Source organism: Bos indicus x Bos taurus, chromosome 16, assembly GCF_003369695.1.
Source record: "Bos indicus x Bos taurus breed Angus x Brahman F1 hybrid chromosome 16, Bos_hybrid_MaternalHap_v2.0, whole genome shotgun sequence".
NCBI lineage: Eukaryota > Metazoa > Chordata > Mammalia > Artiodactyla > Bovidae > Bos > Bos indicus x Bos taurus.
The window spans coordinates 13,129,021-13,201,109 of NC_040091.1; the positions used below are offsets into that span (position 1 = coordinate 13,129,021).

The following is a 72,089-nucleotide window of genomic DNA, read 5'->3' on the forward strand; positions in this document are numbered from 1 at the left end:
TTTTTATCTTTTGGAGCATGTTGAAAAATAATTATAAAAGTTTGTGTCCAGTATCTTAATTTTCTGTGTCATTTGTTGGTTTATTTCTATTGATTTTTTCCTGCTATTTATTGATCCATTATTATCTTTTCAAGTTTCTAGTTATTTTTTAATTGAGTTATGGGAAGTTTATATCAAAAATTGTCAAGATAATTTGAAAGTTAAGATGCTGTTTTCTACCCCTAGGGAGGATTTATTTTTCTTCTAATTTGAGCCCAAAAGGCTGGTAATTTCAGATGGTCTTAATTCAGCTTCTGGGGTTGAGACATATAGAAGCTAGGGTTCACTTGTTTCTAGCTCACCCTTACCCCTTACTACTGGGCATATGCCTTCTGCATGCTAACTGTGAGACTGGCTTATCAAGCATCTCCTCCATTAGTGTCCTAGATTCCGTTTCTACCCTATAGATCCTTAAATGTATGAAAAATGCTACTTAGTATTTGAGAAAAGCCAGACTTGAAGTTCATACAGGAAAAAGACCCCAAAGTGTCGAACTTATCTCTCTAGGTTTTCTTTTTTTCATGAATCTTAATCGCATAATATTTACTACCTTGTTAGGCTTTTCCATGACTTCAGGCAGATGATTTTTGCACTGTATCTATCTTTTCCAAATGTTCTCAGATGTTTAGTGAATTACCTACTTCAACATTATTGCATAATGGACCTAAAATCCAGCAGATAAATAAGCAACACCCCTACAGAATTAAATGTGAGATAAAATAAGTGTAAATATGCTTATGATAGTTAAAAAAATAAGAAAACCTTAAAAGACAATTATTTTTTATTTTTTAATTTATTTTATTGAAGTATAGTTGATTTACAGTGTGTTAATTTCTACTGTACAGCGGAATGATTCAGTTATACATATATGTATATTCTTTTTCATATTCTTTTCCATTATAAATTATCACAGGATATTGAATATAGTTCCCTGTGGTTTATAGTAGGATCTTGTTATTTATCAATTCTAGGTATAACAGTCTGTATCTTTTGGCACTTAAGTTTCTGTTGTCTTATTTTTAGAAAATCACTATCACTTAATGTAATTAACCATGTTTTTTTAAATTTATTTATTTTAGTTGGAGGCTAATTACTTTACAATATTGTAGTGGTTTTTGCCATACATTGATATGAATAGCCATGGGTGTACGTGTGTTCCCCATCCTGAACCCCCCTCCCACCTTCCTCCCCATCCCATCCCTCTGGGTCATCCCAGTGCACCAGCCCTGAGCGCCCTGTCTCATGCATCAAACCTGGACTGGTGATCTGTTTCATAGTCTTACTTGAATGTCAATCATCTAATAGAAAGACCCCATTATTAAAATTTTATTTTTATTCAAAGACTCTTTTTTTTCTAAAATACGGTATTACATTTGGTTATCCATACCTATCAAGAGAGTAGAATCAATACTTTAATATCAGATGCACTGACTCAGAAATTAGTTACAACATACTGATTTAAATCTAAACATGAAAAAAATTTTCCCACTATTATTTTGTTACTAATAAAATTAATGAAGATCTGAATAAGAAAAAAATTTATTAATATGCCTTACTAGAATTTTACACTCAATATTTTAATTAAGTGGACATAGAGTTCTTATATTATTTCAGATGAATAAAATTCTGAATAGATATGTGTTAGATTTATAGGAAAACAAATGGTATTAAGATGCATATGGCTATCAAATATTGAATACTTACTTCTGCCTACTTTGTACGCATGCCTGCTAAGTGACTTTAGTCGTGTCTGACTCTTTGCAACCCTATGGACTATAGCTTGCCATGCTCCTCTGTCCATGGGATTCTCCAGGCAAGAATACTGAAGTAGGTTGCTATGCCTTCCTCCAGGGGATCTTCCTGAAGCAGGGATGGGACCCACGTCTCTCATGTCTCCTGTGTTGGCAGGCGGGTTCTTTACCACTAGCACCACATGGAAAGCCTCTACTTTGTATATGTTGATATTAATTTATGATGTGATTTACAGAGTGTTGTGTATCCAACAAAATTAATTTTAGAAATTGCATTTACAGTATGCTTTCAAACTAGAAGAAAAAGTTTGATTATATGATTTATTTGTAAAGAATAATACAAAATGATGTTGAGAAATATAAAAGAAAACTTTAATACACTTGTTCTTGTGAAAAGTGAGATTGCAGAAACATGATTTTTTCTTTTATAAGCGTGGGCTGAGTTGCTTCAGTCATGTCCGACTCTTTGTGACCCCATGGAATGTAGCCCACCAGGCTCCTCTGTTCATGGATTTTCCAGACATGAATACTGGAGTGGGTTGCTGTGCCCTTCTCCAAGGGATCTTCCCTATCCAGGGATCAAACCCAAGTCTTTTACATCTCATGCATTGGCAGGAGGGTTCTTTATCACTAGCACCATGTTTTACAAGTATTTTATAAGTTTGTGCTTGTGTGTACTTGGTCACTTGGTCATATCTGATTCTTTGTGGCCCCAAGGACTGTAGCCTACTAGACTTCTCGGTCCATGGGGATTCTCCAGGCAAGAACACTGGAGTGGGTTGCCATGCCCTCCTCCAACTTTATAAGTTTAATGTGCTTCAAGTCAGTGTGCTCTGCATAGATGCAGAGCATATGTTTCTTACTCCACCTAAATACTTGGCTGTTTAATGGGTGTCTGTACGTATGTGCAATGTTGTAACTTCCTTTTGCCCAGCCTCACAAAGCCTTAATCGTCTCAATTTTTAATTTTCATGAATTATATTAGTATCTACTTAACTAGCCATCCAAAGCACAGTCTGGCCCTGTTCTATATTTCTTACCGTGCCTTCTAAGGAATGAACAAGCTTCACTGTATCTGAGACTAAATTGTTCTCTAATCCACCCATTTCTTTCTGTCTCCACTGCCAATACCTCAGACCAGTTCACCATCATTTTCCTGGATTGCTACTATAGGATTTTAATGATCTCTTTGCCTCTTATCTTATTTTTCTCTAATCTGTTTTCTTTAATACCAGCCTAAGTTCTTAACATGTCTTGTAATTCTAGAAATATCTAACCCTTGTTTATATCATCTCTAGTGTAATCACTTAGCATTCATCTCTACATAGTCTACACTGAAGTATACTGGATTTTTCTTGAAGGACTAATGTTTCTTAAAATAATAATATTTTTTAACCTGCACCCTAGGCTTTGCAATAGCTTTAGTATTTTATTGAGGCATTACTCACATACCATACAATTCACCCATTTAAATTGTACAATTCAATGACTTTTAGTATATTCACAGAATTGTGTAGTCATCAAGACAATAAAATTAAGAACATCTTCACTGGGAATTCCCTGGCAGAGCAGTGGTTAGGACTCAGCGCTTTCACTACCAGGGCCCAGGTTCAATCCCTGGTCAGGGAACCGAGATCCTGCAAGCCATGTAGCATGCCAAAAAAATTAAAAATCCCAAACAAAAACACCCACTAGTTGGATTTGTCTACTGTGGACATGCCATACATGGACTCATACAGTTATGATTTGTGTTTTTGTCTTTTCATTTAAAAGACACTTATTCTTTGGAAGGAAAGTTATGACCAACTTAGACAGCATATTAAAAAGCGGAGATATTACTTTGTCAACAGAGGTCTGTCTAGTCAAGGCTATGGTTTTTCCAGTGGTCATGTATGGATGTGAGAGTTGGACTATAAAGAAAGCTGAGCACTGAAGAATTGATGCTTTTGAATTGTGGTGTTGGAGAAGACTCTTGAGAGTCCCTTGGACCACAAGGAGATCCAACCAGTCCATCCTAAAGGAAATCAGTCCTGGGTGTTCATTGGAAGGACTGATGTTGAAGCTGAAACTGCAATATTTTGGTCACCTAATGCGAAGAGCTGACTCATTTGAAAAGACCCTGATGCTGGGAGAGATTGGGGGCAGGAGGAGAAGGGGATGACAGAGGATGAGATGGTTGGATGGTATCACAGACTCAATGGACATGAGTTTGGGTGAACTCCAAGAGTTGGTGATGGACAGGGAGGCCTGGTGAGCTGCGGTTCATGGGGTCGCAAAGAGTTGGACACGACGGAGGAACTGAACTGACTGACTGACTTCATTTAGCCTAATAGTTTCACTATTCATCTATGTTGTAGCATAAATGAAGAGTCCATTTCTTTTTGTTGACAAAATATCCATTGCATGGATATTAATCACTTTTATTTATCTGATTATCAACTGATGAACTTCTAGATTGTTTCCACTTTTTAGTTATGAACAGTGCTGCTGTGAACATTGGTGCCTAAGATTATGTGTGGACATGTATTTTCAGTTCTCATGAATGATAATTTTCAGTGGAACTGCTGAGTCATGTGGTAACTCTATTTCACCTTTTAAGAAACTGTCAGGCATTTTTTCTAAAGACAGGGAGCCATTTTACATTTCCAGCAGCAGTGTAGAAGTGCTCCAATTTCTCCATACCTCATCAATACTGATTATTTTTGATCTTTGCAGTAGTTTCTCTTTTTTCCTGAAATACATCTCTCTTCTATGCTAACCTCCTTCTCTCTTTTCCAGAGGGCAGTGAATAATGATTAAATGTTACTTCCTTAGAAGTTTGTCCCTGCCGCCCTCAAACATCAGGTGATTTTATATTGTTGATTGGTATGACACCATCCATTTATCAGAATTTATTATAATTAATAGTCTGATACATCTGTTATCCCAGGCTCACTCTAACCTCTGTGAAATACTATGACTTTATTTTTTGCTGTTGAATTTGAGCATCTTGAAGAATACCTAATACGTAGTAAAGGCCCCAGATATCTGTTAAACTATTGATGATATGAAAGTATAATGCTAAAAATCTACTTTTCAAGAAAACACTGTTTTTTAACCAAACTTTTAAGCTTTAGTTCATTAAAGAAGCTCACAATCCATTCTTATAGTTACTAACACCCAGATTGTTTCAAATTCCCTAAAGGGAAGTCTAAAATATCATGCTGTGGAATTTCTTATGCATTAACTTCTGCAGTAATTTTTGCAAAGGAACCCCAGCATTCCTGTCTTCATGTTTGGAGCTACACCAATCATGGTTTTCAGTGTATTCTTGGGCAGGATCTGGTACCAAGCAGCAAATGCTCTGGTTCCTACTGAGGGATCACCAGATCTCCATAGATGAAATGTCAGTGATGATTCATTCATTCACCAGGTGAGTGTTGTTCTGGTATTTCCACAGCCACCAACTTAACAGATGAAGCCATTGAATCCATTAACAATCTTTCCCTAAGTCTCTTTCCAGCCACATTGTCTTCAAAGCTCCCCTCACAAATTTCCATCTTCATCTCCTGCTTCGTGTAGGAGATGATCCAAAATACCGCCATTTTCAGGCTAGGGGAAGCACTTCCGTACATCTGGACTTGGGCTATCTTTTCCTTACAGTCTGAATGCCCCTTTCCACCTCACTCATTTCCACCTCACTATCCTGCTCGTTATACAAAATGTCTCACTGCCACCTTGCTTTTGAAACAGACCTGAAAGGAAGTTTCTTATGCATCTAGTCTTCAAGCAAAGATGATACTGATGGCTGTATTGTAATACCCAGAGGCTGTTCAAGACAAATTTAAAAATATCACTTTGTACAACCATCTTGCTTAGGATTTTCAAGTTACTGTGTCAGGTATAAGTTGTGATTGCCACAGTGAAGAGAGATTCCAAGAGCAGATAACTGTGAACCTAGAATAAGGAAGGCAGGCAATTTAATGATCATCTGCATTCACCCAGTAATAACTTGAACCTCTCTTTTTTGTTGTTGTCGCAAAGCCTTATACCTGTGATGATTATCTAAAAACTGAAGGCAGTAGCCTATTTTCATCTGTTTTCCTTGACTTTCCATTGTTATGCATCCTTTAATCCTCTTGATAGTTTTGACTTACCATGGTTTTCCACTTTCACCTTGGTTTTGAAATATTGAAACTTTTATGGCAGAAATAGAATATAATTGCTCTCAGTGCACATGATAAACAGTAAGCATAGAGAATGATACAAAATACTTGGCAGATAAAAGAACACAGAAACAAAACAAACACTTCAGTTCAGTTCAGTAGCTCAGTCATGTCCAATTCTTTGTGACTCCATGAACCGCAGCAGGCCAGGCCTCCCTGTCCATCACCAGCTCCCGAAATTTACTCAAACTCAGGTCTATTGAGTCGGTGATGCCATCCAACCATCTCATCCTCTGTCGCCCCTTCTCCTCCCACCCTTAATCTTTCCCAGTATCAGGGTCTTTTCCAATCGAAACAGGTGGCCAAAGTATGGGAGTTTCAGCTTCTGCATCAGTCCTTCCAATGAATATTGAGGACTGATTTCCTTTAGGATTAACTGATTGGATTTCCTTGCAGTCCGAGGGACTCTCAAGAGTCTTCACCAACACCACAGTTCAAAAGCATCAATTCTTCAGCACTCAGCTTTCTTTATAGTCCAACTCTCATGTCCATACATGACTACTGGAAAAACCATAGTCTTGACTAGATGGACCTTTGTTGGCAAAGTAATGTTTCTGCTTTTTAATATGCTGTCTAAGTTGGTCATAAATTTTCTTCCAAGGAGTAAGCGTCTTTTAAATTCATGGCTGCAGTCACCATCTGCAGTGATTTTGGCGCCCAAGAAAAATAAAGTCTCTCACTGTTTCCACTGTTTCCCCATCTATTTCCCATGAAGTGATGGGACCAGATGCCATGATTTTAGTTTTCTGAATGTCGAGTTTTAAGCCAACTTTTTCACTCTCCTCTCTTTGACTTTCATCAAGAGTATCTTCAGTTCTTTGCTTTCTGCCATAAGGGTGGTGTCATCTGCATATCTGAGGTTATTGATATTTCTCCCAGCAATCTTGATTTCAGCTTGTGCTTCATCCAGCCCAGTGTTTCTCATGATGTACTCTGCATATAAGTTAAATAAACAGGGTGACAAGATACATCCTTGATATACTCCTTTCCCTATTTGGAACCAGTCTGTTGTTCCATGTCCAGTTCTAACTGTTGCTTCCTGATCTGCATATAGATTTATCAAGAGGCAGGTCAGGTTGTCTGGTATTCCCATCTATTTAAGAATTTTCCAGAGTTTGTTGTAATCCACATAGTCAAAGGCTTTGGCGTAGTCAATAAAGCAGAAATAGATGTTTTTCTGGAACTCTCTTGCTTTTTCAATGATCCAGCGGATGTTGACAATTTGATCTCTGGTTCCTCTGCCTTTTCTAAATCTAGCTTGAACATCTGCAAGTTCATGCTTCATGTACTGTTGAAGCCTGGCTTGGAGTATTTTGAACATTACTCTGCTACTGTATGAGATGAGTGCAATTGTGCAGTAGTTTGAGCATTCTTTTGCATTGCTTTTCTTTGTGATTGGAATCAAAGCTGACCTTTTCTAGTCCTGTGGCCACTGCTAAATTTTCCAAGCTGGTATATTGAGTGTAGCACTTTCATAGCATCATCTTTTAGGATTTGAAATAGCTCAACTGGCATTCCATCACCTCCACTAGCTTTGTTTGTAGTCATGCTTCCTAAGGCCCACTTGACTTTGCATTCCAGAATGTCTGGCTCTAGGTGATTGATCACTCTATTGTGGTTATCTGGGTCGTGAAGATCTTTTTTTGTACAGTGCTTCTGTGTATTCTTGCCACCTCTTCTGAATATCTTCTGCTTCTGTTAAGTCCATACCATTTTTGTCCTTTATTGTGCCCATCTTTGCATGAAATATTCCCTTGGTATCTCTAACTTTCTTGAAGAGATCTCTCATCTTTTCCATTCTATTGTTTTCCTCTATTTCTTTGCATTGATATCTGAGGAAGACTTTCTTATCTCTCTTTGCTATTCTTTGGAATTCTGTTTTCAAATGGGTATATCATTCCTTTTCTCTGTTGCCTTTAGCTTCTCTGCTTTTCTTAGCTATTTGCAAGGCCTCCTTAGACAGCCATTTGGCCTTTTTGCATTTCTTTTCCTTGAGGTGGTTTTGATCCCTGCCTCCTCTATAATGTCAGGAACCTCCATCCATAGTTCTTCAGGCACTCTGTCTATCAGATCTAATATAATCAGATCTAATCTAAACAAAAACTACCACCTCCTCAATCCTGAAGTCACATATGGTTCAACCTTTATAATATGTGCAACCCAATGCATTGAGCATATTTTGTGAGTCTTGTTTTGGCAATAACCTTCAAAGTGCACAAGGCCTAGGCCTATGTTTTATGCATTCTTTGTTTAGTCATTCCTATCATATTTTATGGCTCAGATCACTTCCTCTTAGATTAAAAATAAATCTTCTTTGATTGAAAGTATTAAATCTTTATTGTTCAACAGTTTGTACCTATTAGCATATTTGAAATGAAAGAAAACAGTGCGTTCCTTCCTTTGCTATTGTAAAAGGTAATTAGATTATTTGCTAAGAAATTACTTTTCAGAATTAACTCTCTTCTTGGTTATTACTTTTCCCTTCGGCAGGACTTAAGTGATTTAATATGCTTCCTGATACTTTTAGCAACCATATAAAAATTCCTTGGTGGGGTGAGTCAATGTTTGCACAAATAGAACTTTAGAAATTGCAGAGACAGAATTGATACATTTCAGAAAGTTGAAATTCTAGGAAGAAAATCTTCCTCTTAAATTACCTCATACTACAATTTTATGCTGCAACATGACAGGAAATAGATTTCCATTAGCTTTCTAAGCTGCAAGTGTGTTGCCTTTTGTATGGGGACAGTGACAGATGAGTAACAATGTGTTTGTACTGAAACTGAATCAGGGCAGCCACTTTGTGCTGAGCCATCCTGCTCTTATAATGTTATTCTTATAAAAACCTCAGACTTATCCAAACTGTGCATATATGTGTGTGTATGATTATTAAAATAAACTACCAATGTGTCTTACACATGAACCCTTCTTTAACTGACTGCCTTTTGTCTTTTTTCTCTCTGAGACACACACGTCCCTTGAAGAAGTGCTAGTATCATAAGTATGAAAGATAAGAGTCCCTCTGTGCTCCTAAAATCATGTGCTGTTCTGTCTTGGACAGCATACCCAAGCTGAACCCAGAACTTGCACAGCCCGTTCCTCCTCCAGTTTTAAGGAGCTGAGGGCGCAGAAGTGTCCCGGTGTTCACAGGCACACCTTGTTCTGTTGTGCTTTGCTTTATTGCCCTTCCCGGAATCTGTGCTTTTTTTTTTTTTTTTTTTAATACAAACTGAAGGTTTGTGATAGCCATTCCTTGAGCAAATCAATTAATGCTATTTCCCAGCAGCATCATATTTTAATTAAGCAATGTGCATTTTTTTTTAGCTATAAAGCTACTGCACACCTAATATACTACAAAATGGTGTAAACAGAAATTTTATACACCCCAAAAAAACCAGAACCCTGTGACTCCCTTTATAGTAATATTCACTTGACTACAGTGGTCTGGAACCAAACCCACAATATCTCTGAGGTAAGCTTGCATGTGAATCTAAGTATAAGCTTGGCTCCAACAGGGCGAGCATTGTGAAGCTGCCAGCACCAGGGTCTCCCCTCAGAGCTGGCATCAGTCCCCAAATTATGGTCTTTTTAATGTCTTCTGTGGATTAACAACTTGGCTTCAAGGTAGACAAGGCTATAAAAATACAGATAACTTCTTGAACACGTTTTTCTCCTGTGCCCATTTCACTCGCTAACTCTTCAGCATAATTCAAGATATATTATGCTAGCATGTGAAAGATTTTGTGGGTTTGAAGGGAGTAAGAAATAAATCTCCGTGTTATTTACCTTCACACTGTGATACTTTTTTTGATGCCAAGCAAAGGTGTGGGTGACATTTGAAGTACGGGTTGCTGATTTGGAAGAAGCCTCCTTTTACATAATTCTAGAGTCTTTTAAAAGTGTGAGTGGGTTTTGCGCGGCAGGTGGTGAATGGCAGCTGTTTGGGCAGGATACAAATGAGAACACCAAACACCCCCACATTATAAAATCTCCAAAAGCAAAGTATGTTGGGGCTGATATATGACAATGCATATGAAATTACCTGTTACTTTTCCCCCTTTTAAAAAAAAGTTCTGGTTCTATTTCTTCTATAATTTGAAGGCTAAAAATATTTTAGATAAAATTAACAATTTACATTTTACGTAAATAAGCTCTTTCATCAATGTTCTAACTATAGCTTTAAAAGTCTCAAACTTTGTACTTTTCATTTGTCATTTTGATTAGGAAAATAATGAGCAGGGGACATTGTAGTTGGAAAAACTCTGAGTTTGAGTTTGGATCTGACTTCTAATCTCATTTCAACTACCATCACCTTAAAGCAGTTAAAACAAGAGTGGATATTTAAAATGATTTTTAATGTAAATTCTTGAAAATGTCACTTTCTGCTTCTCTGCCCAGACATTCATTTGTTCGTGGAAACTTTTCAGTTTTTGCTATGTATGAGACCCTATGTTGGGTCCAAAGTAAATCAACCATAGTTAGAATCTTCAGTGTGACTTTTATATGGAGAGGATAACAGAATGTAATATAAATAATCATAAATATGTATAGAGAATAATTCCATCAGAATGTGATCTATGTGTTTTAGAATGTAGAGCATTTCCAATATTCAATACTTAAAATGTGAGAAGATGACTGTATTTATCCTGACGGATATCTAATGCTTCTTCAAAAGAAAAGAGATTGGGGGAGTCTCAAAAAACTTATGAGCAAATCTTTGGGGAATAAAAAGTACTGAATATGCGTAAAGGACTGCACAATTCTCAGTTCAGAGTCAGGGAGTATTTAGCCAAGAGTAGTGTTGAGATATCTTGCCTGGAGAATCCCAGGGATGGCGGAGCCTAGTGGGCTGCCGTCTATGGGGTCGCACAGAGTCGGACACGACTGAAGTGACTTAGCAGCAGCAGCAGCAGTGTTGAGATAAGGCTGGAAAAGAATTCCACCAGTACACAGAAAGAAACTGTGAGATGCAGAATAAGCCAGACAAAAATTTTTCTTGACAATAAAATTAAAGAGTATCTTTGTTCTAGGTAAATACTATGAACCTTTAAAATAGGATATTAAGCAAATATTCAGAGAAGCCAATGGCAACCCACTCCAGTACTCTTGCCTGGAGAATCCCATGGACAGAGGAGCCTCGAAGGACATGGACATGACTGAACGATTTCACTTTCAATTTTCACTTTCATGCATTGGAGAAGGAAATGGCAACCCACTCCAGTGTTCTTGCCTAGAGAATCTCAGGGACGGGGGAGCCTGGTGGGCTGCCGTCTCTGGGGTCTCACAGAATTGGACACAACTGAAGTGACTTAGCAGCAGTAGCAGCAAGCAAATATTAATTGGATAAATGTCTTCTCTCATTTACTTTACCAAGCAATTAAATGAATTAAGAATATTCCTCAGAAAACTAAAAATAGAACTACCATATGATCTAGAAACTCTGCTAGTGGGTGTATATTCATTTCAGTTCACTTCAGTCGCTCAGTTGTGTCCGACTCTTTGCGACCCCAAGAATCGCAGCACGCCAGGCCTCCCTGTCCATCACCAACTCCTGGAGTTCACTCAGACTCACGTCCATTGAGTCAGTGATGCCATCCAGCGATCTCATCCTCTGTCATCCCCTTCTTCTCCTGCCCCCAATCCCTCCCAGCATCAGGGTCTTTTCCAATGAGTCAACTCTTCTCATGAGGTGGCCAAAGTATCAGAGTTTCAGCTCTAGCATCAGTCCTTCCAGTGAACACCCAGGACTGATCTCCTTTAGGATGTACTGGTTGGATCTCCTTGCAGTCCAAGGGACTCTCAAGAGTCTTCTCCAACACCACAGTTCAAAAGCATCAATTCTTCAGCGCTCAGCTTTCTTCACAGTCCAGCTCTCACATTTATACATGACCACTGGAAAAACCATAGCCTTGACTAGATGTATCTTTGTTGGCAAAGTGATATCTCTGCTTTTTAATATGCTGTCTAGACTGGTCATAACTTTCCTTCCAAGAAGTAGCATCTTTTAATTTCATGGCTGCAATCACCATCTGCAGTGATTTTGGAGCCCCCCAAAATAAAGTCTGACACTGTTTCCACTGTGTCCCCATCTATTTGCCATGAAGTGATGGGACCAGACGCCACGATCTTTGTTTTCTGAATGTTGAGCTTTAAGCCGACTTTTTCACTATCCTCTTTCACTTTCATCAAGAGGCTTTTTAGTTCCTCTTCACTTTCTGCCATAAGGGTGGTGTCATCTGTATATCTGAGGTTATTGATATTTCTGCTGTGGTGTATATTAGAAGAACACAAAAACTTTAATTCAGAAAGATACATATACCCCAGTATTCATGACAGCATTTTTTAGGAATGCCAGGATATGGAAGCCACCTATGTGTCCCATCAACAGATGGAATGGATAAATAATATGTGGTATGCATGTGTGTGTATATGTGTGTATGTTATATATATAAATACACACAATGGAATATCAGCCATTTTGAATGAAATTTTGCCATTTTCAACAACGTAAATGGACGGATGGACTGGGGTGGTTTTATGTTTAGTGAAATAAGTCAAACAGAGAAAGAAACATACTCCATGTCATCACTTATATGTGGAATCTGAAAAATAACAAGAATGTATTTAACAAAGCAGAAATAGGCTGACAAATATAGAAAACAAGCTAGTGGTTATCAGTGGGGAGGGGAAAGGGGAGGATCATTGTAGGGGTAGAAGATTAAGAGGCACACCTACTATGTGTAAAATAAATTAGATACAAGGACATATTGTATAGTACAGGGAGTATAGTCAATATTTTACAGTAACTTTAAATGGAGTATAATCTATAAAATACTAAATCACTATGTTGAATATCTGGAATTAATATAATATTGTAAACCAACTACATTTTGATTTTAAAAATCTAAAAAGTAAATGATGTAGGAATAATTATTTTCATTTTACAGATGAGAAAATTTATGAGTAAACAGCAGTTAATGACTTGGGCAAGTTCACATAACAATATGTTTTGAAGCAGAGATTTTAAGTTTGCTTCATTGTCCTCTGGTTGCTATGCTCATAACCACTCCACACTCCTGTGTACTTGAGGAAGGGAATTCAAATGCCATAATAGTTATAAGCTCAAAACCATACTTGTCACTAAAGAACTAAAGTGCAAAGCAGAGAAACTAATTGAGGGAAATGATGCATCAAAGCCAATGTTAGATGTACAACAAGAATGATTTATTTTACACTTGGTAACTCACTGCTTTGAGGGTACAGTTTTACCTGATATTGATAGCTTTCCAGGCTTGAATATTGGAGTGGGCTGCCATTTCTTACTCTGAATCTGGGGTTGGGAAAGTAACCTGGACAGATAATTAGAACAGTCTTAATTGTTATCATAATATTTCAGACTATCTTCACTAAGTAAATTAATTTGCATATAACTGAGAGTTCGGGTCATTACTGTCAAGAGTTCTTCTTGTCTAGTCTCTTCAATCTAACTGGTCTATTAGAGTCCGTCTGGACTAGGTAAACATATTAAATTATTCTGACTTATGATTTCTGAAAGACAAAAAAAGGATAAGTTGAAATGGATAGAATCCACATTTTAAACTAAAAAAAAGATACTGCCATTCAAATAGTTAAATATATATAAGCACATTAACATATATTAATACCATGTATATAAAATATTATAAAAATGAGATATTCTCATAAACAAATGTGCAAGCTTCTCAATATAGACATTATGAGACACACTCCCAATCTGGATGTGGTTCATTTTAACTCAGTTACCAATCACTCAGTGAAACATATACATGGTTCTGCTGACATAGTTAAAGTATTGAAAGTGAAAGAAAGTGTTAGTTGCTCAGTCATGTCCGACTCTTTGCCATTCCATGGACTATAGCCTGCCAGGCTCCTCTGTCCATGGAATTCTCCAAGCAAGAATACTGGAGTGGGTTGATATTTCCTTCTCCGGGGGATCTTCCCGACCCAGGGATCAAACCCGGGTCTCCCACATTATTGCAAGCAGACTCTTTACCACCTGAACCACCAGGGAAGTTAAAGTATATTTTATAGTAAATAGAAATATGCATATATTACATTAAAGAAGCTACTCAATGAACTGTACAACTGAAAAAAAATCTCTTTTTAGGTCTCAACACTCAGCTTATAAATGAAATACAAACCAACATACCCTATCCTGACACCCCTACCTTTATCACGTGAAAAAAACTCAGTACTTCAGTAAATTTTTTTTTTTCTAAGTAAATGTACTCTGTGTACTCATTCATGCAGTTGATATTACTTTGTATCAGTGTGAGTCAGGCACATGACAGGTTTTTATATACATTGTATCATTTATAATTCATCTTAAAATTATAAAATTGAAATTACAGTACCCCCACACTGTGGCCAGGGAGCAGAGCCGATGTGATTAGACAGAAGTCCTTGGGGAGGGTGTCCTTCCAGAAAGGAGGAGTTAGTTCTTGGGAGGAAGCTCTTTGCATGCTTCCTGCGTCCTCTTCTTCTTTCTGTTGGGCAGGCAGACATCAGAGGCTTAGCTTGTTGCAACCTTGGGGACAAAGGCAAACGAGAAGGAAATCAAGCAAAAAGATGAAAGGAGTCTAGCCCACAGATGTGCTATTCAGCCTCCAGAGCAGCCCTCGCCTGCTTATTCGGACAGAAAAAGGAAGTTGGCTTAGCCAGTGTTAATTTTTGACAAATAATGTGATTACACAGATAGAAACTGAAAGGCTAGCATAAAACATGGGGATGAGCGACTCCAACACTAGTTATGTTTTCCTATTTTGCCAAGTGGTTCATATCCTTAAGGAACTTGAATTTCATGGAAGAAAAGACAAGTAAACAGGCAGAGTGATGGTGGCTAGTATATTACTACCAGAATTACTATACAGCGAGTCTCGTAAACACTTTTTTATAGGGTCCTGGATTTGGCAGAATTAACCTTAGGAGAATTCCTTTACTCTGCTGCCACCTTTTAACCTCCTACTCATCCTTCTTGAATGTGTGTCTCATAAGAGATGAGATAAAATTTCATCACAGGGTAAAGAAAGAAAATGTTCAAAAAGACCAGAAAAAAAGCAGGCCTTTACATCAAAGATGTTTGCTTCCTAAATTCACATTTGTTTTTTAAGTTTGTTTCCAGAGATCACAGAATTATTTCAAAAGTTAGTTATTTTAGTCTACATTAAGAAATTGTTCAAAAGATCAGATACTTAGTGTCATGAAAGCCACTTATAAAACTGTTTTTTACTATGCATTAACCTGCAAGTGACAGTTACAGTAGATGTTTCTAGAAATGTCACCTGCTTTCTGGTTTAGATTCACTCCATAGCACCAATAAGTAGCTTCTAATTGACATTTTACTTTTTTGCTTCAAGCTACAGACAGATGGGTATATATATGTATGATATGAAAAGTGTGTTTTCGGGAGGAGGGTTCGGGATGGGGAACACATGTATACCTGTGGCGGATTCATTTTGATATTTGGCAAAACTAATACAATTATGTAAAGTTTAAAAATAAAATAAAATTAGAAAAAAAAAAAAAGAAAAGTGTGTTTTCCCAATATTCTTTTTCAAGTCAAATCCTAGTCAGGTTCCATTGGACTTTTTTGAAAAGGTGTGTGTCTGTTCTTTATTTGTAGTGGTTTTTTCTGTCTCTAATTGCAACCTGACTGAGATTTTTGCATCCTGGAGTCACTAAGTATATGTTAGCTGGCAACTGGAGATTAGAATTTCAATATATGAATTGTCTCTTTTGGAGGCTTACAGAAATTGTTGGTAAAACAATAATAAAGTGATTAGACAACACTACAAATTGACATCTGTCTTGGGAATTCTAAGTGTGAAGATTAAAGCTAAGGTCAAATATAAGAATGTATTTTAATTTACTATACTAATTGAAATGACAAAACCACAATCAATTATGAGTCTGATGCTTGTTGAAATTAAGGTTAAAAAGATGCTTGTGAGAATGTCTTTTTTAAAATTAATTTAATTTTTATTGAAGGATAATTGCTTTATAGAACTTTGCTGTTTTCTGTCAAACCTCAACATGAAACAGGTATACATATATCCCCTCCCTTTTGAAACTCCTTCCCATCCCCCTTTTAATATCCATTTCTAGGATAATCATTGCCTAACAGTTTTTAAAAGATGGAGTAAGATACTCGATCTGATGAAGAAACTAAAAATTGTCTGTTCTTAAATAAATAGAACACTAGGGAAATATACTTGGATAAGAGTGATTCTATAAATAAGTGCCTTTTGTTAATAGTAATCTTGTTTAACATTTGTTAAACATGCTTCTTTTGAGAGGCTTAAGGTGCTTTTTAAAAATCTTTGTTACTCTTTCACAGTAACTTTGTGAAAAATGAAACAGATCTCCTCTCTAAAAATGTCATTGCAAAAATAATTTTCTCTATGGGAATAAATGACCTAACATTGAATAAATAGCCCCCAAAAATCTATTGCTTCCTTTGTCTGCCGCAAAGTGTACAGTCAGATCAATGTCCCATTGAACTTTGCACTGATGTGAAATCGTCTGATGTATTTAGTCAATTTGGGGCATAACATTTTAAAAATAAGTAGTCGATCATGTCTAATTTATCAGTTTATGTATCCCCAGCAGTTCTTATATGTTCATGATATATAATAGTTGTTCAATAAATATTTAATAGCTGCATTAGTATCAGATGCTGCTGCTGCTGCTGCTAAGTCACTTCAGTCGTGTCCGACTCTGTGCGACCCCATAGACGGTAGCTCACCAGGCTCCCCCATCCCTGGGATTCTCCAGGCAAGAACACTGGAGTGGGTTGCCATTTCCTTCTCCAATGCATGAAAGTGAAAAGTCAAAGTGAAGTCGTTCAGTCGTGTACGACTCTTTGCGGCCCCATGGATTGCAGCCTACCAGGCTCCTCCATCCATGGGATTTTCCAGGCAAGAGTACTGGAGTGGGGTGCCATTGCCTTCTCCGAGTATCAGATGAGGACTATATAAATGCCATGAAAGGTGTGCATGCAAAGGGTTTAGAGGCTTAAAGAAAATGTATCTCTGTTTTTGTTGTTGTATAACAAACTACCACAAACTTAGCGGTAGGTATGGACTCTGGGTAGGGCTCACCTGAGTTCTTTGCGCAGAGTCACATGGCTGAAATGATGGTATTGGCCTGGGTTGTGTGACTACAGGAGTGACTATTCCATCATAGTTTGCTGTATAATATAACCCCATCCAGCTTCCCTGGTGGCTCAGTGGTGAAGAATCTGCCTGCCAAGCAGGAGATATGGGTTCAATCCCTGGGTCGGAAAAATTCCTCGAAGAGAGAAATGGCAACTCACTCCAGTATTCTTGCGGGGGAAATCCCGTGGACAGAGGAGCCTGGCGGGCTACAGTCCATGGGGTCACAAAAGACTCAGACACAACTTAGCGGCTAAACAACAGCAACATAACCCAACCCAGGGAGTCAGTACACATTACATGTGCAAGTTATACTCAAATTCAACAGTTTTAGAAGACCTGTACACCAGGGAGCGAGAGTCATGGGGCCATCTTAGAATTCTGCCTTCCACAATAAATAGACACACACACACACATACATATGAAGGCAAAAATCAAGGAAATCATCATTTAAATATTTTTACCCTTTCGTCACTGAGATCACCTTTTAAGAATGGGAGTAAGGAAAGAAGATAGCAATTCTACCTATAATTCAGCTATTTGCAAATTGACCTGTTCCATGGAACAAGAGCTACATGTATTGAGTGCTTATTATGTGTCAGACCCTGTCTGAATTCTTTCAATAGATTAGCTCATTCCGTCCTCCAGAAACTGTAAGGGAGGGACATTACTATCTCCTCATTTATAGTTGGAAAACAGTCACGAAGAGGTTATGCTGTTTGTCAGAATCAAAACACTGTTAAATGGCAAGGATAGAACACTGCGCTTAACACATATTATACCCTCAATAAATGTATTCAGTGGGACATCCCTGGTGGCCCAAGCGGTTAGGACTCTGCTTCCAGTACAGGGGAGGTGGTTTCGATCCCTGGTTGGGGAACTAAGATCCCTTCAAGCTGTGCTAGCGTGCCCCCAAAAATGTCATTAGTAATTTGATTATCATTTAGGATTACTGGAAAAAATAGTATAGAAAACCAAAGAGGACATGAGTACATATCTTTACTAAACAAGCATTGTTACTGCTTTATGTTAGAACCTCTCTGGAAGGGTACCCATCTCGGAGAAGTATAAAATCAAATCAGGAAAGAACTTCTGTCAGTTACTTCTGTTTAGCAGTGCTCATTGTAGTGCTATCGAATTTTTCAGTATATTAACTAAGAAAACCCAGGGTAAAGAACGGACAAAATCTTAAAATAGAAGCAAACAACACTGGGTAAAATCTCTCTGTTGTGCTTGAGAAAGAAAATAGTGCATAAAAAGCATGTAACCCAGGTTTAATTTAATGACATAACCTGACTTCGACCTTTTGGTAAAGAAGTTAACTAAAAATCATACAACGAGGTGCTTTGTTTCTCTCAAAGCTTGGTTTTGGTTCTTCCAGTAGAAACCTGGGAGTGGCCTCTCCAGTTCTCAGGGGCTGGTTCTCAAGTAGCCCCAGGACTGAGTCTTTTCTCCATCTCTTATCCCCAGGCCCCCATCCCCCAAGGACTGATTATCTCCTCAAACACTCGATTCATCTGGGCAGAGGTGGCAAAGTCCAACAAAGTACCGGGAATCCAGACTCCATGTCAGGGTCGCTGTCATAGGCCTGGGTGCTCATGGGATGAGAGAGGAAGCTGCAGGAGGCATGGAGGGATTGTAGAGGTTTTACACCCAAATGCTCCAGGAAGAAACTGGGAGCGGGATAGGCCATGCAGTGTGTTTTCAATTTCACACTTTCTTTTTTCTTTTTTAAATTAATTTATTTTTTTAATTGGAGGCTAATTACTACATGCTTTCAAACTGTGGTGCTGCAAAAGACTCTTGAGAGTCCCTTGGACTGCAAAGAGATCAAACCAGTCAATCCTAAAGGAAATCAACCCTGAATATTCACTGGAAGGACTGATGCTGAAGCTCTAGTACTTTGGCCACCTGATGAAAGAAAGATGACTCATTGGAAAATACCTTGATGCTGGTAAAGATTGAGGCAGGAGGAGAAGGGGGCGACAGAGGATGAGATAGTTGGGTGGCATCACTGACCCAGTGGACATGAGTTTGAGTGAACTGTGGGAGATAGTGAAGGACAGGGAAGCGTGGCGTGCTGCAGTGCACTGGGTCACAGAGTTGGACTCAATCGAGTGACTGAACAACAACAAGAAACTCAGGTCAGTGGAGAAATAGGATCATGTTTCTGAATTAATATTTTATAAGATCTGTTATAAAATTTTAATAAACTCGCATGCTCAATAGAGTTCAAGAAAATTACACTTCTTTATCAAGAAACATAGAAGATTATTAGTTATTTTAATTTAAAGGGAATAGAGTAGTGATCAGTTAAGTGACCCTGATATGATAATTCTATGACACTTTTATAGTCATTTGATTTTGAGATAAAGAAGCAACAGATCAATAGATATCTGCCACGCTCTTGAATCAGAGTGCAATTTGAGTAAGAATTCTATTCAAATAGATAAACACAGGACATAGCTATAAAGAAGCACATGTTGGTTGCCATGGTTAAAAAAATACTAGTGTAAGTTTGGTGAGGTGCAGAGAGGTAATCAGGATAAACAAAGCCAGCTTAGAATTACTTGATTAGTAGAACTACATAGAGAATTGTGTTAAGAGTTGACCATTTATCATTTAGAAAATGATAAAACATTTTCTAAAGCCAATGAACATATGGAGGCAAATTCCAAGAATTTGTTACTCTACAGGATTGTGTCTTTATGTCTCTTAGGATGAGAGTATGTTAGTTGACATCATCAAAAAAAAAGTTTGTTGTAATTGTTGAGCTGTTTCCTCTAATAATTACGCTTTTGCCCTGAGGTTGGCTTAAAAGCTTAAATTATGAATATTTCACATTATATTATTTTCATATTCCTCATACATACCTCATGCAAATTAGCTTTCTTATAGGCTCACACTGACCTTTACCTCATTGATGGAAATTAAATTGTAAAATGAATCTGCTTAGGAAAATCATTTTCAGAAAATATTTCTTCCTCTGTGTTGTGTTTAAGAGAAGCTTTTAGCATGCCAAGTCATCAATCCTACTGTATAATGAAATAAAAATCTAGGCAATTGGTAAAAAAAAAAAAGATGTTTTGTTTTTCTCAGGATGAAAATGAAATAACTCAAAATATTGGAATACAGCAGAAAAGAAAAAAGTGCCTACAACAATTAGCTGTGAATATTCTCAGAATTTTAGGATGCTTTTCATACCATATACTAGCATACTTGATTTTTTCCTCAGGCTGCTTGAAATTGATGAAACATGTAAAGACAAAGACATTTTGATTCTGTAAATTCCTGAAAATTCTCAATTTGTACTTCTAAAATAGTATATATTCATAGTTTAAGAAACAAAAAATACCTGAAATATCTGAAATGAAAGATGTGTTTTTGTATGTAGTAGTTACAAATAATAAACTATTTTCTATTTTACCTGAGTGTGCTTTTAGAGTAATTTTTAATCTCTTATGATTTCTGAGGAAAATAAAACTGCAAGTTGTATATTTTCTGTTCACAAAGTCTCATTTGCCTCCTAAAATTCACAAAAGTACCTTATGATGTCTGGTGGCACTCAAGTCTTGTATGCTAAAAAAGGAGAAAAAGTTTGGGCTTCTCAGGCACCATTTATTTTAAATTCACATTGCATCTCAAAACTCTGAAATCATATTACATGGACTCTACTTCCTTTATATAAACATCCTGATTCAATTTTCATACTGAAGTGTTTTTGAATGTAATGTCATGCATGGAATCAAAAATAGAAGCATTGGTGTTTTATTTTTGCACCCAGTAATTTGGTTTTTAAGCCAGGTTTACAGGGAACAGACCTATAAAGAGAGTTTATAGATTTCAGAATAATCTCAGCAACTGACTACTTAGTTTAGGAAGTTAAAGTCTAACAGATAAAATAGCCAACTTATAAAAGCCCATGAAACTCAATCAATTTTTTAGAAATTTTAATTTTTAAAAAGTGGAAGAAAGAATAATTAAAGTAATTACATATAAAGTAGTAAATAGTCAAGCTGTTGACTTCAGGATTTATAAAACAAAAAGCATAAGTATATTCAATAACTGTTTAATAAAGTCTATGATTAAGTTACATATAACTTGTTAATATATGTACAAGTCTTTCCTATTTGAAAATATTTTCATAGAGATTCCCTGGTGGCTCAGATAGTAAAGCATCTGCCTACAATGCGGGAGACCCAGGTTCAATCCCTGGGTCGGGAAGATTCCCTGGAGAAGGAAATGGCAACCCACTCCAGTATTCTTGCCTGGAAAATCCCATGGATGGAAGAGCCTGGTAGGCTACAGTCCATGGGGTCACTAAGAGTCGGACACGACTGAGCGACTTTCTTTCATAGCGATTAATTATCTGGTTCTCCCAGAACCTCCAAACCTTCCTTTACTTTTATGTCAAAGCCTAATTTTCCTTCCAGGTAATTCATTGTTTTTCTATGATTTTAAACATTCTTTTACTTTACATAACATGATGAGCAACTTTAAAAGGATATATTCATCAAAAACTTTCAGATGTCTGATTGTGATTTTGCATTTGGTATCTGAGTCTTTTTTTTCTTCTTCTTCTTCTTCTTCTTAAAGTGAAGTTTGGTCTGAATCATGTTTTGAAGAGATTTAAGCAGACACCTCATTTATATTTTTGCTAAACACTCAGTCTCATGACATGGAAGAGAAAAATTAAGCTTTGTGATCAAAATTTACAATTTAAGTTTTTGCTTTTTATACTATTAACCAGTAATAGTCATTCCCACATTTATTCTATAGATGTATTTGAATCGTGGAAGCAAATCTTTGTAGCATATATAAAGTAGTAAAAAGAAACAATAGACCTTTTAAAATAAAACAAAAGAATGAGCCAACAGCTCTAATTGGGTCTTATGAAAATTAATCAATCAGATATATAAAAATTAGGGTAGTTCTATTTAAAAATAAATTTCAGAGATCAACTCATTTAGTATTGTTGTTGTTGTTCCGACTCCATTGTGTCCAACTCTGTGACCCATGGACCGCTGCATGCCAGGCTTTTCTGTCACCATCTCCCAGAGCTTACTCAAACCCATGTCCATTGAGTCAGTGATGTCATCCAACCACCTCAACCTCTTGCCCCCTTCTCTTGCTTTCAATCTTTCCCAGTATCAGAGTCTTTTCTAATGAGTCACCTCTTGTACAAATTTGCTGGCATATTAAGTGCAGCACTTTAACAGCATTATCTTCTAGGGTTTTAAATAGTTCAGCTGGAATTCCATCACCTCCACTAGCTTTGTTCATAGTGATACTTCCTAAGGCCCACTTGACTTCACATTCCAGGATGCCTGGCTTTAGTTGAGTGATCACACCATCTATGATATCTGGGTCATTAAGATCTTTTATGTAGAGTTCTTCTGTGTGTTCTTGCCACCTCTTCTTAATATCTTCTGCTTCTTTTAGGTCCATACTGTTTCTGTCCTTTATTGTGCTCATCTTTGCATGAAATATTCCCTTGGTATCTCTAATTTTCTTGACGAGATTTCTAGTCTTTCCCATTCTATTGTTTTCCTCTATTTCTTTGCACTGATCACTGAGGAAGACTTTCTTATCTCTCGTTGCTATTCTTTGGAACTCTGCATTCACATGGGTGTCTTTCCTTTCCTCCTTTGTCTTGAGCTCTTCTTTTCTCAGCTATTTGTAAGACCTCCTCAGACAACCATTTTGCCTTTTTGCATTTCTTTTTTTGAGGATGGTTTTGATCACTGCCTCCTACAATGTCATGAATCTCCATCCATTGTTCTTCAGACTGTCTATCAGATCTAATCCCTTGAATCTATTTGTCAGTTTCACTGTATAATTGAAAGGGATTTGATTAAGGTCATACCTGAATGGCCTTGTGGTTTTCCCTACTTTCTTCAATTTATGTCTGAATTTTGCAGTAAGAGGTTCATGATCTGAGCTACAGTGAGCTCCTGGTCTTGTTTTTGCTGACTGTATAAAGCTTCTCGATATTTGGCTGCAAAGAATATAATCAGCCTGATTTTAGTATTGACCATCTGGTGATGTCCATGTGAATAAATATAACTTATCATTTTAATCAAACTATATATGTATATATATTTAGATATTGTCTATCCATCTATCTACCTAGCTATCATTTTTTCTGTCTAATTACCCTGAAAACTTATTTTACAAATTCTTGGCAAGATAGCCACCTAGAAAAAAGGACAAACAAATAGAACAAAAGAAAATATATCTGAAACTGGCTAGCAAAAATAAATTAATGGACCAAGTTGCATAGTTACTGTTTCTTTCAGGATCCTATGATCTTTTAGAGAATGTGTATAGTATATTTTACAATGATATGTTTATGCATAATATAGGCTTCCCTGGTAGCTCAGCTGATAAAGATTCTGCCTGCAATGCAGGAGACCCCAATTCAATTCCTGGGTCAGAAAATTTCCCTGGAAAAGGGATAGGCTACCCATGCCAATATTCTTAGGTTTCCCTGGTGGCTCAGATGGTAAAGAATCTGCCTACAATATGGGAGACCTGGGTTTGATCCCTGGGTTGGGTGGATCCCCTGCATAGTGCGTGGCAACTCACTCCAGTATTCTGGCCTGCAGAATCTCCCTGGCGGACTACAGTCTACGAAGTCACAAAGAGTTGAGCCACTAAACACACATATGAATAACACAGGTAAATGAAGTTTTATGGATTGCACCATGATTTTTCAGTGAATTTACTTCATAATTTGAGTTAGCCTGTATCTGTTTCGGGGGTGATATTCATTTTTCTGTGTCTTTTAACACTCTGCTTTTCACTTTCTACCAAAAATTTGCTTCCAAAAACTCTGTATAAAGTAATTTTCTATGAATATAGCCTGAATACATTTCTGGGAAGTCGTACTTAAAGGGAGCTTATAATGAATCACATTATGATGTGAATGATGCCCATTTATCTATTCCAGGAGATCAGCTCAGGTTTCCAGAGACTGGTATTTTAAAGTAGGTTTCAATGGAGAGAGCATTTCAGTACCTAACCTCAGACTATAAAGTACACTCAGACATATAGTGGAGACACAGAGATGTGACTCTGGTGTTTTACTACATCATTGTGAATCTGTCTTGCTAGTTTTTAGAGATAGGTGAGGCAAGATTACATGAACATTTTGCATGTTATATTGAAATGATTGGTTTATGTGTTTGCCTACACAGGAACCCCTATGGGGTGTAATATCTTCAGTGATAAACTTTATACTATGTTACTCATCTTTGCATTCCTACCATCCAGTACAGTGACTAGAATCAAGGTGAAGCTGTAGTAAATGTTTATTAAACTGCAGGGGCTCTGTATAATTAAATAAGGATAAATTAGGCATGAGGTATTCTGCTAACTGCTACTGCTAAGTCACTTCAGTCGTGTCCGACTCTGTGCGACCCCACAGATGGCAGCTCACCAGGCTCCCCCGTCCCTGGGATTCTCCAGGCAAGAACACTGGAGTGGGTTGCCATTTGCTTCCCTAATGCATGAAAGTGAAAAGTGAAAGTGAAGCCGCTCAGTCGTGTCCGACTTGTAGCGACCCCCTGGACTGCAGCCTACCAGGCTCCTCCACCCATGGGATTCTCCAGGCGAGAGTACTGGAGTGGGGTGCCATTGCCTTCTCCAATGAGGTATTCTAAGCTATAGATTATTAAATGGGTGTCATTAGTATCATTAATATGGATTTGACCTCATTTGAGTTCATATTTAAATATTCTTATTCCTCTGCATGTATTAATGTTCAGAAAATAATTTGGGAATGTCACATATTGATGGCAATCTTTTCAAATGTTTGTATTTATTTCTTTAGTCTGTTAAATGGAGTCTGTTAATCACAATTTTGGTATTTTTGGTAGCTCCAAAATAGATAGCGTTTTAATCTTCATATTCCACACAATTATTATTTATTTTCTGCCAATAGGTAAAGATATCAGAGATGAAAGTTTAAATAGACTATGTGAAATTAATACTGTTGTCTTACTAAATCTATGATAAATTAGTTCCTTTGGTTATAAATTCTAAAAGTCGCATTTTTACTATAGAAAATTTAATTAGAAAGCAAAGTCCACATTTGGAATATAAAGAATGATTATATTTTTAAAATCACAGTTGAGGACTGGTTTTTAAGTTTATTAAATGCAATATTTTACCACTCATGCTGCTAATTTCTCCCTTTTGTTTCTCAAGTGATATGATTTTTTTAAATGTTGCTTTTAATTATGCTTCCCAGATGGTGCTAGTGGTAAAGAACTCACTGGCCAATGCAGGAGACATAAGAGATGTGAGTTTGATCCCTGGGTTGGGAAGATCCCTGGAGAAGGAAATGGCAACCCACTCCAGTATTCTTGCGTGGAGAACTCCATAGACAGAGGAGCCTGCTGGGCTACATTCATGGGGTTGTAAAGAGTGGGACACGACTGAGCAACTAACACACTTTCACTTTATGATTATGTCATTTTTTTTTAACCCTTTGAAGGAACTTTTTTACTCTTGAAAGGACCTTTCTTGATCAGTAAGGCAAAAACAAAAAAATGAAATTAACAACCAAAAAGCCTAAATTAAAATGTGTTTTTATAAGCAAGCAAAGTTTTTGCAAGTTAATGGTTCTATTTTTCTCTAAAATGAAATTAGTTACTTAACTCCTAGCTTCAAAAGAAAAGTGATACCTGTATCATCATTTACAAATGGATTTGCGATTTGAGATTAATAGGAAGGGTTGTTTGTAAACAAACATGGCTTTCAGTTGCATATTATAGAATGTAGACTTTATCAGAAAACATCCCAGGAAGAAAGTTTCTTTCTCTCTCCCTTTCACTCTTTCTGTTTGATTCACCTCTGAGTGTTCAACAGGTAACAGTATCAATCAAATACACAGTATTCAATAAATATTTGTTAATTCAGTCACCATGTTACAGAAAATGGATTTGTATATGTTATCTTAAACTTTATTTTCATTGTTGAAAAAACCTCAGGTGATATAGATGAATGAGCTTGTTAAATTAACAAGGGGTTTGGGTTTTGTTTTCATTTTTAAAGAGATGATAATTAAAGAGCAAGGCAATTAAATATAAGGTCTCTTCATATGACACAGTGAAAATAACTTTAATGTGTTTAAATTTAGCTAATGCTATAGTTAAGTCTGCAAGCATTTCAAGGGTCATGTATCTTCAATAAACTTTGTCCCCTTTTTTGCTCATAAAGAATGACTATACTGAACATAACCAAATAGTCAAGCTTTGTTTTCAGCTTTTTCTTTTAAAACAAAAATTTGTTTTTAATATTCCAATATTTTTCATTTAGCTAAAAGTCATTATTTACTTTTATTTGCAGTGAACAATTATAAAAGATTTTGTGAGAGCAATAGCTGTCCCTATATTTTATTCTGAAAATCTCATTTTTCTCAAAGGATGTTTGTTTGATTTGTAATCTAGACATTACTAGAAATTTTATATTATAATTAAAATGTGGTACTTAAATACAGGGAATTCTTTTCATAATCCTGCCCATGCACTAAAATAAATTAATCTATACTTGGCACTTTACAAATATTTTAAAATTTAATCATCTTAAGAACACTGTAAATGTTTTATTCCAATATTACAGATGAGAAATTGAAGTTAACATTTAAGTAACTTTGCCAGCGTGTTGCTCTTGAAAAGTGGCAGAGCCAGGATTTAAATAAAAATACGCCACATCGTAAAGATTTTACCTTTTGCTGAAATACTGTATTACTTCTCTCATAATGCTTCCTGTTGCTTATATTTGATTCCAAGGCCGTTTACTGATCTATTATGTACAAAATGTGACAGTCTGGTTTGACTTTTGTCTCTGTGCTTCATGACACCTCAAGACATCTAATTCAACCCGTCTCTCTTTGAAGTCAAATTGCTTCTTTGACCACCCCCCCCTCCTTTTTTTTCCTACTGGCCATAAAACAAAAATTTAAGTTATAGTTCCTGTGATTTTTTTTCTTTTCACTATACTTCTAATTTTTTTAACAAAATTGTTTCTTATTCTTAGGCCAATATCCCATGTTAACTTTTAGTCTGAAATTTTCCTTCACTGACCACAATTATGTGCCTCTTTTTTAAATTTGTGTGTAAACCAAGAGGTGCTTTGAAGAATATCAGGTCACTAAATGAATAGAATCCTTAAATGTGAGGACCATAAGGAAAATCAGAAATTCTGAATCCTTATCTTGAAAGAAATGTGTGGAATAAAGATACTTAGAAGTTAAATGAACATCTGAGGATCAGGCATCTGATTAGGGAGCTCAGATATTAAGAGTCTTGGGTTTTCGTTATATATTTCTGCAATTCCTTCAGCCAACTTTCAGTACTGTCTGCATGTTTTTTACTTGGCTTCTACAACTGCTTATTTTGTTTCCTTTATTTGGCTCTTTGTCCCCCCATATACACCCACTCCTTGAAGTCAGGGCTTGGCTTCATTAAAAAGTCCTGGTATGATTTTGAAGGATCTCATGGAGTATTTCATAATTTATATGATATCAGATGCTTCTGAAGAGCATTTCAAATGAAAAAGCTACATATTGGCTATTTGTGGTCCTTGAACAATGCTGTTAATATCAACCCATAGTTTTTTTCTTATGAGATCAGAAAGCCTGTATACAGTCTTAAATCTATGCATAAAGTAATCAAACTCTTTGAAAAGAGACTGCTGTAAACAAAGAAAATATCAATCAACCACAGAAAAAATAGAAAAATAATTTTCTTAGTTGATCTTTGAAATGCATAATGCCTTGTTTTCATATTCACAATACTGGGAGTTGATATTAGCATTAAGATCAGTGACAAAACACCTCAATTAATAATTTCTACTCCAGTATCATTCTAAAATAAGAAAATATGCCTTTGTCTAATTTGATGACAGGAAGGATAATCAATAATCAGTGAGAGCATTTAGTGACCAAATAAACATTAACTGGACAAGTGAAGAAATTAAAAAATATTTATTTCTATAGGTGATATCGGAGAAGGCAATGGCACCCCACTCCAGTACTTCTGCCTGGAGAATCCCATGGACGGAGGAGCCTGGTAGGCTGCAGTCCAGGGGGTCACTAGCGTCGGACACGACTGAGTGACTTCACTTTGACTTTTCACTTTCATGCATTGGAGAAGGAAATGGCAACCCACTCCAGTGTTCTTGCCTGGAGAATCCCAGGGATGGGGAAGCCTGGTGGGCTGCCGTCTATGGGGTCGCAGAGTCGGACATGACTGAAGCGACTTAGCAGCAGCAGCAGCATAGGTGATATACAGATTTACATTCTACAGTTCAACTAAAATAACATTTGCCAAAACCAAATATATGGCATCTTTAAATACCAACATTTACAGACCATGCAAAACACATTTATAGGAAGAGAAATATGTAACAATTAACATCATCTTATTTGAGTAATATAGTATTAAATTATTCAGTGAGATAAGATTTGGAATAAGAACATGATCAGTGGAAGAACACTTTCTGAATATAAGCCAATGTGGCAGATGCCTGAGTTCCCAGGGCCTTGGACTCCTTGCTTTTTTATTTCTTCTCATTCCAAAAATGAAGGCTCACTTAGGGGATAAACCTCTTTTGGTCATTATTGAAATGACGGACTACCCACTGTTTCAGTGGCAAGTTCCCCCCACAGATGAGAAGATGCTCCTCCCTGGAGCCATTGCATCATCTGGTCATGTTTCTGTGACCAGCAGTGGTGGCTCTGTGTGACTGGGTGAGTTTATGCTCACTTTGGAAGGAGCCCAAATGTGGATCACATTATCAGTGATCAACCTAGGTTACGTACGATCTGGAAGTTCTGTAGAGATGAATGTATCCTCCCAAAAGTTTCTGGTGCTGGTTTATAACTAGAGGTGATAGATTGCTATTCAAGAGCCAGGGTTAGTAAACCAAGAACAAATGGTCATCCTCTCTCATTATGAGAACTGGATTGCTGCTATACTTTCTATAATCAAGCCATAGAGAACTTTCATCATTATAGAAAGTGTCCAAATACATGTCTATCTGAGCATTGTACAGTCTGCATCTAGAAAAAATTTCAAACTAGATAATTGGCCAATCTGTTGACAATTTTGCAAAAGCTTAACCTTTACTTAACTTTACAATCTTGTACAACACTGTTTTTATTTCCTTACTGCCTTTTAATTAAGGAGCTTTCTGACTATGAATGAAATGAAGTCAAATGGAAGCTTTTACAGAATATCTTGGCAGATACATTAGGTATTGTTAGACAAATAACAGTTTTGATTTGCATTTTTAAAATCTTTTCAAATGACACACTTATTTTAAAAGATGTACCCATTTGTTAACATAAACATGCTGTATCTTAGAAGCAAATGAACAAGCTTACGAATAAAATGAGCAAAAATAATTTTCTTTATAACCAAATGGCAACATCTGACTTTGCATCCTGGAATTCATTGTAGGTAAATGAACGCGATCGTCTTCTCAGATTTGTTGGTCTCTGTGATCTTCCTTTTGTCAAGTCTAAATAGATGTCAGATTTCAGAAAACGCATGTAACTGTCTTGTTCCATGAGCTGATATACTCTGCTTTGGGCAACATCAAAACTCTGGAGGGTGGGTTGGGTGATGCTCTTGGAGATGATTTCTTTGGTGTGAAAATCAAGGTTAACCTGGATAATAATAACAACAAAATGGTAATTATAGTCAGTCTCCTTAAGTAAACACCTTGAGAAACAAAAGTACAGGACTGATTCCAGGTCAGAGGGGGCAAACTGCGCTTGGATACCAGGTGAGTTTCCTGTTGTGGGCCTAGGGATCCAGTGATTCATTCTGGACTGTCATTTCATCTGGCTCTTCTCTTCCTGTGAGCCTGTTCTTTCTGTCTCTGCTAGCATCATGGCCCATTGAACTGGTACATACCCGAGAGATCATTAGATTCAACTCATTTTCAAAATGGAAACTAAACTTTGTAGAAATTAAATTATTTTGTGTGAAGTTTAACAGTGTGTTTAGGACATATTTGGGATTTCAACGTGAAGCTTTTGCTATATTTCAATGCTTTTTTCATTTTATTATACACCTATAAGTATATGTGTGTTGAAAATGCCTATCTTTTTTTAAAGTTTTATTTTATTTAACTTTACAATATTGTATTGGTTTTGCCATATATCAAAATGAATCTGCAACAGGTATACATGTGCTCCCCATCCTGAACCCTCCTCCTTCCTCCCTCCCCATACCATCCGTCTGGGTCGTCCCAGTGCACCAGCCCTAAGCATCCAGTATCGTGCATCAAACCTGGACTGGCGACTCGTTTCATATATGATATTATACATATTTCAATGCCATTCTCCCAAATCATCCCACCCTCTCCCTCTCCCACGGAGTCCAAAGGACTGTTCTATACATCAGGGTCTCTTTGCTGTCTTGTATACAGGGTTATTGTTACCATCTTTCTAAATTCCATATATATGCGTTAGTATACTGTATTGGTGTTTTTCTTTCTGGCTTACTTCACTCTGTATAATAGGCTCCAGTTTCATCCACCTCATTAGAACTGATTCAAATGTATTCTTTTTCATGGCTGAGTAATACTCCATTATGTATATGTACCACAGCTTTCTTATCCATTCATTTGCTGATGGGCATCTAGGTTGCTTCCATGTCCTGGCTATTATAAACAGTGCTGCGATGAACATTGGGGTACACGTGTCTCTTTCCCTTCTGGTTTCCTCAGTGTGTATGCCCAGCAGTGGGATTGCTGGATCATAAGACAGTTCTATTTCCAGTTTTTTAAGGAATCTCCACACTGTTCTCCATAGTGGCTGTACTAGTTTGCATTCCCACCAATAGTGTAAGAGGGTTCCCTTTTCTCCACACCCTCTCCAGCATTTATTGCTTGTAGACTTGGATTGCAGCCATTCTGACTGGCGTGAAATGGTACCTCATAATGGTTTTAATTTGCATTTCTCTGATAATGAGTGATGTTGAGCATCTTTTCATGTGTTTATTAGCCATCTGTATGCCTTTGGAGAAATGTCTATTTAGTTCTTTGTCCCATTTTTTGATTGGGTCATTTATTGTTCTGGAGTTGAGCTGTAGGAGTTGCTTGTATATTTTTGAGATTAGTTGTTTGTCGGTTGCTTCATTTGCTATTATTTTCTCCCATTCTGAAGGCTGTCTTTTCACCTTGCTTATAGTTTCCTTTGTTGTGCAGAAGCTTTTAAGTTTAATGAGGTCCCATTTGTTTATTTTTGCTTTTATTTCCAATATTCTGGGAGGTGGGTCATAGAGGATCCTGCTGTGATGTATGTCAGAGAGTGTTTTGCCTATGTTCTCCTCTAGGAGTTTTATAGTTTCTGGTCTTACGTTTAGATCTTTAATCCATTTTGAGTTTATTTTTGTGTATGGTGTTAGAAAGTGTTCTAGTTTCATTCTTTTACAAGTGGTTGACCAGTTTTCCCAGCACCACTTGTTAAAGAGATTGTCTTTAATCCATTGTATATTCTTGCCTCCTTTGTCAAAGATAAGGTGTCCATAGGTGCGTGGATTTATCTCTGGGCTTTCTATTTTGTTCCATTGATCTATATTTCTGTCTTTGTGCCAGTACCATACTGTCTTGATGACTGTGGCTTTGTAGTAGAGCCTGAAGTCAGGCAGGTTGATTCCTCCCGTTCCATTCTTCTTTCTCAAGATAGCTTTGGCTATTTGAGGTTTTTTGTATTTCCATACAAATTGTGAAATTATTTGTTCTAGCTCTGTGAAGAATACTGTTGGTAGCTTGATAGGGATTGCATTGAATCTATAAATTGCTTTGGGTAGTATAACTCATTTTCACTATATTTATTCTTCCAATCCATGAACATGGTATATTTCTCCATCTATTAGTGTCCTCTTTGATTTCTTTCACCAGTGTTTTATAGTTTTCTATATATAGGTCTTTAGTTTCTTTAGGGAGATATATTCCTAAGTATTTTATTCTTTTCATTGCAATGGTGAATGGAATTGTTTCCTTAATTTCTCTTTCTAGTTTCTCATTATTAGTGTATAGGAATGCAAGGGATTTCTGTGTGTTGATTTTATATCCTGCAACTTTACTATAGTCATTGATTAGTTCTAGTAATTTTCTGGTGGAGTCTTTAGGGTTTTCTATGTAGAGGATCATGTCATCTGCAAACAGTGAGAGTTTTACTTCCTCCTTTCCAATTTGAATTCCTTTATTTATTTTTCTGCTCTGATTGCTGTGGCCAAAACTTCCAAAACTATGTTGAATAGTAATGGTGAAAGTGGGCACCCTTGTCTTGTTCCTGACTTCAGAGGAAATGCTTTCAATTTTTCGCCATTGAGGATAATGTTTGCTGTGGGTTTATCATATATAGTTTTTATTATGTTGAGGTATGTTCCTTCTATTCCTGCTTTCTGGAGAGTTTTTATCATAAATGGATGTTGAATTTTGTCAAAGGCTTTCTCTGCATCTATTAAGATAATCATATGGTTTTTATTTTTCAATTTAATGTGGTGTATTACATTGATTGATTTGCAGATATTGAAGAATCCTTGCCTATCTTTTAAAGGCATAAAATCTTTAAGGTTTTTTATCAAAGCACTGATGACATATTTGGTGGTAAATTTTTAGTTTTCAGGTAGGTTTCTTCCTTTTGCTTGATGGGTAACAGCACATAACCAGCTGCCTTTGTTTGCATGTATGCATGCTCAGTCACTCAATCCTGTCCCGTTCTTTTAAGACCCCATGGACTGTAGCCCGCCAGGGTCTTCTGCCTATGGGATTTCCCAAGCAAGAATATTGGAGCAGGTTGCCACCTCCTCCTCAAAGGGATCTTCTGAACCCAGGGATCAAACTTGAGTGTCTTGCATCTTCTGCATTGGCAGCAGATTCTTTACCACTGCGCCACCTGGGAAGCCCTGCTTTTGTTTACCTGTGTATAAGTCTGGCCTTGGGTAAAACAGGATAATACATTGAAATACAAAACAGAGTGAAATACACTGAAACTAGGAAAATAAGTGTTGTTTCATGCAAAATGATATCTACACAGGCAATGCTACTTTGTGAACAATATCAATTTATAGTCAAACAGAAATCTTAGCAGTGACAGACTACAAGTTCTCTTTCAGTGCAAAGACTCTATTTATTGAGCACATACTAGAAATATAGAACCTCTAATTCATAATCAAGGATAATCAAGTAATACTTGCTAGTTTATTAGCTATTTTAGTAATTCTTTCATACAGTTACCTCATACAGTTACCTCATTTGAGCTTGCAATCAAAAAAAGAAAAAAATCACAATTGCTTTTTCAATTGAATTCATTACCACATTAGGTTTAGCTTATCTTTCTATTATGAAATTTTCTTTTCATTTATCTTAAGGTATGGGGATGATAATTATGGGGCAACTTAAACTTTGTACAGGTAGGTGAGCTAACATTAAAATAGTATATGATACCTGCTTCTTGATTTCTCTTATCTTCACCACATGTAAAAATGTTTAGTTTCTACAAGAGGTTACTTGTGCTGTGATTAGTATTATAAACAAATGAATCTTAATGTTGCAATTAATTATATTCACTCAGTCTAGAATAAAAATATCTCAAGAAGTAATGTCTATTATACCTTTCCTTCCATGGCAATATCTTTATTTTTATTTTTTAATTGTCTTATAATGCATTCTGTTTGTATGTAGAAACCTATATACAAGCATATCTCAGAGATGTTTCAGGTTCCCTTCCAGATTACCTCAATAAAGAGAATATCTCAGTAAAGCAAGTCACACAATTTTTTGGTTTCCCAGTGCATAAAAAAGTTATGTTTACGTGATAGTCTAAATGTGCAGTAGAATTATGACTGAAAATACAATCTACATACCTTAATTAAAAATGCCTTATTTCTAAAAAAAGGCTAACCATCATCTGAGCCTTCAGTAAGTCGTAGTAGTAATATCAAGGAACACATCACAAATCGCCATAATAAGCATAATGATGCAAAAGCAAGAAATATTGCAAAAATTATCAAAATGTGACACAGAGACAGGAGATGAGCCAATACTGTTGGAAAAATGGCACTGATAGATATGCTCAAGGCAGGGCTGTCACAAACCTTTAATTTAGCACAGTATCTGCAAAATGCAGTAAAAGTGAAGGGCAATAAAATGAGGTAGGCTTATAAAGAGACACCATTTTTGTTTCAACAAAATTCTGACCTTTCTGGTAGAATGTACAGCAATACTGATTTGATGAAGTCATATTTTCTCAAAAAATTTTCAAACAAATGTACAGTTTTACAATCATCTTTACCTCTTGTGGGGCATCATTCTGTATAAATTTCTCATATATTGCTTTTGCTTTACGGATTATTTGTTGAGGGTCTTTGCTCTTCTTGAAATCTTCACAGGCTATCCAAAATTCAATGTTTTCCTCACTGAATTCAGTTTTAAGAAATCTGGTAAAAGTCTCCAGTCCATCTACCAAGAAAAGATGTGACATATTTTAACTATAAGATATTCATTTTGAGAAAACATATTACTTTATATTAAAGTTTAACCATGAATGTTAGCAGAAGAGGTGTGCTGTCTTCTCTCTGATTCAGGGCAGTAGCACACATCTTGGTCTTCCCTGGTGGCTCAAAGAATCTGTCTGCAATGCAGAAGACCTGGTTTTGATCCCTGGGTCAGGAAGATCCCCTAGAGAAGGGAATGGCTACCCATTCCAATATTCTTGTCTGGAGAATTCCATGGATAGAGAAACCTGTAGGATCTATGGGGTCACAAATAGTAGGACAAGACTGAGTGACTAACACTTTCACTTTCTTCATTACACACATCTTGTACAGTATATATGAGAGTTGTTGTTCAGTTGTTCAGTCATGACTGACTGTTTGAGACCCCATGGACTGCAGCATGCTAGGCTTCCCTGTCCTTCACTATCTCCCAGAGTTTGCTCAAACTCATGTCCATTGAGTCAATGATGCCATCCGACTATCTCATCCTCTGTATCCCCCTTTTCCTCCTGTCCTCAATCTTTCCCAGCATCAGAGTCTTTTCAAATGATAGACCATGTATCAATTAGCTGATTTCTTTACAACTATGAAAAAGAAGTACCATTTCTGTTGAAATAAGACCAGTATCATACTTAGACATGAGAAACAGGGACCTTTGGGCTTTCCTGGTGGCTCAGTGGTAAAGAATTGACCTGCCAATGTAGGAGATAGGGGTTGAATCCCTGGATAGGGAAAATTCCCTGGAGAAGGAAATGACCATCCACTCCAGTATTGTTGCCTGGGGAACCAATGGACAAAGGAGTTTGGTGGGCTACGGCCCATGGGCTTGCAAAGACTCGGACATGACTGAGCACGCACACATGCTGACTCTCTCAGCCATACCTCTCCCTGGGCTGTGTGTGGTAGGGTTAGTCTACATAGCCAAGGAGCCATTCCAGCTGGAGACCATCACAACTTCTGCACTATGCTTCTTAAATTCAGGGCCTTAGAATTATCTGTAAAAAGACTTGTGTTTCCAGGATTTACATAGATCTCTTTGCCAAGTTCACCCACAAAAGGCACCTGATCCAGTGGAATGCACACTCCAAGGCTTGGGTGTGGACAGGACTTGAATTTGCATGCTGGGGTGTTCACCCAAATGTGATAGGAGGCATCTCACAGTGTGGCACCAAACCATGGGTGGAAAGTGGAAGAAGGCAGGCCATGCTATTTGGTAGAACTGGGAAGAGTATGAGAATCTTAAAATTAAACTGCCAAATATCAAAACAGAAGCATAGGATATCTTTTTTTTAAAGGTTTATTAGCCTGATCTATAATGGTTAAGAATCTAGAAATATAGTATTGGACCTCCATTTTCACTTTTGTCCTGTGCCCCATGAATGTTAGGGGCAAGTATCAAGTCTTATGGAAGACTGCTAGGGTTCAAGTTCTTGTTCAGCTAGTGACTATATGATGTTGTCTTGTGGCTCAGCTGGTAAAGAATCCACCCGCAATGCGGGAGACCTGGGTTCGATCCCTGGGTTGGGAAGATCCCCTGGAGAAGGAAAAGGCTACCCACTCCAGTATTCTGGCCTGGAGAATCCCATGGACTACAATCCATGGGGTTGTAAAGAGTTGGACATGACTGAGCAACTATCTTATGCGTGTTGCATGAATTGGTTTTTCTTTCTGTACCTTGGTTTCTCAGTATTAAAATGAAGATAATGATAGCATCTACCTGATAGAGCTGTTTAGAGAATTAAATGTGACAAAATATACAAAGTGTGGTTAAAACAGAAACTGGTACATAGTAAATATGAGTTTTGATAGTGATTATGATGATGGTATTGATGATCTTGATGATTAAAATATTTGCAAAGCTCAATTAAGTAAAACTTCATAGCTAAAGCTGTGGCAGACTCAGAATTCAACATTAAGACAGCCTGACTTTAAAATTAGTTCTCTTTCAATTATTTATAATATTCTAGTCTTTTTGACTTACAGGTATTTTTTACATTTAACTTCTTTGAAAAAATTATACATTTACATGTAGTCATAGGAGATAAAAGAGCTCATGTACCTTTTACCCAGTTTCCACCAATATAACATTTTATAAAACTGTAGTAAAATATAACAAATAGGATAATGATACTGATATAGTTAAGATACAGAATATTTCCATGATTGAAAGGATATCTCATGTTGCTTCTTTACTGTTACAGTCACATTTTCTCCATATCCAACCCCTCCTTAAACTTTAGGAATCAATAATCTGTTCTCCATTGTAATAATTTGGTCAATTCACAAATATGAATCATGTAGTATATATTGCTTGGGGTGGCTTTTTTCATCTACCATGACTCTCTGGAGATACATCAATATATCAATAATTTCCAACTTTTCATTGCTGTGTTGTATTCCATGATGTAGATTTGTTTAATCATTACCACTGAACCATTAAAGGCTTTCCTGGTGGCTCAGATAGTAAAGAATCTGCCTGCAGTGCAGGAGACCTGGGTTATATCCCTGGATTGGAAAGATCCCCTAGAGAAAGGAATGACTGCCCTCTCCAGTATTCTTGCCTGGAGAATTCCGTGGACAGAGGAGCTTGGCAGGCTATACAGTCCATGGGGTCACAAAGAGTCGGACACAACTGAGCGACTGTTACTTTCACTTCCACCTTTCATTGAAGGTTTTAGGGAGCTATTATCAATAAGGTTGCTGTTAACATATATGTACACATCTTTTAATATAGACATGTTAAGATTTTATTTCTCTGGGATAAGAGAAGTGAAGCTGTTCATTCATATAGTATTGAAACAGAGAAAAGGGCATTCATTGCAAGAGCATTAATAAAAGGTAAAAATGTTCCTTTTAGATTTTTCAGATAAATTCTCTCAGTGAAATTCACATTTGAGTTGGATACAAATGATTCTTAGTGATCTTTCTTTAGATTTGTTCTCCACTCATTCAGTTACTGTCATGTCTGTCTCTTTACAACCCCATGGACTACCGCTCGCCAGGCTTCCCTGTCCTTCACTCCCTGAGTTTGCTCAAACTCGTGTCTGTTGAGTCGATCCAACTGTCTTATCCTCTGTCGTCCCTTCTCCTCCTATCTGCAATGTTTCCCAGCATCAGGGTCTCTTCCAATGAGTCAGCTCTTCACTTCAGGTAGCCAAAGTATTGGAGCTTCCGCATCAGTCCTTCCAGTGAATATTCAGGGTTGATTTTCTTTAGGATTGACTGATTTGATCTCCTTGCTGTCCAAGGGACTCTCAAGAGTCTTATCCAGCACCACAATTTGAAAGCATCAATTCTTCAGTGCTCAGACTAGTGATCCAACTCTCATGTGCTTGTGGCTTATTTCTCTTTCTGCTCTTACAGGTGAGTTATTACAAAAGGAAATTGCACAAGGCATGAGCTCTGTCTGGATTTCTCACTTGGCAGCATTTGATAATAACAATATCCTCCTTTTTGAAATATTCTTCTTCCTAGGATTCTAGGACAGCATACCTCCTAGTTTATACCATCCAATCACTTTAATGTAATTGTCTGCTCTGGCTTAACATTGTTTGTTCCCTGGTTAAATGTGATGTTCACAGGGATTCTTTATAGTCATCTCCTTTTGTCCCCTCTTTCCATTTCTATTTCCCTTTTCTTAGTCTATTCTCCTGTATCTTCCTCTTATAACATTTTCCCTGAAACTCCTTTCCCTCTTACCTTCTTCTGTATTTTATGCATATTGCTGGCACCTACAGGCAAGATAAGGTGTTACAAATAATCTTGGAAAACAATAAAGTTTTTTTTAGTTAAATTTAATTTTAATTAGATCAAAATAAGAATTTTAATCTCATCATATGAAATCATTAAAAGAATTTTTTCTCTTAACCTCAGCTTTTCTCCAGCTACTGATCTATATCTTTCCCCTTGCAAATACAGTCTTTTGAGTAAGCTTTGTACAGTTGATCTCTTAATCTCCTCCACTCATTTACTTCCCTAGACACTAAAGTGTGGTTTCTACTCAATGCTTGATTTAAATAATCTTTACCAAAATGACTTACTGTTATATTTACTGGAAAAGTTTCTTTCCAATCCATATATTACTTCATCTATGTCAGCAGACAAAGATATGTTTATAATTTTTCTGTGGCACTTAACACTTTTGAGTTTCTTCTTTTTCCTCTGACTATTGCTTTTCTTCAGAGTCATTTGGACAGCAAGGAGATCAAACCAGTCATGAGCTACGTTAGTCATGATCCTAAAGGAAATCAACCCTGAATATTCACCAGAAGGACTGATGCTGAAGCTGAAGCTCCAATACCTTAGCCACCTGATTCGAAGAGCTGACTCTTTGGAAAAGACCCTGAGGCTGGGAAAGACTGAGGGCAGGAGGAGAAGAGGATGACAGAGAATGAGATGGTTGGATAGCATCCTTAACTCAATAGACATGAGTTTAAGCAAACTCTGGGAGAGAGTGAAGGACAGGGAAGCCTGCTGTGCTTCAGTCCATGGGGTTGCAGAGTCAGATGTGACTTAGTGACTGAACAACAACAATTGCTTTTCTGAATACTTCTCAATTTATCCTTCTTCATTCTTCCCTTTAACTCTGTTTCCAGGACAATTATTTCAACACTTCAAGACAATGAATATGGTGATGACTTTCAGAAATCATCTCTAGCTCAGATCTCTTTCCTGAGCTCCAAGCTTATATTACCTGGTAAACACCTTCACTGAATTTCCCACCAAAATAATCACATCACAGCTGAATTCATTATCTTCACCCCAAAGCTTCCCAGAATGTTTCCATTTAATGGCACCATCAACTCAACATCATAACCCACAACCTTGATATCCTCACAGATCCCCATTTTTTCTTCTCAACCCAATTGATAATCATATCTTGTCAGCTTATTATCTCCTTCATATATCATACATCTCTCTTTTAAAATATTTAATTATTTATTTTATTTGGTTGTGCTGGGTCTTAGTTGTGACATGTGAAATCTTTAGTTGAATGTGAGAACTCTTAGTTGCTGTATGTGGGATCTAGTTCCCTGACCAGGGAATAAACCCAGGCCCCCTGCATTGGGAGCACAGGCTCTCAGCCATTGGACCACCAGGAGAGTCCACCTGTCTTTTCATTTTAATGCAATCTGGAATTACCTTTATTCAGATCAGGATCATCTTTTACATAGCTAATTTTAACTACCTCCTGTCAATAATTGATGATTCTATCTCCAGTCTTCTCTTGCTTCCTTCTCTCCCAACCCTCCACTTTCCTAGTTTATTATCCACATTCTAGTCAGTAATATCTTTCTAGAGTACAAGTTTAAATATGTTTCTTCACTGTTTAAAATTTCCCAGAAATGCCTTAATCTCTTTCCACTATCTTTTTCACACTTTAAGCTCCAAGCATAGTGAAATAACTTAGAGTTCCACTCATGTGCCATGTTCCCACATGTCTTTACCTTCTATTGGAAACATTTTCCCTTCCTACTCCAATTTTACAAATCAGATTTCATCAGGTTAGTCTGTATCAGCCACTGAAGTTTAAATCTGGAAAGATTTCACCAGTCTCTCAAGGGTAGGTTGGGTGTCCTTCATATATGACTTCCTAGTACACTGGGTAACAAATATTGTGCTGCAGTTGCTTGCTTATTTTTGTTTCTCATTCTATATTATGAGATTTGTGAGAGGAAGATCCTTGTCTTATTTGCAAAAAAAAAAAAAAAAAAAAATCCCCAGCATGAAGAAAACACTCATCCCCAGCATGAAGAAAACACTCAATTTTTACTTACTAAAAGAAATAAGCCATAGTTGAATACAAAGGAAAAGTACAAAATTTCATTAAAAATACAAAAGTTCTAGGGTATGTTTTTGTTTATTTAGTGAAATAGAATACTTTTAAAAGAAATTGTCAGAGCCAGGAAACATTAAACAGCAATAAACAAACAAACAAACAAAAAAACACAAAGAATCTTGTCCAATTATAAATATAGACACCCAAAATATGAAATTAACAATATACTATTCATTTAAGAAGTCAATCCTTATTTTAGCGTGATGCCTTTAAACATTTAATTTATGTTCTAATTTCAAGCTTGTCAAGCAAAAATCTTATTACGGTTTGGCTCCTTTCTTGAGTGTACAGAAGAGAAGTGGCTACCAGTGACAGTTTTATTTCTGAATCTATATTATCAAGTTGGACCTCAGCCTCATGAGTTTTGCCAAAGCGAGCCTCTACTGAGTATTGGGTCCTTCTTAACATGCTAATATTCAAGTCTGCAAGGTTAGATTTTTGTGGAAAATGCCAGCCTTTGTGGCTTCAGATAAGTTGACAAGACTTCATGGAGGTATACAACTCCATTTTGGATATCACTGGGTTATAAGCATATTCCCAATTTTTTTTTGTCAACTATTTTATTAAATAAATTTTTTTTCATCCCAAATTTCTCTCCAAGCAACTCATTAATTTATTGAGAAAAAATATTTATTGAATGCTAAGTATTTCCTGGACACTGATCTAGGTTTTGGAGATCCAGTAGTGCTGAAAATGTTTCATCATATTGGGACTTGAACGCATGTGCCAGGATTTGAACTGGACCAAAACCCTGCTTGGGACTCTAACTCACATAGCTGGGACTCAAACCCAGCCAAAACTCACAGTAATGAAACTTGGGTTCTTGTTGTCTTATCACAGTGATAGGTAAGAAGTGGATTTGTTCAGAAACACACTCCACAGATAGCATGGGCCATCACAGAGGGTGAGTGAGCTTGTGAAATGTGATGTGGTTAGCTTTTATGGGCTGACTAATTTCATAGGATAGTGAGTGGGATGCGGAGAACTGACTCATTAGAAAAGACCCTGATACTGGTAAAGATTGAAGGCAGGAGGAGAAGGGGACAACAGAGGATGAGATGGTTGGATGGCATCACCAACTCGCTGGATATGAATTTGAGCAAGCTCAGGGAGTTGGTGATGGTCAGGGAAGCCTGGCATGCTGCAGTCTATGGGGTCTCAAAGAATTGGACATGATTGAGTGATTGAACTGAACTGAACAGAATGAGTGGGTGGGTTATTCCAACTCTTTTAGGAAAGGGGTGGAGATTTTCAGGAGTTGGGTCACTGGCACTTTTTGGTCTTTTGATGGTGCCTTGGAACTGTCATGGTGCCTCTGGCTGTGTCATTTAGCTTGCTGATTGAGGGATTAAGGTCTAGTTGAAGTTGACTTGTCTGCCATCTTGGACGCATTTGATTCTTATTGGTTTTCATGGTGTCCTCAGGCTTTGTCGTTCTTTCAAAAGTTGTGCACTGCCCCCTTCCCTCCTGTTTCAGTACCCAGTAGACAAAATCCTTGCTTTGATTTTTAAACTAGAGTCTCACCTTAAATAGAAAGAGATATTGCATTCAAACTATAAAAATAAAGAGGGCCATAATAGAGTAAAAAGAATCAAATTTGCCTTTTGACAGCATATAACCATAAAACTTATGGATGGCATCACCAACTCAATGGACATGAGTTTGAGTAAACTCCGGGAATTGGTGATGGACAGGGAAGCCTGGCATGCTGCGGTCCATGGGGTTGCAAAGAGTCAGACACAACTGAGTGACTGGACTGAACTGAACTGAACTGAGCAATAAAACTAGACAAAATATCAAAACAGTCATTTTCACAGAGTGTAACTGGCAACAAGGCCTGGGAGCAGTATGAGAAGAGAAACATATGAAGTGACCTATAGTTTTGCTCTGCCTTTTTACCTGAGAGTACATATAAAGCTGGAGTGGATGCAGATGGAGCTCAACAAAGTTAAAAATCTTGTTGAGGAGGCAGAAATGAGTTTGGGGGTCATAATATGTTTGGAATTTATGGGTCGGTCAAGCTAGTAAGGAAAAAAAAAAAAAAAAAAAGAAATCTGCAAAGGGTTCCTGGACGTCTACATGCAGGTTCTCTGCCGATTCTTGGCTGAGGGTCACACTGTGCATGGGCAGGGTAAACTCTGTGAAGCCCAGAAGAGTGTAGCGGCTGAAAGGTGAATGGAGATCAGGAATTTGTGTAGGTATGGGAGGCTAGAATTCTGACCCAGCCATAATGGAGACACCCCACAAAGGTCATGTTTTTGTCTAAATACTTTGCCTAAAGGCAAAGTCTTTGTCCTCAAACTAATATACATTGGAAAGAGATTGGTTCTAAAGATCTATCTGATCAGAAATAATCAAGGGGACCCACCAGTGATTTAATCAGAAAAATAATCTAACAGCATAATCTAAGACAGCATAATCTAAACTCCTATACCTTCCTCCTTGCTCATATGCGATAAATATTTATTAGGAATGCAAGTAATATCTAATGTGGCCTATTATTAATAACAAAAATAGTCAAGAGAAATTGACCACAAAGTATCTCAAATTTGGATATTGGACTTAGGATGTTATAAAAGCTATTATTAATATGTTGAAGAATGTAAAGTTTAAAAAAGACACAATCAGTGGATAGATGCAAAATGCAGCAGAGAAATTAAACTTATATAGAAAACAATCAAGTGGAAATTATAGAACTAAAATGGAAAATATATGAAGGAAAAAATTCATGGGATGGGTGTGATAACAGATTAAAGACTACCTGAAAAGATCAGTAGACCCAGAAGAAAAGTAGGTAGAAATTATTTAATCTAAGGGTAGTAGGAAATTTTCACAATTAGAGATATAGATTTTAATTTTATCTACCCATAAATTTATAGAACAAGTAGAATGTCAATGAGAATATATAAAACCTGAACATTATCAACTAAATTGACCTAACTGACAACTATACAACATCTTTTCAAATAAATGAGGAAGACTATCCAAGATGGAAAACAAGCTAGGATATAAAATGAATTTAAATAAACTTCAAAAAATTGATATCTTACAAAGTATGTCCTTTGCCCATAAGGGTTTTAATCAAAATCAACTAGTAACATAACTATAAAAGTCCCCAAATATTTGGAATAAAATGATACATGTAAATAATTTATAGGTCAAAGTAGAAATCACAAGAGAAATTAGAAACTATTGAATTATTATAAAAATACAGCACATCAAAATTTGTGGAATACAGTTTAAACTGTATTTATAGGGAAATTTACTGCATAAAATGCTGTACTTTACTAACAAATATGGTCCAAGTTTCTACTTTAAGAAGCTTGAAAACCAAAAGCAGATTAAGACCTCCATAAGTAGAAGGAAAAATTCATAAAAACATAGCAGAAGTCTTTATAAAAGAAAACAAAGCACAGAGAAAATTTACAATGCTGAAAGTTCTTTCAAAACAGAACCCCAAGTGAGGCTGTTTAATAGTAGGAAGCAAATGAGTGGTATTATCATAGAATCTTAGAGATATTACAAAGACAGTAATTATTATGAATGATTTTATGTCAATAAATGTAATTTAAAATGGGAATATTATTTAAAAAATACCTATCCAAACTGACAGTGAAGTGGAAAATCTGCAGCTCTAATTAATAAATAGATCTTTATAATAAAGATCTGTCCCTTCCCCCTCAAAAACAATCTTTGGGCCCAGATTTGGTGAATTTCATCACAAATGTAAGAAAAAAAATATTATAATCTTCCAGAAAACAGTGGAGGGATGAATAATTTCCTTCTTATTTTAAGAGGAGAGAATAACTTTTAATACCAAAACTTAAAATTATAACATGAATACCACCCCAGAAATAAAAATTAAGAAAGGAAAAGAAAATTATAGACCCATGATCATAGTCATAAAGATTCTGAACAAAACATTATAGTCAAATTCAGCAATTTAAAGAGGGAGAAGCATATATTCTAGCATTAAGGCTAAAAAAATTGTGAAGTAAATGATAGCTTTCTTTGTCTACTCAATTCATTCTCAACTTATATTCATTTCTTCTATTCATTGGTCTCTAGAAGTATTCTTCATGATCCGTGGTTATTTGTAATATAATAAGTTCCATACAGAGTGAAGCAAGAAAAATGGATATGGTAGAATTATGGCGATAGCTAAAAGGGTTTGCATTTATAACATGTTCAGAGGTTTTGAGGGCTGAGTGCTGTTTATATGCATGACTACATTTAGTATTTACAACAGATGTCTGGAATATATCCTACGTTCATTTACATAGCTGAGGAAACTGATATTCATATAAATACAATTGTCCCAGATCTCACTTTTCAAACAAACGTATTGTAGAAGTGTAACTTTTTCAAGAAGGCTACATTTTCTGTCAGAGGTAGAGCGACGGTCCTCCAAAGAAATCCATGCCCTAATTCTCAGAACCTGTGAATATGTTACCTTACTGTGGAGAAAACGCTTTGCTAATTGATTAAGATTAAGGACCTTGAAAGAGGGGAATTATCATGAATTATCCAGGCAGACCCAACCTAATCATTCAATCCTTAAAAGTAGAAGAGGGGAGGGAGGAGGGTTCAGGATGGGGAACACATGTATACCTGTGGTGGATTCATTTTGATATTTGGCAAAACTAATACGATTATGTAAAGTTTAAAAATAAAATAAAATTAATTAAAAAAAAAAAAAAGTAGAAGAGGGGGGCAGAAAAGTGGACCAGGGAGGTACAGTATAAGAAGCACTGCCACTGCCCTTTAGGATGGAAGAAGATGTTCCCAAGCCAAAGAATGTGATGGCTCCCAGAAGGTGAAGAGGACCTTAATTTAGAGCAGGATTAAGGAGACATTGGTCCAAAATTTCAAAGAACTGAGTTCTGTCGGGAACCCACGTGAGTAGGAAAGGGATTCTCAGCTAGACCTTCGGAAAATAACAAAAGTGTGCTGACACCTTGATTGTTTTCTAGTGAGGTTCATGCTACACTCCTGACCTACAAAACTACAAGATAATACATTTGTGTTGTTTTAAGTCCCTAAAGTTGCCATAATTTGTTACAGCAGCCACAGGAAAGGAATGCAGTCTTCAAATCATGTGTTATATATCACCATGTATTTCTCCTATATCTGGAACTTGTCCTCTTTGGCATGAAGCACTTTTTTAATGTTGAAAGCAACTGTTTGATTATGTTAGAGATCCAGAAACTTAACGTGAGAAATCAGTAGCCAGAAGTGACACAACCTACAGACGTTCCCTCTTAGGTATGGGATCTCTCCAACCACTACCGTAATGGAGGAGCCATGTGGACCTCTTCTACTCCATGGCTCCTTCCATTGGTGTTTGCACTGGGATAAGGGGGGAGTCTGCCGTTTCTTTCCCTCAGTAAATTGATCCTGAGCACCAGATGTTAGTGGCTAAACTTTACTGAAAAAACTAGGAAGACAGGCAAAGGTCAGTCTCCATGAGAATTTGTGAAGGCATCCCAGGACTGACATACAACCCAGAGCTTGTCCAGTGATTAGATGCTAGTAAGATAATTCCTAGTCAAGCACAACTGTCTTAGGAGGCCTTAGTGCTTAAGCGCTTCCTGGATAAGTCAACAAATTCTAGTCACTGAAAAGAAGGAAGAACAATCAATGTTGGTGATATTGAACTACTCTTTTTCTTACTTTCTGGCACAGTTAGTGTTTGATTTTCAATTTATTTCTCTTGCTGAGTAGTGTGATTTGGTCAGAATGTAGCAGGGACATATAAGTGGATAATGATTCCTTAAAGCATTTTGATAGATTTTCCCCAGATACCTAAAAATGTGTATATTTCAGAGTAAAGTTAATGATTTACCTCTGTTTTAATTATTTTTAAGCCAAAAATAGCTGTTAAAGTGAACACAGGGGGTCAAATGTGCGGGTTCTATCCTGGCTTGGTGACCCATTAGCATTTATAGGGTCTGTGATTCTTTAGTGTGTTCTGATTTGATTTTCCTTTCCACAATTCCTTTCTCTGTCTGAAGCTCAGTACCTGAATGTCTAAAAAGCAGTTTGAGTCATTATTATTGTGGATGATTACATTCCTTTAATTTTTGAAAACTACCATTACAGCAGCAACCTTTCAAGACTTCGGGTAAAGCTGGAGCCCCAGGCTGATGACTTTAGAAAAGAGGCTGAATAAGCATCATTTGGCTGCTGGTTGGCAACAGCTTGAAAACTTCTTTCTGTTCTATTTACATGACTAGAAAGATAGTTTTGTTTCACAATCTCTGGTTTTACTTTCTGTCCCTTTTCCCCCTTCTTCTCTAATGATCCTAGAGAGACTAAGGCACAACAGGCCTTTCAACCCCTAAATAAAAACTGCAACAGAATATTGGCAACGTTAGGTGTGTGAAAGCAAAACCACAACATACACAACCCTCTGTAGACCAATTGGCTCGACCCAAACTTTAGACAGTTACTTAGTCATGCCCCAGCTTTTGGCCAGAACTTTAAAAAAAAATATTGAGAATTCCCCTTGATGGATTTTTAATGTAACCAAAAACCACTGCTTACCACCCATACTTCCTTCCTCTTTCAAATTTCTAAAATGCTTGCCCTTTTGTCCTCCAACTAACATCCACTTTTTACTGGATGGAATACTAAATATATGTACTCTCTTAATTTATCTCTCATAATTATCTACATTCTTTGCATTTTTAATAGATTTCTGAAATTTCTTATTTGCTTGGTGACTGCTATAAAGTAGATTTCCAAGGAGAATCCCTTGACTAGCTATCAGGAAAGACAGCAAAATGATTGTGAGAACATGTTCAGGTAACTCTAAGAAAGCAAAAGTGGTTACGTGGAAAAGTGCAATCGGATTTTGCAAAGCCTGTCACTGGGTAGTATTGCTCTGTGTTCCTGGTGTAGACACTGCTTCTTCCCCTTTTGTTCCTAACCACTCCTCTGTTACTATTTAAATGGAAATTAAAACAAAGTTAGCAAATAAAATGCCTTACAACAGAATGGTCTGTCCCAGGTCAGATCTAGATTGGAGAGAGGCAACTAAGAATATGTTTTATTGGGTTTATGAATAAAGGTACTTTGACCTCAGTGAAGGGAAAGACTTTTTTGCATTTTATTCTATCCATATGTCACATGTAAGCATGGACTAATCAGTTTTTAAATACTGGATTATTCTTAAAGCCAGTTGATAAATGACTGTGACAATTTTAGGAGGAAATGGCTATTACTTTTCTTATTAATAAATCTCAAGCATAATAAACTGTTCTTTATATTGACACCTAAAGGGGATCATCCATATGCCAGACAACTGAAAGTGTTACTCATTAAAAATAACTTCCTTCATCTATCTCTTAATTATTTGTGAAACACCTAGTATGAACCTGAAAACTGTAATATAAACTGAAAAGGCAATGATATTAATTATAGCAGCTGCAAGTTTTGAGTCTTTTATAAGTTATTGCTGCATTGCTGTGTGCCTTTGATTAGGGAAGTTCCCGTTAATTTTTTAAAATTTATTTATCTTTTTGTTGAAGGATAATTGCTTACAGAATTTTGTTGTTTCCTGTCAAACTTAAATATGAATCAGCCATTAGTTCAGTTCAGTTCAGTTGCTCAGTCACGTCCGACTCTTTGCGACCCCATCAATTGCAGCACGCCAGGCCTCCCTGTCCATCACCAACTCCCGGAGTTCACTCAGACTCATGTCCATCGAGATGGTAATGCCATCCAGCCATCTCATCCTCTGTCATCCCCTTCTTCTCCTGCCTCCAATCCCTCCCAGCATCAGAGTCTTTTCCAATGAGTCAACTCTTCGCATGAGGTGGCCAAAGTACTGGAGTTTCAGCTTTAGCATCATTCCTTCCAATGAACACCCAGGGCTGATCTCCTTCAGAATGGACTGGTTGGATCTCCTTGCAGTCCAAGGGACTCTCAAGAGTCTTCTCCAACACCACAGTTCAAAAGCATCAATTCTTTGGTGCTCAGCCTTCTTCACAGTCCAACTCTCACATCCATACATGACTACTGGAAAAACCATAGCCTTGACTAGATGGACCTTTGTTGGCAAAGTAATGCCTCTGCCTTTGAATATGCTATCTAGGTTGGTCATAATAATTTCATGGCTGCAATCACCATCTGCCATGATTTTGGAGCCCAAAAAAATAAAGTCTGACACTGTTTCCACTGTTTCCCCATCTATTTCCCATGAAGTGATGGTACCAGATGCCATGATCTTCATTTTCTGAATGTTGAGCTTTAAGCCAACTTTTTCACTCGCCACTTTCACTTTCATCAAGAGGCTTTTTAGTTCCTCTTCACTTTCTGCCATAAGGGTGGTGTCATCTGCATATCTGAGGTTATTGATACTTCTCCCGGCAATCTTGTTTCCAGCTTGTGCTTCTTCCAGCCCAGCATTTCTCATGATGTACTCCGCATAGAAGTTAAATAAGCAGGGTGACAGTATACAGCCTTGACGTACTCCTTTTCCTATTTGGAACCAGTCTGTTGTTCCATGTCCAGTTCTAACTGTTGCTTCCTGACTGCATATAGGTTTCCAAAGAGGCAGGTCAGGTGGTCTGGTATTCCCATCTCTTTCAGAATTTTCCACAGTTTATTGTGATCCACACAGTCAAAGTCTTTGGCATAGTCAATAAAGCAGAAATAGATGTTTTTCTGAAACTCTCTTGCTTTTTCGATGATGCAGCAGATGTTGCCAATTTGATCTCTGGTTCCTCTGCCTTTTCTAAAATGGTCTTGGACATCTGGAAGTTCACGGTTCATGTATTGCTGAAGCCTGGCTTGGAGAATTTTGTGCATTACTTTACTAGTGTGTGAGATAAGTGCAATTGTGTGGTAGTTTGAGCATTCTTTGGCATTGCCTTTCTTTGGGATTGGAATGAAAACTGACCTTTTCCAGTCCTGTGGCCACTGTTGAGTTTTCCAAATTTGCTGGCATATCACAGCATCATCTTCCAGGATTTGAAATAGCTCAACTGGAATTCCATCACCTCCACTAGCTTTGTTCATAGTGATGCTTTCTAAGGCCCACTTGACTTCACATTCCAGGATGTCTGGCTCTAGGTGAGTGATCACACCATTGTGATTATCTAGGTGTACATTTATCCCCTCCCTTTTGAACCTCCCTCCCACCTCTCTTCCCATCCCACCCCTCTAGGTTGATACAGAGCCCCTGTTTGAATTTTCTGAGCCATACAGCAAATTCCCGTTGACTATCTATTTTACATATTGTAATGTAAGTTTCCACATTACTCTTTCCATACATCTCACCCTCTCCTCCCCTCTCTCCACGTCCATAAGTGTATTCTTTATGTCCATTTCTCCATTACTGCCCTGTAAATAAATTCTTCAGTACCATTTTTGTAGATTCTGTATATATGCACTAGAATAGGATATTAACCTTTCTGTTTCTGACTTACTTCATTTTGTATAATAGGTTGTGGGTTCATCCACCTTATTGGAACTGACTCAAAGGCATTCCTTTTTATGGCTGATTAATATTCCATTGTGTAAATGTATAATTTCTTTATCCATTGATCTGTCAATGGACATCTAGGTGGCTTCCATGTTCTAGCTATTGTAAATAGTTCTGCAATGAAAATGGGATACATGTGTCTTTTTTGATTTTGGTTTTTCAGTGTACATGCCTAGGAGTGGGATTGCTGGGTCACATGGTGGTTTTTTTCCTAGTTTTTTAAGGAATCTCCATACTGTCTTCCATAGTGGCTGTATCAATTTACATTTCCACCAACCGTGCAAGAGTGTTCATTTTTGCACACCTTCTGCAGCATTTCTTGTTTGTAGACTTTTTGATGATGGCCATTCTGACCAGTGTGAGGTGATATCTCATTGTAGTTTTGATTTGCATTTCTCTAATAAAGAGTGACATTGAGCATCTTTTCATGTGTTTGTTAGCCATCTGTATGTCTTCACTGGAGAAATGTCTCTTTAGGTCTTTTTCCCACTTTTTGATTAGGTTGTTTGTTTTTCTGGTATTGAGTTGTATGCTCTGCTTGTATATTTTAGAAATTAATCCTTTGTCAGTTGTTTCATTTGCTATTATTTTCTCCCATTCTGAGGGTTGTCTTTTCACCTTGCTTATAGTTTCCTTTACTATGCAAAAGGTTTGAGTTTAGTCAGGTCCCATTTGTTTACTTTTGTTTTTATTTACATTATTCTAGGAGATGGGTCATAGAAGATCTTGCTTTGATTTATGCCATTGAGTGTTCTGCCTATATTTTCCTCTAAGAATTTTATAGTTTCTGGTCTTATATTTAGCTCTTTAATCCATTTTGTGTTAAGAGTAAGTCCTGTTCTACCCATTTATACAGATGAAGAAGCTGAAGTTCAGAGAGTTAAGTTGCCCTGAATCTTACAGGTAGAGAAAGATGGTACAAGGGTTTGAACCTAGGTATATTTGGATTACAGTTATAGAACATTTATCACTCAAGTGCATAAAACAACAAAGTCTTGACTGTTGAGGAATGTGGAGATTAACAGACAAGACAGACATGTATAGACCAATGACTAAGGAAGGAAAATTGCAGGGGTGACTAACTCTGGTGTTTGTGTGTGTGTGTGTGTGTGTGTGTGTGTGTGTGTGTGTGCGCACGCGCATGCGCGCGCTCAGCCATGTCTGACTCTTTGCAACCCATGGACTGTAGACCACCAAGCTCCTCTGCCAAGGGATTTTCCCAGCAAGAATATTAGAGTGTGTTGCCATTTCCTTCTCCAGGGGATCTTCCCCACCGAGGGATCTCACCCATGTCTCCTGCATTAACAGGCAGATTCTTTAACACTGCACCACCTGGGGAACCAAATTGCTTAAGATCGTTTTAGAAGTTTTCCGGAAATAACATAAGTGCTACTTAAATATCGTCCTTCAGGAATCCACAGAACACGAATGAGTGTTAGCTCTGCACAGCCGCTGTGCTTTGAAATATCATCCAGAGCCCTTTGTTACACTGCTTGGTCTTGAGCTTGACACAGACATTGGAAATGAAGTCACAGCATTAACATTAGGAAAAGTGCTGTGTGCTATAAGTGCTTGTGGTGAGTTAATCAAGAGTGAATGGATTTTGTTGGCATAATACGAACATAATAGGGATGAATAAATACTAAATAGAGAAACAAATTAATGATGAATTAGAAGAAAGTTCATTTATTTAAAACTTTAAGTAAGTGACTTTTTAAATAATTATACACCATGTTGTGCAGGATTATCCCAGCATACTGGTTATTTCCTGTTTCTCTAGGCACTTAGAGCAGCTGCATGAAGTCAGGTCACAATGGAACCATTTCTCACACAGAAGCAATAACTTACTAAAGAGTTATTCAGGAAGAAGCAGTGGTGATGCATCTGCCAAAAGTGCTTGATAGAACCTGGGATTAGAATTTACCCTGGAAGAAGCTGGCTCAGTGTGTCATACAAACAAAATGCTTGTAATTGCATGCTTCTAAATTGAAACTCTGGCATCTGTTGGAGTATTTTTCTGATGCCAAGAAACCAAATGAAACAAAAAGTCAAGAAACTGAAGCTGAAAACCAAGTACAGTGTAATACGCTAAGAACTAGGTTACCTTGCTTCTCCTTTGATATTTGGCTTGTGACCTGCCACAGAATGTTGTGGTTACTTTTGCAATATTGTTGTTATTTGTGTGGTCCATTTATAATTTAGACTGGACTTTACCTTTTGTTTTTGGTGAGATCAAGTAACTGCTTGTTTGTTATAGGTCAGCTTGATTCAGAAATGTAACTTTGCAGAACCCTGGAATCTCTTATCTTGCAGAACACCAGTAACTGAAAATTGGGAAGGGCAGCTTGAAAAACCACAAGGTGAAAAGTATAAGTGCTCATTTCCTTGCCCAAAGGAGAAGTGAGCATTTCCTTGTGGCCTTTACTCAAAGTCAGTGATACGTATTTTCCACAGTATAATCAGCTCATATTTTTGAATCAAGGGGGTGAAATGATTTACATATTCTACTTTTATCTTATCTTGTTATGAATTATTCTCAAAACGAAGTTTAGTATAATCACAATTTAGGGTGCAAAAAGTCCAAGCCAATACTTGTTAATAAAAAGGCTAAAAAAATTGGTATTATTTGTAGTGGCTGGAAAAAAGGAAATAAACAGACAGGTTTTTCTTTTTAAATTGATAGATACTCCCTTCACAAGAAATAAACTTCTATTTCAAATATTAAGTATCAAGTATATGAGATGGTTAGAAAATCTTTCCATAATCAATCACTCTTTCATATTCTAGATGTATGTCTATAAAATCCTGCAAAACTTCTGATAAAGTTTATCAGCAGTTAAAGTTCAAACTCTAACCTGTTACCTTCTCCAAATCTTTTTTCCCCCTCTACTTCTGATAGATAAAAAGCACTGTTATGTTCCTATTAATACAGAACAAAATCTAGGGGTCTTTGGCTCATCCTTTTTGTTCATCTGTTTCTTCACCATTTCACTTTACAACATCTATACACATTCAGTCAGTCAAGTTCATCCATTTTCTTTCCAAAATGGCCCTTGCTGCTATTTCACTTCAGTGAAATACTGTGAATTTTCAGTGAAATTCAGTGAAATGCTGCTGCTAAGTCACTTCAGTCGTGTCCGACCCTGTGTGACCCCATAGACGGTAGCCCACCAGGTTCCCCCGTCCCTGGGATTCTCCAGGCAAGAACACTGGAGTGGGTTGCCATTTCCTTCTCCAATGCATGAAAGTGAAAAGTGAAGGGGAGTTGCTCAGTCATGCCCGACTCTTCACAACCCCATGGACTGCAGCCCATCAGGCTCCTCCGTCCATGGGATTTGCCAGGCAAGAGTACTGGAGTGGGGTGCCATTGCCTTCTCAACCTTGAGGTTAACTTTGACATTTGTAACAGCCTTGTATGTAGTCCTTAAAATATGCATAGAATTCTACCTTTCTGTCCATCAGAGTAAGCCTTCTAACTAGCAAACTCTTCTGAAATTTGTTCACAACTTGAACAAATTCTAATGTGTCTGTTCACTGCTCTGCCTCAATGAAAGAGACCTGCTTGCTCTCCTAGGTTACATTCAAATTGCTTATTTCTCTGGTCTTTTTCCTGCCTTTTTCTCTACTTAAAAATAACCTTTTCCCTCTGCCTGTTGAAATCTTGCACACATCTACATAATTTCCATTTAATGATTTTCTAAAGCCTACATGAAACACTGCGAGTTCTATAGGCATTTTTAAAAACAATTGTTTTAAAAAATTGTTTTTAAAACCAATTGTTTTAAAATATTGTCATTTTGCCAATTGTTTTGCACATGATGTTATTCAGCAGCAATGTTTTACTTTCAAAACTGTCTTAAGCAGAACCATATACACATATGCATACAAATACACTTACATGTGTGAGTGTAATATATATATGTATATAATTTTATTGGAATTTATTGATTTGCTAAGTTCATTTTGGTAACATTTATTTTCATAAAGTCAATAAGTAGAAGACTGATGACTAAATTTGAAACTGATGATTATGAACAACAGATAGTCTGATCCCGGTTTTTGATTGATTGTTTTTCTTAAACTATATCATTGATATATATGAATAGCCTTAAATTACAGATTTTTATGATTTATTTTGCCATTTCAGACAAATCTGTCAATCAACAGGGAAGGCAGGGAAAAATTATACTAATATCTGCATAGAAACACATGAGGAACAGAAGTAAAATTATTTATGGACTGTGTTGTGTTGAATTTACTATATAACATGTTTGAGTCCATTTTTTTCAGATGATCATTTGCTTTTAGGGTAACATTTACAGAAAAGTTGGGAAGCTCAGACAGAGCTACCTCACACCACACCTGCAGTTCCCTCTTATTATTAACATCTTATATTGGTAAGGTACATTTGTTACAATTAATAAACAAATACTGATTCACTATTATTAACTAAAGTCCCTACTTTGATTATATTTCCTTGGATTTTATGTTTTGTGCTTTTTATCAATTTTAAGAGAGTTATAGTTACATTTTAGGAATGAAATTTGAATATAATAGTGGAATTATCAAAATACTCCATGGATTCTTTAGTTTCTGTGGAGCATAGCAAAAACAATGTTCTTTCTGTTTAGTCTTGTCTATTATCTGTCATCCTCAGCCACCCTTTTTCAAATTATGTTTCTCAATAAAGAATTATGTTCTGTCTAGTTCACTAAATAAAATGCACTGTTTAATGCCCCGTGCCTGAGTTGGCTTTCTGCTTGGATGATCTGTTTCTCTCTTTGTCCAGCTAGTGAATTTTTTATTAACCCCCTAAAATCTAACATAAGAACCATCTACTCTATGGCTCCATTCCTTAAAATGCCAATAATTATTCTATTTTGGTTTTAGGATCAGGCATTTTTGTCAAATATTCAAATTTCTCATGTATTTTGTTTTGACTTATCACTTCACTCCCTATTTGACTAATTTAATACATTTCCATTTCCTTTGTATAGATATGACATACAGAATTTGAGAAAATGACACGTTTAACTAAAGGGAAATCCTATAAAATCTGATGAAGTTCTGATGTGTGTGTATGTGTGCGCATGAGTATAGGAACTTTCCTTTTTTGTCTTTCTGGCCTACAGTTAAGTCAATAGAAATGAGCTGAATTTAACCATTGCAACCATGAGACTTTTTATGTGACTATTTTAAGTTTTACAGTTTAATATTACAATAAGATTTGCAATTTAGAAAAACTGGATTTGGGGGACTGATAAAAAGAATACCATTAACATAATTTTTTGCAAGTCCAATATAATTTAATTATCACTTTGATCATGAGCAATAATAGTTCTTCCCACTGAAATTTAACCCTGTAAGTGATGCTAATACAGCTTGGAGTAGGTTGCAAAACACAAAAAGATTATTACAGAAAAAGATGATAATTATTTTTTATAATAACAGAAACCATTTACTTTTGAATAGTGTCAAACAGCTATTGGCTTCTTACATATCATTTAATCCTGAGAGAAATTTATTCATATTGGCCCTAAAGACATTGCTATCTCCATTTAGAGTTGAGGAAGCTGAATGTAAAAGTGATTAGGAAGCTTAACTAAGGTTATACAACCATTGTGTTACAGGAGAGAAGTGAAGTGAAGTGAAAGTCACTCAGTCATGTCTGACTGTTTGTGATCCCACAGACTATACACTCCATGGAATTCTCCAGGCCAAAATACTGGAGTGTGTAGCCTCTCCATTCTCCAGGGGATCATCCCAACCCAAGGATCAAACCCAGGTCTCCCACATTGCAGGAAGATTCTTTACCAGCTGAGTCACAAGGGAAGCCCTACAGAAGAGAACCAGAACTCAGATCTCTAAAGGAGCCAGGGACTAACATTTTTCCTAGCAACAGATTTCATTCTATAACTCAAGCACTTAATATTTACCAGGTGATGTGCTGGGTTTGGAGATCCACGTATGAAAAGTCATGTTTCCTTACAATAAACATTCAAATTAGGAAAAAAAAAAAAAAGTGAATTCCATTTTTTTTTTTTTTTCTTCCCTGACTAATGAAGAGGCTTAAGGGCTGAGTTGTGCCCAAGTGTTGGAAATAATAGGAGATTAGAAAAAGAAGTAAGTTTTGGGAGGCATGAATTACAAGGAAAGTTTCACACAGGCTGTAATTAGATAAATACCTGAACTCAGTCGCCGTGGAGATGAGAATGGGAGACAAGTTCGACATACATTTGGCAAGAATTTTAACAAAAGTCAAGACGTGACTGGATATTGGGAATGAAGAAAAATGGGTAGTTGAAGAAAAGTGAAAGTGAAAGTGAAGTTGCTCAGTCCTATCCAACTCTTTGCGACCCCGTGGACTGTAGCCCACCAGGCTCCTCCTTCCATGGGATTCTCCAGGCAAGAATACTGGAGTGGGTTGCCATTTCCTTCTCCAGAAGATCTTCCCTACCCAGGGATTGAACCCAGGTCTCCAGCAATGCAGGCAGACGCTTTAAGCTGTTCACATTATTTTTCTCCAAATAGGGAGTGATAGAGCATTACAGTGAAATGAGGGTGGAGTAACACATTAACTTTTTTCAGCATAAGCGTCCCTTCTTACCACGGCTCTCCATCTTCACTGATGACATTCTTGCCTAAACTTAAGCCTTGGTTTCTCTACCTATATTTTTCTTTCTCTGACTCAATATAACAATCCAGAGGCAGAATCTATTTTCATTGGAAGTGGGAGAGTCTTCGGGGATTGTCTGCAGAAATAGGATTCTCTGTCAGTAAACTCAGGAGAACATGAACTAGTTGCCAAAACCTTATAGAGGGTGAACAGTTAGGGATGAGAATACTGCAGGACATGAAGACAGCCTAGACAACGTTGGTTTCAGCGAACAGTGCACAGTACTTGGGGCTGAATTACAAGTACTGAGCTCCCAGCTGACCCAGCAATAGGAGTGCCTGCTTCCAGTAGACACCGCGGATGCGGCAACGACTGACAAGTGCTGTAAACAGTAGTCAGCTGGGACTCATTCAAAGAATGAGGTAAGGAATAGGACTTGGATGTACAAATAAAAGTTGTGGACTAGACGAAACCCGTGGCTATTTGGCAGTGATAAAGCGTTGCTTTTTAAGCAGACTCTGCGTGATTTAGCGTGAGGAAACAATAAACCCTGTGTTTTTTTAACCTCATTGCCTACTTAGCTCAACCTGTCAATTTTCCTACCTGAAAGAAATCTGAATAAAGGTAAGAAAAAAATTGCTTACTCACCTGCTGCCTTAGGAAAGTTGACTCTTAAAAAGTAGCAATTCTGGCAGCCTGTTCTTAACCCTTACTTGAACAAACTCAGGACTTGTCCTTACTTTCCATCTCATCTACAAAGCTCCACCTTAAATGCCCACCTAAACCTCAGCTCCTCTGCAAAATTCTGATGACTGATTCAACCAGTGAATATTTATGAAATTACACAACATCTCTTCTCATGAAGGTTTCTAAAATGTTCATCAAGAGTATTTTTTGATCACTTAACAATAAAAATAACATAGATAGTATGGGATTTAATAAAACCAAGTTTCTCATGCACAAATGATAAACACTGAAAATTTTTATTCATCCAGTGGATGAAACTGGATGAAACTATCCATCCAGCACCAAGAAATATTTCATCCACAAAAAGTAGTTTTTAATAGCATAAATATATTTGAAAAATACTCTTTATTTTTAAACAAAAAATACTGTTTATTTGTTAACCAGTCCATTATTTAGTTATTTTTGTGGATCAGAAACTCAGATTGCTGTACAATTTCAATCAGGCTAAATTTTTGTGACAGCCTGTTTTTGTACAGTTACATACAAATTTCATGTACTTTTCCATTAAAGAATAAAATATTTGGGAAAAAAGGCACTAACCTTTATGGGAAAGCAGTTTGTCAAATGATTCACCCCATTTTATTGCTTCTTCTGGGGAGACTCTGTTTGAGAAACAAAATGTTTTATACTGGAACATGCAGGAAGTCTATTTATGAATCTGCTGCAACATATGTTATCATATTGCTCTTTTCGGTCATATTTCACATGATTTCTCCTTTGATTATTATATGAAAGATCAAAAGTATTAGTCAAACTTCTTTTGGATTTTGCCTATCAGATGATGTGTTAACACTATCCTCTCTTGAGTTATTTTATTTTCTAAAAGAAAAACTAATCATGTCTTCAGTTAAAAACAAAGAGAAGGAAACCAGGTCAGTTATCTTTCTTAATTCATCGTATAGAAGAACCTAAACTGACTGTATCTTTTAGTCAAACTTTTTTTTTAACTGCAATTTCCTTGAAACTTTTACCACAATATGCAGCAATTTAAAAAAAAAAAGATACAGGAAGTTTGACTAATGAAGCTTTAAAGATGTAAGAAATATGAAATGTTTTTAATGCAATAAATGTTTTAGAAATGATAATTGAGAGAATTGAATATATTTGTCTTATATCTTTTATTGGTCATATTTTCTGTTTGGAAAAATTTGTATTATCCTAGTATATAAGCTTATTCCATTTTCTTTTTAAACTAAAGAAATGGCTAAAAATGACAAGACATCCCTTTTTGTGTTTTATGTTATATTATACCCAGGGCGTTTTTTCCGAATTACTGAAGAAAGAGATGAATAGTACTTTTCAATGACATTGTGCACACTCTTAATGAGTATTTCATCAGTTTATAAGGAGTAAAATATATCATTTAAAATTGACAGGCATATAATTTTAAAAGAGCATCTTTAAATTTTTACGAGATTATTTAATTCAAGCTATTAAAATAGTTTAATTTTATGGAATATTTCTAGTTTTTCTTGAAATGAGATCTCTAACCTTCCTTATATTACTGTATAATTTCCAATAAAATAGGAATCCCTAATTTCCTCTTTCTTAAATCTTTAATGATAGAATCAGCAAAATGTCCCCACAAATAATTACAAGTTATTCACCTTGTTTCTTTGGCCAATTGCCCAGATCTAGTGGAGGGAGTATCATCGTAAAACACAGGTTTCTGTACCAGAAGACTTAGCCTATTTCTGTTTTCCTTAGCTCTGTAATGAAAAGGCATTAGCTTCAGGACAATTTGGATGACAATTAAAATCTCTCTTTCTGACTGTCAAACAGATTTGTGACTGGTAATCACATGAACACCCTTTCTCACCCACCTCCACTCCTGACACACTCACAGTGGTCTTATTGAGAGTCTTATTTAAATACTATGTTTGTGGAGGAATTAAGATACCGTATGTGAAATATATTTCTCCCTCCATGACTATAAAATATTTGAGATTATATTTCAATAAGTATTATTACTGGTTCTTCTGTGTGGTTAAAATGGTTGGACTTAAAAAAAAGAACACTTTATATTTAACAATTGTTTACTCCTAATAAATACTTTTTTTTCAGTTGTAACAGTAGAATCAATATATTTTCAACCAGATATTTTAAAAACAAGTGCTAAGAAATATTCAATGTCAATCATGTTTTTAAAAGTAAAATGCTGATTTTTAAAATTATGATTTTTACCTGATTTTGGCTTCTTTGCTTGTTTCTTCTTTTCCTGAACCGTGTATTAACTTGAAAATAGTTTTTGCTTTTGGTTCGCACATACTTAATTGAGAAAAGAAAACCAATGATGTTTCCATCTTCTCTCTCTAAAATGAAGAGATGTCTAATTTATTACATCTTTCACTTGTTAATGCTACTCCCTTGTTATACATGGTGTAGGAAAAAGTTATCTCGATTCCGTCAGCAACCTTTAAAATAAAAATCAAGAGCTTATGTTTCTGCCTCTGCAAAAATATAGAACTGAGGAACTAAAGTACAATTCAGTCCAGAGTTGTTTAGGGAAATGATACTACAAATTTGCAAAAGGCCTCTTGGTCTCTAAGATAAAGACTAGTATTACCACAGTGCCACTTCTCTTTCTAGTTTGTGCAACCAGATGATGCTTTAATAGACTCAAATGACACCGTCATTTCCCACAGGAACTTTTTGAAAAGGTCTTTAACATGTGTAGTATGCGTTAAAATGTATCGGGGCAAAGTCCTGCACTAATCATTAGGAGATATTTCCCTTGTTCTTAAAAAAGTATTTTTCCTAATTTAATTACATTGAATTAGGTAAATTATATTTAATGTAATCATGTAATATTAATCACATTTACTTAACATAATGTATCAAAATAAGAATATAAATCATAGAGTTTCATAGTAGAAGAGGGCAGTTAAGAAGCATTTAATTCAATGATTTTTAAACACAGGTCCATGGAATGATTTTAGACATTCATAAAATGTTTACCAGTCCATGATGAAAATGGGAAAAAAAGATAATATGCAATTTTTTCTTGAACTACATATATTTTTAATGTGAAGCACTTATTTTGAATGTCTTTAATGAAATGTTTTTAATTTCTTTATGTCTTTAATGAAATATTTTAACTAGAGACGGCAGTGTGTATGATTGTTTATGTTCTTACTAAAAAAGAAATGGCAACTGTATGTTTGCTCAGCCTCCATTTTCTTTTGTTTCATGAATCCCAAATACTTCAGAAATGCTAATGTCGACCATAACTCACACTAAAAAGCAAACAAACAAGAAACCAAAAACCCAGGATGCAATATAGTAAGTGATTTATTCTTATAAAGTCCCAGAGGTTAGTAGAAGAGGAGATCTGGAATTATCAGAGCCTTTGATCTCCAGTAGCTTGTGCTTTAGTGTTTCCAAATCTTTGATATCCAGTTGTGAATGCTTTAATTACTCTAAAATTCTATATATTTAAAAAAGTTAGCAAATCTAAAAGAAAATTTATTTCCAATCTTTTGAGTGACTGATTTTAAGAAAATAGTTATTATTAGGGACTATTCTTAGGGATTCACAGGGATCCCTCTTAGGGATACCAACCAGGAAGTAAAAACATTTACAGAATTGAAATTAAAGAGTTTTAGTATATATTTATATGTACACATCTGATTCTATAACTTTTACTTTGAGCATATTTTAAGTTCACGTTGACTGCAAATTGAGTGTTAAAAATATTATACATGAGGGAATTTCATATGGCAAGTCTAGCTGGAAACAGATGTTGATAATGCAGGTACACTGTCATCATGAAGTCTTCTGTTCTCTAGTTGAATGAGGTCAAGGGCACATGAGCAAGGATATCTTCTAGTCCCTAAGACTGTATTTGAATTATTATATCCAGAGGAGTGACAGACAGGAACTTACTATTTTCATAAGATTTGCTGAAGTTGTGTGTCAGATGTGCTCTTCATGGGCTGATAGAACTATGGAGACAGAGATTGTAAAAAACAGACACAATTACATCAAAGGCCTGTCCGAAGATCCGAAGAGAATTGGGAGATGTGTGGACTTCCTCTGGGTGTATACAGACAGGTGGAAGCAGAAGAAAAGAAGGGTGGATGCTACATAATGACCTGAGCTGATAATCATTCTTTGGGGTGCAGTTATCCTTTAGCTTGAAGAGTATTTTCCAAAGGTAGGTTCCTAGGTTGACTGTTGATTTTCTTTTTAATTTTGTTAAATGTCAGCACTTTTAAGATGTTACATTTTTGTCCCCTGGTATCCATTATCCCTGATGAGAAGTCAATGGTAATTTGTATCACATTTGTTACTCGCTTTTTTCTCTTTTACTCTCTTTTCTCTTTTTCTTTTTTCTCTCTGACTACTTTCCAGATTGTTTGTTTGTTTGTTTTAATCTCTGAGTTTAAAAAATTTGATTAGGATGTGAACAGTGTTCATTCATTCTATTTGGGATGTATTTAGCATGGGTTTATACTTTTCATCAAAACGAAACTTTTAGGCATCGAGTCTCCTTTTTCTCTCTCTCTCTTCCACTTTCAGAAACCCCAATTGCAGCTGTGCTTGACCTCTTGATATTGTCCACCTGGTCACTTAGGAACTCTTCAGTTTTTTCAGCCTCATTTCTTTCTGTTCCTCAGATGTTTTTTCCTTCCTAGGTCTTGATAGAAATTTTCACCAACCTTTTTTTTCTTCCTCAGTGCTCTAATCTGTTGTTAGATTTATTCAGTAGTGTTTAAAATCTCAGTTCAAGAAATTTGATATTTTTACAGTTTGCATTTTTCTCTTCATTATGTTCTTTTTCTTCTAAGTACTTGAACATATTTAAAATATACCTTTATTGAAGTTCTTTTCTGAAAATTTGTCTCTGTGGTTCTGGGTCTGATTTTATACTGATTTTTCTCCTAAAAGCATATTTTCCCACTCTTTCAAATGTTGAGTAATTATTTATTGGTGCTGAACATTTTGAATTTTATAATAAGTATCAGGACTTTGTTAGTCTTTATTTAATGATTTTAGAGTTGGTGTTGGTTTGGCAGTTACCTCAGTATCAAGTTTGTCCTTAAAGACTTTTATTTAAACTTTGTTATGGTGAGCCTAGAATAGCCTTAATTACTAAGATACAAGGATTCTTAAATTTCAGATGAATTCTCAGGGTGTTCATTAAAGCTTTTCTATTCTGGATGTTAAGTACTCGAATGTCCCTTAGCCCTGTGTGAGCTCTGAAAATTAACTTATATCTTATGATTGGTATCCTTTGTCAATACCCATAGTGTTTTATCCTGCATATAAGCTGCTTGGTGTTCAGCCAGGCTCAAAGGTACAAAGCTACAAACTTCTTGAGATCTTTCTAGTGCTTAGTCTTGCAAATTTCACCTCTCTTTCGTTCACTGAATGTAGACCACTATTTCCTCAACTCGGAATAGTACTTTTTGTTCTATTTAAAGAATAGCCCTGTAAACTTGGTCTCTAAATGAGAGTTACATTTCTTCCCTGCACTGAAGTCTTTAAAGAAGGCAGTTGAAGTTGTATGGTCCACTTCATCTGTTTTGTGTTAAAAATCACATATCTATGTTGCCTATTGTCAGTGTCTGAAAACAGTTGTATTATATATTTTTCCAGTTTTAAAGTTGTTTATGGTAGGACATGTGTTATATCAGTTAATCTATCATGATTAAGGCCATCTTTGTGATAAATGTATGTCTGCTTCTTATTGTTTAGTTGCTAAGTTGTGTCTGACTCTTTGGGACCCCATGGACTGTAGCCCCCCAGGTTCCTCTGTCCATGAGATTTCCCAGGTGAGAATACTGGAGTGGGTTGGCATTTCCTTCTCCAGGGGATCTTCCCCACCCAGGTTTCAAACCCATGTCTTCTGCATTGGCAGGCAGATTCTTTACCACTGAGTCACCAGAGAAGCCCATATATCTTGTTACATTACTGAATTCCATTATTGGTATTATTGCTCATAAAATTACTTACAGTTTTTCAGTTAGTTTTCTTTAATCTCTCAATAAACAGATTCTTTATAAATATTAGTTTCAATGACCCTTTACTAACTGTTATACTCTCATTTATTTTTCAGCCTAATATTATTGTTTTATAACTTCAATATAGAAAGTTGATAGTTAGAATCTTTGTCTTTTTTCCCTTGCCATAAGGAGAAATTAAGACCCACTAAAATGAGGCTCAGACTTATCTTTTGTGAATATGTGCATTTATATGATTATGTTCCTTATTCTCATCTTTTCTTAGTATAACTTCGCAAGGAACTTCATACATTTCTTTGCTTATTTTCACATGAAATTAGTTTTCTTATATTGTTAGAAACTAAAGCTAAGAAAGCTTAGCTTTTGCTTATCTAATTTCAATAATTATCATGATGGTAATATTGGTATTATCATTCTGAGACTGCTTTTAAAAATGGAGCACATGTATACCTGTGATGGATTCATTTTGATATTTGGCAAAACTAATACAAGTATGTAAAGTTAAAAAAAAAAAGAATAATTAGTTGATGTTTTTATTTACCATTCTTTGTGTCCTTGAGAAGAATTTTTAGTGCAGAATAAGGGACACACAGATGCAATAAGGAAGAGTTTAATTAAAATCTCATTAGTCTTGAAGTCTGATTTTATCAGTATAAGTTTAGGAAGTTGTTACTCGGTTGGTTATTCTTTCTAGTCTTTTACATTGCATGGAGTTGGGATATATATTTTTCCTACCTATAAATATTTCCTACCTCTTTACACTGCAAAGACCTAGATACAATGACTAATGCTTTAGTAAAGAGACTCAGATTGTGGTCTTGAAATGTCACTTCTCACTAAAAGCAATCTAGGTTTAGTGGAGACATTGCTGAGGTCTGAGACAGGAAATGTACAAGCTGAGCCTGGCAAATCTTGTTATTATCAATTAGAAAGTTAGCTGTCAAAGGCTAGTGAAGTCAGTCAAAATTATTCAAGGGCCAACTTTGCTAGTCTTCTACTAATCAAAATGAGACCATTTCAATTTCAATAATATTAATAACTAGAATGGATGAAATAGATCAAACTTATTTATATCTATGGGTGCATAGTGATATTTTAAGAGAATTGTGTACTTTCAGAGGATTATAGAAATTAACCCATTAAATTGAAAACTGGTTAATAAAGGGAGAAATTAAGCAGTTATCCTACATTTCTTATTAACTCTACCAGGGTAATCAGTCAGTGAGAGGAAGTATTTCTTTATTAAAAAATTCTAACAAACAAGTAAAAGTGAAATAATACTACTAAAATCTCAGTTTTTTAAAAACATCAACAAACAATTAGATAAGGTGTTAAGTTACAATGGTTGCTAGGATCTCAGAAAGAGACAAGCAGACATCATGTGCTTCCAATAGCTGTGACATATTCTACTTACAGTAGAGATCAAATCTGAGTTTGACCCAGTCTCTGGACTCAGCTGCCCACCTGCAGGCATGACAGCTAAACTCTAAGGAAAAGATAGAGCGTGAAATAAGGGGGTGGAGGTGGGGGGTAGGACTGTCTCTTTCATTCAACTGTACACCAAATGAAAAATAAACAGTCGAATATGTCTTCTCAAATAAAGGACTAATTGCCCAATTAGTTCTACCTAAAAGTCTGTTTGATGTTATCAAGGAGACACCCATGTTTTACTACCAATCAGGTACTCAAAATCAAACACTATTGGTACTTGACTAGGCATTTTGAGAGTAAACTGTATCACAGCATGAGGTAAGGGAGCTCTGAAAGAACTTACATTCCCCAAAACTAATCAAATCTACCTTTCCATAATTCTCCCTGAACTACTCTCAATCAGAGCAGCTGGGTTATTTTTCAACCCAGCAACACAGTGTGACTTCTGGCTTTCACTAGTTCTTCCAAAATTCTTTTTATCCTCATTTGAAAATCAAAATATTATTACTGCTACTTATAATCATAAAACAAAATTAAGTTGAAAACAAATTCCTTGACTGACTCTAGTGCAAAAGGGAAAAATTACAAACATTCCTAACATATCCACAGTGAAAATATTACATTGGGTTTATTGGGGAAACACAGAAAAGCAGCAAAGCATACAGGATTTTCAACATTTGTGTTATTCCACATAAGAGGATGCCTGCCATGGGATTCCACCTGCAGTGCAAGAGCCACAGGAGACACGGGTTTGATTCCTCCGTCTAGAAGATCCCCTGGAGGAGGAAATGGCAACCCACTCCAGTATTTTTGCCTAGGAAATCCCAAAGACAGAGGAGCCTGTTGGGCTATAGTCCATGGGGTCGCAAAGAGTTGGACACAGCTGAAGTGGCTAAGCACACACACACACACAAACTAGATATTTCACAGAAGGACTCTTAGAGTGAAGTCTCTCTTCACTCACTCAAAATATGTATAGGAAAGGAGGACAGATGGCATCTGTGTGTCAACGGGAGAATCGTAGTTGTGGAAATGCCAGAGTTCACGCCTCTTCCACTGAGCTAACTCACAACTGCTATGCTAAATTATTTGTGAGCTAGAAGAAGAGGAGGAAATGACCCCTGAGTCCATCCAGGATCGTCTCTACTTATTCCCTTTTAACCTGAAGAATTCCCATAATAGAGCTTTACATATTTGTTGTTGTTTAGTCACTAAGTTGAGTCCAGCTCTTTGCAACCCCATGGACTGTAGCCCACCAGGCTCCTCTGTCCATGGAATTTTCCAGGAAAGAATACTGGAATGGGTTGCCATTTCCTGTTCCAGGGGATCTTCCCCACCCAGGCGTCAAACCCCGTCTCTTGCATCTCCTGCATTAGCAGGTTGGTTCTCTGCCACCCACTTCCATACAAAATAAAAGGCTCCACTCAGCTTCATATGAGCCCTGTCCACCTTTTCAGTCTTTTCTTCTCCCCTTCAACCTTCTGTCCTTTTAACCCCCAACTGTACAGTATTCTAGCCATTCTTACAATGGATCCTGATATTTTCCAAAACCTAGGCTTTCTGCTGTCAGTAAAAATATTCAAAGACTTTGAAAAGGGGAAAAGAATTACTGAGTAACTTGTCCAGTTACCCCTTTGGAGTTATCTTCCCTTCTCATTATCTTTGAGGTATTTGACAGTTCCGTTAATTGTTGGACACTGATAGTAACACCCATGCTTCTGTTTCACATAAATGCAGGTTAGCCCAGTTGAGCTGCATTTCATTACTGCCCTATGGATATTGATTAATTTTGTATCTATGTGTAAATCATTTTAGCATTCCTGATAACCAACCAATATGTGCGTGTCTTGAATTCTTTTTTGAGCCACCAGTAACATCTTCCTTATTTCTTCACTAATTAGTGAGTTAAATGAAATGTTGCGGCTGCTGCTACTGCTGCTAAGTCGTGTCTGACTCTGTGCGACCCCATAGACGGCAGCCCACCAGGCTCCCCCGTCCCTGGGATTCTCCAGGCAAGAATACTGGAGTGGGTTGCCATTTCCTTCTCCAATGGATATTGATTAGTTTTATATCTATGTGTAAATCATTGTAGCATTCCTGATAACCAACCAATATGTGTGTGTCTTTAATTCTTTTTTGAGCCACCAGTAACATCTTCCTTATTTCTTCACTAATTAGTGAGTTAAATGAAATGTTAGATACATACTAATATTTACTTTACATTTGTATGAGTCATGATTTTACCTGTTAAAAAATATCTTTTAAAAAAATAATTGGTCCCTTCTTTCTAAATGGTTCCATCCTCTATTCCTTTTGAAAACTGTGGTTAACCTTTAAATATTAAGCTGAAATGTTGGATTTGCTGTCCTTCAAAACCACTTACAACTTAACTGGGGAAAATTGAACACCCCATCCACTGGACTTCTCTGTACCTAATACATAATTTCATGATAAGACTTGAAGATTCCATTGCTCATTTTGTCACCATTGTCATTTTGTCTTTCTACTTGATTCTAGCCTTTGATTATAGGGAAACTTTCTTATTCATTGTTGTAAATGTAGCACACAGCTTTCTGCCAGGAACACACTGAGATTTTATTACATACTGTAATAAAAAAGGGAGAAAATGGCACAAAACAAATGTATATTGTAAAGGATTATTAAAATGTTAACACTCTTGGAACCACTACTCAGGAGAAAAAATCATATTTTGCCAGCTACCTGGAAGCCGCATCCATGTGTCTGACCATGATTACAAGTTCTCTGTCTCCCCATGAGTAACTATGGCCCTGAATTTCATACTGATAACTTCATTTATTTTTAGTGTTATAACCCAGCATACTTTGATATTTATCTTTTCCCTTTTTAAGCTTAATATGAGTTTTACGTCTCTTTTACTACGTCCCTCATCAATCCTCTTCTTCCCTTAAAATTTAACTATTGAAAAACTGGGATGCAGTTTCTCCCATTATCTAGACTTTGATGACTGCACATTCATGGTGCAGTGCAAACAAGTTCCTCTGCTTCTGAATGATACTTGCAAGTATGATGAATACTTCAGGAATTAAAGGTATAACTATCAATATCTATGGTCAAAGCTACACACATTATAATTGTATGATAAATTACCTCCTACTATATCCAAGGACTTGCCAAAATGAGAATTTAGTTTTATATGCTGACTGAAGTTATTTTTATTTCCCTTCCATACTGCAATGTATTTTAATTTTTATGTCATTGTCAAATATAAAGCTTAATTCAATAAATTCAAAAGGATTAAAGAACTTGCCTTTATAAATTAATATAATCAAAGCTGTGGATGAATGCAACCCATAATTAAGAGAATCAAGAATGAGAAAAATGACAGTGAACATGACTTGTTCACTGTCAGCATATTACGGGCAGAGTTGAAACTGGGATCTGGTTTTTATAACTCTCAGACCTTCCCCAGGCTCATCTGTAAGTGGGTAAAAGCTCTGGGCTGGGAAAATGCTCTGCTCACATTCTATGTATAGCATCCCTCTCTTTGGTTGTGACTTGACTACTGCAAGGTTCCTTTTCCTCTCCCACAAAGGCTTTAACCTTAAAGTGAATAAAAGCTACCATTAGTCTGCCTCTCTTCCAGGCTCTAGTCCCAGGACAATTTTCTGCTTTATTATCATGCAGTTCAATGATGTCCTTCCCCACCTGCTGTCCTGTAAAGTTTTCGTTTCTAATACTTAATTGCTAGTTTTTCTAAGACTCAAATAATATATTGAAGTTTTAAAATTTGGTCAGAAGTTTACTTTTTAGTAAGCTGTTTAATTTGAAAGGATTATAGATTCATAGAAATGTTACAAAAATAATAAGGGAGTTGCCATATATTCTTCCCTTATTTTCTGCCACTATTAACATCTTACATAATCCTGGTGCATTTGTCAAAGCTAATAACACAAGTGTTAATTTTGGTGAATTCCCAGAAGTTGAGTGGAGGCTAGTGTGAGGGCAAAAAGTTCCTGGGAACTGCAAACTTAGGGGGACACCATATTTTATAGGCTTTCCTTCCAGTAACCCCACTACGTTTTTATGGTAAAGTTCAAGAAAATTCCCCTCTTCCCCTCTTGTCTTTGGCAGGGGGAAGAAAACAGTAACCATTATCCATCATGATCAATGCCTTCTCCATATCAAAGACCTACTTTCTGGTAGAAAAGATTTTGCCAAATCTATTCTTAAACTTTATCCAGATGAAGGAACAAAACTCACTTCAGCCTTCCTATCTCACTTGAGGGGTGGAAAAACACAGGTGTCTAGGAGCCAGGCTTTAAGGAAGTATATTTGGTAGTGCTGCAGCCAGGGAAAGGTGTAGGGGCCTGAATGCAAAGAACACTGGAAAAACACTTGTGAAGGTCCAGCCTCCAAGACACAGGCACATCAAATGATTGAGACTTAATTAGAAGATCCTAGAATGTCCCCTCCTCCACTTAGCACCACACCAACACAGCTCCCGGCTTGGGTAGAATGCTGCTGCTAAGTCGCTTCAGTCGTGTCCAACCCTGTGTAACCCCATAGACGGCAGCCCACCAGGCTCCCCTGTCCCTGGGATTCTCCAGGCAAGAACACTGGAGTGGGTTGCCATTTCCTTCTCCAATGCATGAAAGTGAAAAGTGAAAGTGAAGTCGTTTAGTCGTGTCTGACTCTTAGCAACCCCATGGACTGCAGCCTACCAGGGTCCTCCGTCCATGGGATTTTCCAGGCAAGAGTACTAGAGTGGGGTGCCATTGCCTTCTCCATTGGGTAGAATAAACGTGCACTATAAATGAAAGAACTAAAATACAGACTCTATGAACAGGGATACTTAGGGAAGTCTGAAGTCAAGGGAGGAGATCAAAGCAAGGACATTGGAAAAACTTCAATTAGAATATCCTATTGTCTCCTTATATGAGAAGTTGCATGTGATTTTCTCCTATAAAGAAGAAAAGCTTTTGGTGGGCAGGGACCACATTGCACCATCTTGGCATGTTCTGCATTGGTAATAAGTTGTCAGCAAGGTTTTTTGAATGAAGAATTAGGTAAACAAGACAAGCATGTGTTCACATTATGGGAATATATATGGAACTGACAATAAATCCAGAGACTTAAAATCTTGATGTTTAATATATTTTTTATTGAAATATCAACTTACAAAAGTTGGTATTTCTCCTAATTCACATGGTTTCCATTTTCTATAGATGAGTGGCTAAATCAGGGAGGCCAGTAATGATTAAGTATATATTATAGTTGTAGGCATCTCTGTTGGAAATTTCCACATAATTTTGTTTTTACTTTCATGAACATTTCATGCTGAGTCCTGGAGTGTTTTACTGTTTTTGTAATGAAATTCCCTCCCAACTCCGAATGGTCCATATTCACTCATACCACTCTTTCTTTCTTTGTGTTTCTTACTTTTATTTTACTGAATTAGGAATGCAGCATTTACCGAAAAAAAAAAAAAAAGATACAAATGGTGCAGCCACCCAAGGACCAAGACAGTAGCTTCTTCAGTAAGCTGCCTTGCAAACCTCAATATAAATTCCCCCTAATTGAAAAAGCCAGATTCCAGTTCTTTTATCAAAAAGTGCTGGCAGCTGTTGTCAGGAGCCTTCAGATAGAGATCCCTTACCCCACTGCCAGCACAAGAGAGAGAGAAAAGACGGGAGAGAAACTTTTAGAAACTGCAGAGAAAACGCCACGTTCCTCCTGTTGAGTGGGGTCCTGAGCTTCGGGTGTCTGAAAAGGAACTGGGCAGAGTGGGGAAGGGATGTTTTCTGGTCAACTTGACAAATCCCATACCAGGTACGAGTTTTTTCCTCAAGATTCTTTCTCCACCTTTTCTTCTCTCCATATAATCTTCCTCTGACTGAGAGCTTTTTTTTTCGTCAGTACTATGTGGGCCTATTTCGGAAGCTGCGGTATTATCTTGGAGGGTCGGGGGGGCGGTCCGTGAACGAGTTGGGTGGTCACAGTGAGAACTCCTGGGGCTGCTCCGTCCAGATTCACACTGGGCATCCAGCTGTAATTCTTCCACGTTGACACTGGAAACAGAAACTGACTCTACAACACAGAGGCGTCCCCACTATTGCCGAAGTGTTCAGTTCAGTTCACTTCAGTCGCTCAGTCGTTTCCGACTCTTCGCGACCCCATGAATCGCAGCACGCCAGGCCTCCCTGTCCCTCACCAACTCCCGGAGTTCACTCGGACTCACGTCCACCGGGTCAGTGATGCCATCCAGCCATCTCATCCTCTGTCCCCTTCTCCTCCTGCCCCCAATCCCTCCCAGCATCAGAGTCTTTTCCAATGAGTCAACTCTTTGCATGAGGTGGCCAAAGTACTGGAGTTTCAGCTTCAGCATCATTCCCTCCAAAGAAATCCCAGGGCTGATCTCCTTCAGAATGGACTGGTTGGATCTCCTTGCAGTCCAAGGGACTCTCAAGAGTCTTCTCCAACACCACAGTTCAGAAGCATCAATTCTTTGGCGCTCAGCTTTCTTCACAGTCCAACTCTCACATCCATACATGACCACAGGAAAAACCATAGCCTTGACTAGACGAACCTTTGTTGGCAAAGTAATGTCTCTGCTTTTGAATATGCTATCTAGGTTGGTCATAACTTTCCTTCCAAGCAGTAAGTGTCTTTTAATTTCATGGCTGCAGTTACCATCTGCAGTGATTTTGGAGCCCCAAAAAATAAAGTCTCACACTGTTTCCACTGTTTCCATTGTTTCCCCATCTATTTCCCATAAAGTGATGGGACCAGATGCCATGATCTTTAAAGCCACACAGGCTCTCCTCGGGCACCAGGGTAGGTCTCACTCTGAGATGTGGAGCCCAGGAGTCAGGTTCATCGTCTGGGTCGACGTGGGGTCAGTGGATGCTCTGTGGTGGGAGTGGGAGCGCTGGGCGCTGAGACTGGAGACCCGAGTCACCTCACAAGTGCTCTTTTTCGAGAGGTAGGGACAGCCAGTGTTTGGGTAATGTGTTTACATTTCCTCTGTGGTCTTGACTGAACAAGCTCATGTTTATTAGTGAATTACCTCTGACTCCGAGTTTCCTTCCAGATAAATATCTCCTCATTTTTAGGAAATGTGTGAAAGCAATGAGAAACAGCCTCAATGAACGCCTTCTTTGGTTATAGTTTTACTGTGCTCGTTGAACCCAGCAGCATTCATACCTGTATTTCCTGAGCATTGGTCAAAAAAGGCGGTTGGCTTGATTTATGTTATTGAATACTAGAATATAGATGCTGAAATGAGGTATGTGTAGTGCTGGTTGAAACA

General features: G+C 36.9%; 1 protein-coding gene and 1 pseudogene across 2 annotated transcripts; both read right to left on the reverse strand.

Moving 5' to 3' along the window:
* Positions 1–29,173: 29,173 nt before the first annotated feature.
* On the reverse strand, positions 29,174–59,956 carry RGS18 (regulator of G protein signaling 18). Of its 2 annotated transcripts, XM_027564428.1 has the most exons (5): positions 59,586–59,956; positions 59,009–59,110; positions 57,942–58,003; positions 34,508–34,674; positions 29,174–29,866 (listed from the first exon to the last, which is right to left on the reverse strand). In XM_027564428.1, exons 1-5 carry the CDS (start codon positions 59,702–59,704, stop codon positions 29,609–29,611), a joined length of 708 nt encoding a protein of 235 aa, XP_027420229.1. In that variant the 5' UTR covers positions 59,705–59,956; the 3' UTR covers positions 29,174–29,608. The 2 variants fall into 2 exon arrangements, with proteins under 2 accessions (XP_027420229.1, XP_027420231.1); XM_027564430.1 differs by lacking the exon at positions 59,009–59,110.
* Positions 59,957–70,384: 10,428 nt separating this feature from the next.
* The window catches only part of LOC113907050, a 7,524-nt pseudogene continuing 5,819 nt past the window's right edge, over positions 70,385–72,089 (reverse strand).

Coding starts and splice junctions, on each gene's coding strand:
- RGS18 (XM_027564428.1), bottom strand. CDS start 59,704: ATGGAAACATCATTGGTTTTCTTTTCTCAATTAAGTATGTGCGAACCA. Junction 34,675..57,941: donor CAAACTGCTTTCCCATAAAG/GTTAGTGCCTTT, acceptor TTTTCTTGGTAG/ATGGACTGGAGACTTTTACC. Junction 29,867..34,507: donor AGAATGATGCCCCACAAGAG/GTAAAGATGATT, acceptor ATTATTATCCAG/GTTAACCTTGATTTTCACAC.